General features: G+C 28.7%; 7 protein-coding genes and 1 long non-coding RNA gene across 13 annotated transcripts; 4 read left to right on the forward strand and 4 right to left on the reverse strand.

Moving 5' to 3' along the window:
- The first annotated feature begins 1566 nt into the window (after positions 1 to 1566).
- LOC132923477 (juvenile hormone epoxide hydrolase 1) lies at positions 1567 to 7078 on the forward strand. The gene is made up of 5 exons (XM_060987502.1): positions 1567 to 1827; positions 4501 to 5042; positions 5578 to 5789; positions 6464 to 6695; positions 6793 to 7078. The coding sequence occupies exons 1-5, from the start codon at positions 1633 to 1635 to the stop codon at positions 7013 to 7015; spliced, it is 1404 nt and encodes a 467-aa protein (XP_060843485.1). The 5' UTR covers positions 1567 to 1632; the 3' UTR covers positions 7016 to 7078.
- LOC132923474 (osmotic avoidance abnormal protein 3) lies at positions 7006 to 22668 on the reverse strand. 3 transcript variants are annotated; one of them, XM_060987499.1, is made up of 13 exons: positions 22188 to 22668; positions 14497 to 14584; positions 13321 to 13476; positions 12963 to 13248; positions 12506 to 12885; positions 11989 to 12393; positions 10819 to 10922; positions 10482 to 10713; positions 9070 to 9230; positions 8870 to 8967; positions 8173 to 8348; positions 7812 to 7929; positions 7006 to 7186 (listed from the first exon to the last, which is right to left on the reverse strand). In XM_060987499.1, exons 2-13 carry the CDS (start codon positions 14569 to 14571, stop codon positions 7074 to 7076), a joined length of 2304 nt encoding a protein of 767 aa, XP_060843482.1. In that variant the 5' UTR covers positions 14572 to 14584; positions 22188 to 22668; the 3' UTR covers positions 7006 to 7073. The 3 variants fall into 3 exon arrangements, 2 of the variants coding, with proteins under 2 accessions (XP_060843482.1, XP_060843483.1); XM_060987500.1 differs by lacking the exon at positions 8173 to 8348 and adding an exon at positions 8683 to 8789; XR_009661178.1 differs by lacking the exon at positions 8173 to 8348.
- A 50-nt stretch (positions 22669 to 22718) lies between these two features.
- LOC132923476 (zinc finger protein 436-like) lies at positions 22719 to 27448 on the reverse strand. Its single transcript, XM_060987501.1, has 9 exons — positions 27039 to 27448; positions 26302 to 26463; positions 25872 to 26054; positions 25654 to 25800; positions 24972 to 25081; positions 24576 to 24874; positions 24239 to 24436; positions 23944 to 24158; positions 22719 to 23724 (listed from the first exon to the last, which is right to left on the reverse strand). Exons 1-9 carry the CDS (start codon positions 27180 to 27182, stop codon positions 23656 to 23658), a joined length of 1527 nt encoding a protein of 508 aa, XP_060843484.1. The 5' UTR covers positions 27183 to 27448; the 3' UTR covers positions 22719 to 23655.
- A 1213-nt stretch (positions 27449 to 28661) lies between these two features.
- On the forward strand, positions 28662 to 30747 carry LOC132923478 (zinc finger Ran-binding domain-containing protein 2-like). Its single transcript, XM_060987503.1, has 2 exons — positions 28662 to 29930; positions 30241 to 30747. Exon 1 carries the CDS (start codon positions 29226 to 29228, stop codon positions 29910 to 29912), a length of 687 nt encoding a protein of 228 aa, XP_060843486.1. The 5' UTR covers positions 28662 to 29225; the 3' UTR covers positions 29913 to 29930; positions 30241 to 30747.
- A 1749-nt stretch (positions 30748 to 32496) lies between these two features.
- On the reverse strand, positions 32497 to 33153 carry LOC132923479 (uncharacterized). Its single transcript, XR_009661179.1, has 2 exons — positions 32948 to 33153; positions 32497 to 32867 (listed from the first exon to the last, which is right to left on the reverse strand). It is a non-coding gene; the product is annotated as an uncharacterized LOC132923479 (long non-coding RNA).
- Positions 33154 to 35243: 2090 nt separating this feature from the next.
- LOC132920166 (ninjurin-A-like) lies at positions 35244 to 42347 on the forward strand. Of its 4 annotated transcripts, none has more exons than XM_060982331.1 (4): positions 35244 to 35378; positions 35443 to 35632; positions 40810 to 40986; positions 41289 to 41632. In XM_060982331.1, the coding sequence occupies exons 2-4, from the start codon at positions 35603 to 35605 to the stop codon at positions 41514 to 41516; spliced, it is 435 nt and encodes a 144-aa protein (XP_060838314.1). In that variant the 5' UTR covers positions 35244 to 35378; positions 35443 to 35602; the 3' UTR covers positions 41517 to 41632. The 4 variants fall into 4 exon arrangements, with proteins under 4 accessions (XP_060838314.1, XP_060838315.1, XP_060838313.1 ...); XM_060982332.1 differs by having other exon boundaries at positions 35482 to 35632; XM_060982330.1 differs by adding an exon at positions 42034 to 42131 and having other exon boundaries at positions 35277 to 35632; positions 41289 to 41524.
- A 2739-nt stretch (positions 42348 to 45086) lies between these two features.
- On the forward strand, positions 45087 to 48492 carry LOC132920165 (ninjurin-B-like). The gene is made up of 2 exons (XM_060982329.1): positions 45087 to 45583; positions 48088 to 48492. The coding sequence occupies exons 1-2, from the start codon at positions 45302 to 45304 to the stop codon at positions 48262 to 48264; spliced, it is 459 nt and encodes a 152-aa protein (XP_060838312.1). The 5' UTR covers positions 45087 to 45301; the 3' UTR covers positions 48265 to 48492.
- LOC132920164 (uncharacterized) lies at positions 48489 to 57451 on the reverse strand. The gene is made up of 3 exons (XM_060982328.1): positions 57090 to 57451; positions 54089 to 55666; positions 48489 to 51991 (listed from the first exon to the last, which is right to left on the reverse strand). The coding sequence occupies exons 2-3, from the start codon at positions 55619 to 55621 to the stop codon at positions 51008 to 51010; spliced, it is 2517 nt and encodes an 838-aa protein (XP_060838311.1). The 5' UTR covers positions 55622 to 55666; positions 57090 to 57451; the 3' UTR covers positions 48489 to 51007.
- Positions 57452 to 58673: the final 1222 nt, after the last annotated feature.

Below are 58673 nucleotides of genomic sequence, written 5' to 3' on the forward strand. Positions count from 1 at the left end.
TCATTTTATTTTTATTAAAATGTATTAAAAAGTTATTTCATCAAACGATAGTAAATACGTCAATTCTCATCAAAATCATGAGCATATTATTTGAGCGCAAAGATATATATTTTTTCAATATTTTAGAAAACATAACTATTCAAAAAAAGTCATGTTTATGACCTAATCCAAATATAAATTATCATTTATCAGTATTAACAGAGTTGCATCATAAAAGTAGGAAAAATTCATAATCGAACTATAAATTTAAAAAAATTTGAAATATTAAACTACCAAAGCAAGTCTTCAATGAGTTCAATTCATAAGTATCACTTAAGTGATTTATTTAGTAATCAGCAGATAATTATTATTTTTAATTGTAATATTATTATGATGAAGGTACCCATGGATTTTTTCCCCGATAATATTTATTATTCATTTCATTTTTAAAATATAATTTCATATTTGTACGTGTTACACGTAGTCACGTAGGTATGTCACAAAGTTACTAACATACTTAGTTAACCAATAATAAAACCTATAATAAAGAATATAAAGTAGATTATAATTTCTAAACTATAAAAATAATTTAAAACTATGACAGGTAATTTACAGACTTACAATCATAACATTAATAACTAACGTAGTAGATATAAATTCAGCGTACGTTGGATTAATCATAGGTATGGTTTTTCTTAACTGATGTATCATATTATAATTATTTATTTTAAATACTTAATAGTATAACATGTATGGTTTATTCGGAGTGACCAATTTTAATGATGTGTTTTCACTAAATTTATCATCCAATTTATGTGTTTAAAAAATATATATTCTTACATATAGGTAATTCAAACTGTAACAATTCAAAAAATATTTTATATTTTTTAGGTTTTTAAAGTTGTTTAACTATAACACATATATTAAACATATATATCTTAATTTTAATTATAGATGTTATCAATTTAAACTTCAAACTACGACCTGAAAACACAAAAAACTATTTGGAAAATTTAACTGATCAGTGATCAACTAGATTACTCATCCGTATGTATGTTTGCATGACTACTCTCAAATCATCTGTTGCGTTATTTATTATTATAATAACCTGTTATACAGACTCAAAAACGGCAACAGTGTAGGTCGTACACGCATGGGCTTGTATACAGAGTGATTCACTGTTTTTATCGTCAATCATCATACACATACCCGCTCACCAAGCACCAATTATAATATGTGCGCTGTGCACAGTATAGGTATGTATTTATTGCTACGACTCTATCCACCTACCATCTAAACCTTAATATGTGTATAAGTAACTATTTGAATACCTAATGAAAATTATAGATTCAAATTTTAAAATGATTATATATATTGACTTTGTTACGCAACAAGTTAAAGATAATTTATATTTATTAGAAAAAAATAAAAATAACAATGGTTTTAGTTTTTTTTTTTTTGATATGAAAAGTATATTAATTATCCATAATTATAGTTTAAAACTATAATTAAATGAAAAAAGGAAGTTTTCGATGATGAAACACTCTGTATGCTTTTTACTGTATGCTATCCGTCGCTTATATTCACGTCTCACGGCAGTGTGCTGTTAGCAGCGTACGAAACACGAATACCGATACGATCTACGATAGACAAATGGGAAAATTTAAATACTTGTTGGCCGCTTTGGTCGCATTTGCACTGGTGGTTTATCAAAAAAATGCTATCGACATTATCGTGGAGCCAGAAACAATGCCCGATGACGTTTGTTGGGGAGCCAAATTCGACCAGACGAAAGACCGTAGCAACGCCAAAGAAGTTCGACCGTTCCTTATAAACATCACGAACGAAGTATGTGAGATCGTGACATTTCAATATTATACATTATACATAACTACATATTAAGTAATTAGTTTATGGTATTAATTGGAACAGTTATCACACAACACACAAATCATTAAAAAAAAAAATAAATAAATAACCTATTATAATTTATAATAAATCATAATATTATATAGTATAGGTATCGTGCGTACCTGTAATAAATACCTACCTATTAATTATTAATACTATACATAGTAGTATAGTATATAATCTATATTGCTGTAAGATATCCAAAATATTTCAATTTACAATCTATTAATATAATATATATATATGTATTGGATATACAATATGGCTTATATAGCGTCGTGGCGTGACTATGGAGTGCAGACTCTAATTTAACACTTGAGTTTGAAATTAATAAATAAACATTAATATATAGGTAATTCACATTACTATTCATTAATCAACATATTCGGATGTTCGGGTGTCACGTACTCTACGTAATTTATTGACCAAGTGAACACAGATGTATATAGCAATCTTATTCCTATTAATGCTTTTAAATGCTTAAATACTCTATTTTTGTAAACTACTATTATCACATAAAGTTATTATGTGTCGAATATAAAATAAATAATAATTATAAGTATAGACATTTAAAAATATATGTGCGATAGGTAATGTATGGTGTTTTTTAAAAAAAATGTTTTTCTTTTCAATATCAAGACACAAGAGTATAGTTTACAAAAGTAAATCCCCCTTTATCGAAACTATGGCAAATATTTTTTAATTATAATATTTATTTTACTTATCAGTTATACGTACCTACACGGAGTTGAAACTGTTATTACTGAATTAAGATTGATATTAATATTCACAGTAAAAAATTCATTTTCGGCCATATACTATAACTTCACCTTCGACCTATGACTTTTATCAAACATCGGTAGTATAACAGTATATATATTCATGATCGGTGAAACATTAAACGAATCGCTTTTGCATTTGTTTATTGAAACTCTGCTGGTTAACTAAAAATTGTTTACAGCATAAAAGTTAAAAATACTTATCGACTGTATAATATTATAAAACTAAATTAATTTAGCTTAATTATTACTACAATTTGAAACTTTAAAATTATTTAAAGTTCAAACAAATATTTGATATTTTTATACTTTAAATATATTTATGATTATCATTAAGTCTCATTTTAGGATATTTTCTTAAGTTCCACGACAAATTATACCGTGTAAATAATAATTTAAAATTTAACTTTTATTATAAAAGTTTCAATTAAAAGTAATAATCGAACTTTATCTAAAATGAATGTGTGTTATAATAATCGTATTTTAATAATATCCATATCATTTTTAATAATTTAAATTAATTTTTGACAAAATCGTTATATAATATAATATTACAATATAATTTTAATATATTTTTAAACATAGTTTAATTAATTTTTTTATAGTCTATAAATATTAAAAATAATTGTATTGTATGTAATGATATGCTCACACATCATATAATTTATTGTATATTTTATTATCTTTTTAAATAAATAACGGTAAAGTTGTCGCACGCAGATAGCAGTCAATAAAAACCAATAATCCCTATTGATCACTGATGAAAGAAACGATTTACATTGTTTGGTAACGTAGGAACTCACACTTTATTGCGACAGTATGGCGCAAGGCGTGTGATCTTTTACGTGTGCCGCCAAAGACAAGGGATGGTCCAATGGGGCTCTCCGCTGTCACTTCTCGAAGGACGCGGAGGCCTTTGTCGGAGCCGCCTGCGACGCTGGCAGGATTGACCACGTCGTCTTCTCTCATCAGTGCGTACGCACCATTAGAATTAGTAACATCTCTCTAGAGTGCATGAGCACCAAATACTTTAATAATACACCCACCACACCGGAGACAGACTGCGAGCGACAACTGGACCATTTTCACTACTACGAAATACTTCAGTGTTGTTTTTTATTTGGATCCGTGTGATCAACCCATTCTAATTTTGTTAAGACAATTACTGGTTAACGAGTTCAATAGCGAATAAGGTAAGGTGCATGAGCATTATTTCATTTGCGTTGATTTGTGTAAATCTGCTTTTCTACACTTAATCTCTATACAGTGTATTTGATTATATTCTCGAATCACGATCTCGAGAGCCCTCCGACCATCAGGAGGAAGGTAATAACGTAATTTTAAGTAATTCTAATATTTACATCTAATTGGTCACCATAATTTCCCAGCACTTATAAGTGTAGGAGAAAGGTTCCATAGATCTGACATTTATTAAAGGCTTGTGTCCTTTATACTTATCGTTAATAAAATTAACAGAATCTCACTATAGGCTTCCCATTTTTATTTTTTATTTCTCATATTTTGCGTTATTACATGTATTAATATATATCTAACTTTTATAAAAAAAGATTTAAATTTTGAATTATTATTCACGTGAGATATTTTGTCATGGAATATTTTTGCGGGGATATTTTGACGTTTCACTGTATTTTCCGATATCTTTATTTGTGTTTTCTGTACGAAATTTGTTTGTTTTTCTTATCCCAAACTCTATCCCGATTAATTACAGCACATGACTTATTTGTCTGCACAATTTGGTACACAATTCTCACTCAACGAAGTCATCTCAGAGTTGCTTGTAATAAATTTAATTTACTTGCTTTTACCACAGGTTATCGCAGACTTGAAACACAGACTCACTAACACTAGACCGTTAGTAAAGCCGTTGCGTAGTGTGAATTTCGAGTACGGCTTCAACAGCGATCACTTGGCGAAGATCATTGATCATTGGTCGAATCGATACGATTGGACGGCCAGACAGGCGTACTTGAACACATTACCGCAGTTCAAGACCAACATTTACGGTCTGGACTTGCATTTCATACACGCGAAGCCACCTGCGGAGTCCTCGGCCAGGGCGATACCTCTACTTATGCTGCACGGGTGGCCCGGTTCCGTCGTCGAATTTTATAAAATTATTCCTATGCTGACCACTCCAATTGCCGGTCGCAATTTCGTGTTCGAAGTTATAGCACCCTCGTTACCAGGTTATGGGTTTTCGGACGCAGCCGCCCGGCCCGGCATGGGTCCGGCGCAAATGGGCCAAATGTTCGTCAAGCTCATGTCCCGGTTAGGCCACGAAAAGTTCTACGTCCAGGGTGGCGATTGGGGAGCGGTCATAACTGAAGCAATTTCAAAGATTTTTCCTAACAAGTGAGAGATTCTTTGCATCACGTATAGTGTATTCGTACATAGATTAAGTGCCTCTTTTTATCGTTTTTCAAAAATTTAAAGTGAAAACTTTTAAACTTTACATCATTTTATCATAATTATATTGACAAATTATTGCAAGTAATAATCAGAATATAAAAATCGTTTCCTAAATACTACTCACTTACCTATCACTTTTATGTATTACAACTGGTTAAAAAAAATAACGATTTCAACTAAAGTACCTGATAATTTTTTTACTCTACTGAACAATTTCTTAAGCTTAATATTAAGTATTTTTTTTAAATATTTTAAATATTAATTATTAAAGTATATTTTCATATAATAAGCTTGTATAACGATGGTGTATGCATAATGTACTATATTATTTTTAAGCATTTTTATATTGCTTATTCACATGCATATTTTGAATATTTCCTATACAATAAGTTGCAAACCCTAATATTAATTCTGTTTCATTTTTTATTCAATCACACTTACGTTTTTATATGTGTAATTATTATTAATTTTACCCTAGGGTCTACGGCATGCATTCGAACATGTGTTCGACTACTACATCGTTGACACTGAACGATTACGTTCGATTGGCATTGGGAACGTACTGGCCTTCGTTGATCGTTAGCTCCGAGAGTGAAAAATCCCGAACGTATCCACTGAGTAAGATGTTCTTTGGGTTCCTCGAAGAATCCGGATACATGCATTTGCAAATGACCAAACCCGACACAGCAGGTGCATTTTTAAAAATTTTTTATGATATTATATTAACACTTCAAAAACGAAAAAAACGTGCTATACGTGATTATAATTTACCGTATTAGTCAATCCACCAACAATCAGTATAGATGGAACTCAGTGGGGAAAGATATGAAGTGGTAAATAAATAACAATCCATAATAAATTCAACATTTTGTGATTACTATTTTGTAGCATGATATTTTGGAATAATTTATTATTTTTAAAGTGATTTAATATTCAGGATTTAACTATCTAATATATATGGGAAACAATTCAAGTGTTCACATTTTATCAAATGTATTCAATTTTAAAAGTAACTGCAGTTAAAAAGTTCAAGACATTTTGATGTTTCACTGTTATCTAAAAAAAAAAAATCGTTTAATTAAAAACCTCCCGTTTGCCAATTGAATTGTTGCTGAATATTAGTATGGCACGAGTTATCTATATATTAAAAAAATTAATGGTTTTGTATAATATGTCCATAATTATTAATTCAGTGCAATCTTAGATAGGTATTATTTATGAAAAAACTATTTAAAAACGTTAATAAGAGGTGTATTTAAATAAATTTGTCCGTCTATTGAAATGTAAGCTAGGTATTCGAATTTGAACTTCTCTCTAAAATTTAACAAAATGTCTTAATTTACGATTTTACGTCATGGATGCAGGTGTCGCTTTGAACGATTCGCCTGTCGGCTTAGCAGCTTACATCTTAGAAAAATTTTCCACTTGGTCAAACACGGATTACAAATATCTACCGGACGGCGGTTTATCCAAATTCAAGATGGACGAACTATTAGACAATGTCATGATTTACTGGGTGACTAATTCCATGACCACGTCGATGCGCCTGTACTCAGAGTTCGCCAGTAACAAATATCGTGCTCTTCCGCACACATTGTACGTAAATTACTGTACAATGTACATGCGTATTTTATATGGAGAGTTCGTGTTATAGACTATTAAATTCCTATTTCGTTTTGTATTATATATTTAGGGCCAAAGTTAAAGTTCCAGCAGCTTGTGCTATTTTCCCGAACGAAATGCCGATAGCGTTAGCACTGAAGACGCTTTTGAATCGTAAATTTGAAAATTTAGTCAGAGCTACGGAGATGAAGGAAGGTGGGCATTTCGCCGCGTTTGAACAACCCAGACTGTTGGCAAATGACATTTGGTCGACGGTTTACGAGATGGAAAGCATAAGAATCAATTCATTTTAATATTATTTATTTTATTTTTGTATATCACGATATTATTAAATATAGGAACATATTTTTTTTAAATTCTGTCCAAGGTGTTCTTTTGTAGTTTTCGGTCACCAATAACCGGAAGGAGAGATTCTAATTTCGTCGGCTTTTTAACTATATTTTCTGGTGATATGCGTCTGTGTCCTGTAATAATAAAAAAAGTTTTTTTATTTTTTTATTTCTATAATGTACATGATGAATAATATATTTATTCAAAAGAAAATAAAACAAAAAAATTGATAAAATATTATTTATTATAATATTAATTAATTAATTTAAATAATTTAGGCGATTCCAATTAAAAATTATGTTTTAGTGCTAGTTTCATAACTTATTGTTACGTGGAATCACCCAAAATATTTCACTTAATATAATGTACCTACATGTGTATAACAATTAAAGTATAATATTTTTAATATTCTTTAATTTTTTTTCTTCAATATTTTAATAATACTTTTGGCCTATTAAAATAAATAACTTTTTTTGATATTCAACTTAATTTTAAATTTTTATTACAAATATTTTCATTGATTTTTTTTTTTAAATAACTATTTTGTAAAAATACTAACTTGTCCTGCTTAAGTATACCTAATAAGAAATTATTAAAATATTATGTATTTAAATTATACATGATTAGAGCGTATAAAAAAAAATTGTTTAGACCTCCCACTCGCTGGAAAAATGAAATTTTGCCTACGCGTCCCTATTAGCTACATTTCTCATCGATTTTAATCGTAATTTGTAAGTTTTTCTAATTAGGTTGATATACCTTTCCATTTATGAAACGGTCGACCAGACTCTCCGTGGGACTGTATCAGCAACTCAGTAGCTCGTTTTGGTTTAAAGTAATTGCCGGCAAAATCGTCTTCTGTCGATTTCTGATACTTCTGAAATTGTGTACATACTATTATGATTTATTATATTAAATATACACGCGTTGTAACTATTGACGCAGTGGCATAATGCCAGTGACAGCAGGTCATGCGTGACATAAATAACATAAATACCAGTTTCCGATGCATATGATATTATAATAATAAAAAAATAAAAAAATTGTCCAAACAAAACGTGATTGCGAATTTGTCAAAATATCGTATGGCTTAACTACCGTGTGGGCGCGGCCGTTTCACCTGATCGTAAATGATTGGTACATCCGGTGACGACGACCGACGACTGCTGTCCGAACTGGAGGATTTGTCGAACGATAGACCGGCCAGCGTGTTGAATATGCCCAGCGACATCTTCCTCCGGCCGTTTTCGAACGTGCTAAATGCCGCCGAACTGTTGGCGGGTTGTGTTAACGTGCCTATTATATTATACTTAATATAATATTTATGCAAAAAAGACGTGCTATGTATAATAAGCCACAATAATATTGGAAAGCGTATAGATATATAAGCGCGGCCAACAACATAAGTTGTACCTACATAGATTCGAAATATAAAAGTGTCGTAAGTCTCGTTGCCGGGACACACTTCAAATATAATGCACCGTGTTCAAGAGTCAATAATAATAAGCCAAAACAAGTCAGGAGCCGGGTTTGAATAGAAAGAAAACAATTTAAAATAGCGCACAAGTCGTACACGCTGCAAATATAGGCGGGTGTTAACCACGCGATCGTATATAACACATAATTTAACCTGTAGCGGATGGAACGTATACATCGCCAACGAATTTTCAGAGTTTTCTAATCTAGCCGGAGCGGTCAGCGAGTTAATGGACTGCCTGCAGCCCGAAGACGACGCACCTACCCGTCCAAATCCCGAAATAATAGCTGATTTAAAAATAAAAATAAAAGATCTAAAAAAAACTCTTCCCCGCATTTACCCGAAGCCGGAGGCAGTTTTATCCTCGTCAGCTCCGGCAGTATCCAACTCTGCGTGTCGTCCTCCCATTCGGCGTCTTCTTTCAACCTCTCCAAGTTGCTGAAAGAATAATATCACCATTTATATTATGGTTATATTGGTTCTCATGCTATCGACTTTGACAGCCACAATCATTGTAATATTATGTGGTATGTACCATACCTATAATTGCATTCTTTCGATAGCGTTGGCACGATTTTTTCTAAGATTTGACTCTGCAGTTTGATCTGTCGCTCTTGTTTTCTAATTGTTTCTAAATAATCCGTCCGCTCGTTTTCAAATTCGCTTTGGATATCCGCCACCTCTCTGTCCGACGCTTTCAGCTGAAAACCAAAAACGTATAAAATCGTAACAGATAAACACTCGTGTATGTTTAATAGGTTTAGTATTAATAGGAATTGTAACATTTGAAAATTATTTTTCTATGACTATTCTATTTTTATTCAAAATTTGGTCTGTGTACTAGACATCTCAAAAAACAAACTTTATTTTGTACTTTTATGTATTTTCGAACTATTTTAAAGAATATAACTCTTTTTAATACATTTTTGTCGATTTAAGTTCATTAAAATGTATTTGTATGTCAATAACAAGTATAATATGGGATATACGAGTATAAGACGTGTTTGAAATATATTATTATATTATGTATATTAAGTATATATATTACTAATAATTTTTTTTAACTAATATACTATAATTTAAATTATAACTTAATATGTTATATATATTTAACCAAACATAATATTGTGTTTAGTTTTTTTTAAATATAGTCATAATGAAAAAATATGAAATAAAAAAAAATTAAAATGCTATATCAATAAAATAAGCATTAAAATATATAAAGTGATTTAAATTTTATTATAATAATTAGCTAATTGTTCATATTTTTAAGTGAAAGGTTTATAATACAAATACGATCAACTAGGTAGGTAATTCATTTAAAAGCCTTTTTTTTAAATGTTTAATGTGACATTTTTCTAGCCTCCAAATTTTAATAAATAATATGATTAGGCAATGGGCATATATCAATTCCACTAGCTATACTGTTCATAATATCTATACTTATCAATTTGCCTGGTTATTGATTACGCAAAACATTAAATTTAATATAATATGTATACAAAATATTTGATATTTTAAAAATTATTGTCTATAAAAGTTTTGGCAGTTGTTTCGTTGTTTTAAGTACATATTATAAATCATGACATTTTAAATACATTATATATTATATTAATACGTTGTATTATGTATTACCAAATTTAACAAAATTAATTATATTTTAATAAAAATATCATTTAAAAATAAATGTCGTCTAAGACTTATGACTGTATTGTTTCAAACATTTTATTTGAGACATGATTGAAAAAATATATAGATAGTATGAACAGTTATTTGATGGAGTAGTCGACTCATCTTTTAAAAAATAAAAAAAACAGTATGTTCCTGTAGAATTTATAAATCCCTAATAGGTACTTATATAATTTAGTCTCCCCATCCGTCTGGTCAAATCATAACCTGCTTTACTGTCGTCTATTTATCCCATAATAATATACTCGTATTATGCAATATACTTTTTGCCTATACTTCTTTAACGCCTCGTTCTTGGCCCTCAGCTCTTCTTGTATATCGTCGTACACGCCCAACACCAAGTTCGGTCCATCTTCGGTCTCGACGGTGGCCAGCGCCCTCGCTAACGCATTCAACCGTCTCTCGGCTGCTTTTTTCTTGCGCAATCGACGTTCCTGGAGCTCTTTGTCGTTGACTCGCTCACCGCCAACCATACTCTCTTGCAGTTTCTTCAACCTATACATCAAACACGATACCATGAATTTAATTATAATACTTTATAGTTGGAATGTAGTATTATAACAGCGTGCGCCAGTGTGTGTGTGTGACGATAAAATATACCTTTTCAATATTTCCTGTTGTGATGAGTTTAATTCTACTCGATTGCTCTTCAACGCTTTTTCCACTATCTGCTGCGGGGATGAAGTCCTACAACTATTTTCATTCTGAAAATAAGAAAAAACTACGTTTTTATACTAATACGGCATATGCACACAATATGTGCCATGAATGTTTTTAGTAAATATATAATATATATAAAATAAATCATCACAACTATATGACGCGAAATAAAATCTCGTAAAATCATAAATCAGTGTTGACTGAACCTTTAAAGCAGCGGATGAATTAAATTTCTAAAACTGTAAGATACGCACAATCTTAATAATTTTATGTTTAAAATATTCATACTTAAAAAATATTATAAATTTTACTTTTTTCCTTTTAAGATTTGACGAAATATATCGTGTACCTAAATGTATAATTTAACGTACATATCTATTCGCGAAGATTCTTTTGATTTGTCTCGACATGTGGACATGTAGTATTATATTATTATTATATTATTTTTATTTATAAATACACAATAATTGTATAATTATCACGCTACAATAATAATCATTTAAATTACTTTATTTACCATTAGATGCTATAGGTACTATATATATAGGTTAAGTGTTAACAATGAGTTTTTACTATTTTTTTCAACCTAAAATAATATTATAATGTTTAATACACTGAGTCAGTAAGATGTGTCTCATCACGGATTCTTTAAATAAATTTAACGACATTTTAATGCATATTATTTATCATATTATATACACGCCTTTAATATAAAATATCGGAATAATAGACTCACGACAGTTATGTAGCTAAATTGCTTATCTAAAACGCCGTGCAATCATAATTTATTATTAAAAAAATACATTTAAAATAAACCTTCACTTAAAAGTTAAAACACATTTTGCCATTTGGTTATTGAGTTATTATAAATTATTTTAAATATATAATATACAAAATAGTATACACATACGTGAATGTTCAAATTTGTGATCCGTATAGAGTCTATACGGATCACACATATAGAATAGTCGTATAGAGTATAGTGATAGTAGTCAGTAGTCACTAATAAAAAAAATACATTTCGACTATCGCACTTTTTATATTAAAATAACACTAAATGATTCATAAATAAAATACTTTATTACTACACTCTAGATACCTAATACATACTTGGTTCGAGATCTTTGCCAAGTTTTTGTCATACTTCTCTTTCAACGTTTTCAAATCTGCTTGCATCTGACACTTAGAATTGTATTCTTCTTGGTATTTTTCCCTTAGTTTGATCATTTCATCTTGATACTCCAGTCGCAATTTTTCTTTTTCGGAAATATCGTTCTGGCCGTTGCTCGAAGGCAACTGAGCAGTGGAAGCTTCCAGCAGTTCTTTTAGTTTCTTTATTTGTTCTTGATACTGGCGCAGCATCGTGTCTTTGGGATCTTCGTTTACATGTGGTTCGTTGTATATGTTCTTGGCGCGATTAGCGTACCTCAATGTCGACAATGTCTCGTCATAGTTATTGTCTGCAGGCGAAAGACAAGCGACCATCAGCGTTTTCGTATTTCCACCAAGAGAATCCTATATAACAACAAACATAATTTATTTAAAAAAATGATCGGAGGGCAAGTAGCCACTATTTTTGATCTTATAAATTAACATTTCTCTTGTTAATTATTTAATTATTTTTTACTTGTAGCAATCGGGTGAGTTTTGAATCTCTGTACGGTATGTGTTTTGCTTTTCCGTCAACCAGGGCTGATATCACGTTTCCCAAGGCCGACAAAGAGAGATTAATTTTCGTGGCTTCTCTAAGCCTATCTCCCGAGGCTCCGGTTTTCGCCTGACGTTCGCTGCCCGCCAAGTCCACCAGACTCAGCTTACCTCGTTTTATCGACTTAATTTCATCTACGTCTTGCGACGTTGACATCATTTCTACGGATATGGTGAAAATCGAATGGCTCCTGGAAGAGTCAGCGTTCATCATAGTGGCCCCGGTAGCTCTATTCCTCCAACCCTGTTCCATGAGCTTTTGACATTCGATCACGTCATGCACGGCATGATGTGACAACTCTAAAATAATAGACATACACAAGATCGGTCTACGCGGCGTAGAAGTTAATTGTAACATTATAATAACGCGCGTGTACCGTGTACGTAGACTCCCCTTTCCGGATTCTCCTTCAATTCAAGTCTCCGTTTGGTGTCCGTACTCAACAGGTCTCTCACTTCCTCGTTATAGATCTCAATATACGAGGCGAGTACCAAGAACTTAACGTCGTCCGTGACAGATATTGCCTCGAAGACGTGTTCGAAGGCTCTGGGTATGATACCGCGTTGATTCGGCGGTGAGTCTACACCCTGCATCGAGAAACTCTTACCACATCCAGTCTGCCCGTACGCAAACACCGTGCAGTTGTAACCCTCTAATATGCCCTATAGTAGTTGTAATTGGTACATAATGTGTATTCGTAACGATTTTCGCTGTTTTTTCTTCTTATTACTTACTTCCACAAATGGATAAGCGATGTCGTTATATATCTGCTCCGTGTTTGAATCGGGCCCGTACACGCCGTCGAACGTAAACGTTTTCGGCGGCGCCGAACCGTCCGTGGGATTGACTATCGAACAAGTGCATTTTTCCGAGTCTATAAATACCACGTTCTGAAATATAATTCATAGATGTTTGTTATAGAAAAGTTTGGCACGTTTGAATGCTCGGCATAGGTTCAATTATACAATTAAGATAATCGGATAATAAATTATGCATATTATATTATATTATTCGCTACAGATTTCATTCAGCCCGATATATTCACGAAAATCAATAACAATTTAAAAGTGCAATAACGTTTGAGTGATCGTATGGAAAATTTCGATTTTACTTCACAGTATACAAAAATTCAAAAGAATAATATTGTTGTGATAATATATACGTCTATATACATAATGTAGAGGGTACAATACTGACTATCGTTATAATGTTTAATTATAATAATAGTTTATTTTTTTTTTCTTAGTCAATACGGAAATACTATACTATATTATATTATTATAGCATTACGATAAACATAAAAATATATTTATGTAACGTAGTTTCTAGAAATTGAAAGGTTTATCACACTACAATATACGAGTAGTATAGTGATTAGTGAACATAGGTATTTATAATACTGTTATTTTTAAATGATTAAACAATACTTTGAAAATGCATACTATTACGATTTTTTACGAACCTCGCAGTTAGCCGGTCAACGGTCTATTTCTGTCTGTAAAGGGGGCAACGCATAATATAATGAACATTGGGTCACGCATTCCCGTAACCTCCACCGTACATCACTTCAGTTTTCAACATTGAAAAACGAAATTTTTGCGCACGTAAAATCACTTGGTATTATAATGTAATTCACGGCGACGGGGTTAAGAGCAGAGTTGGGTGGGTATTAGATGTGCGAATTGCGTGTCCGGCGTGTTTGCTATTCGTATACTTAGGGCGCGCTACCTAGCTCACTAGGTTTATGGGTCACAGTGGTGCGTGGGAATCGTTTTTATAATAGTGCGGTCGAGTATGATTGCCGACGAAATCTCATTACAGCTTTAATAGCCCATAATATATATACTTTGTACATATATATTATAATATTATATGTAGGTCAGGTATGGATAATTAGACCACGGTCTCACCTTACTGTTTAATGCCCGTTCCCTCGCGTTCATCGGCCGACACCTCGCAATGACTTTTACATTTTCCGAAGTCATCGCTGCACATTGACTGCAGCACCACGTTATTGTGATGTACATGCAACAAAAATGTATAATTTCCAGTTATAGTAATAACTAGTATATAATAATAAAATATTTTTTATAATTGCAAATCTCGACATCTACATTTCCCCAGTTCCCCCAAATCAAAGAATGTGCATAATAATTTTAAACCACGTTAGTAATCTATTTTTAATTGTTTATAATTGTAACTATTCAAAATTCTTTTTTATCATATTAGGATAACAAATAACAATTAACATAGTTATATAAATAAATTATGTATGAATTTATGATGCATTTATATATATTACCTAACTATCTCCCTACATCATCTTTCTACATAGGCTATAATATATTTTGACAACTGAAATTTTAAATTTACTGTACCTATAACGAGTAACGAGGCGACTTTATACTGAGTTTATAGGTTTATCGTTTTATTATTTTTGAACCAATTAAATATTTTACGACTGTATCACGTCATGGACTACAACATAATATGTGTAATATGTGTACTATATTATATCTTCAGGTAGGTACCTGAAAAAATCCAATAACAATTATGTTTATGTTTTGGTTATTGTTTTGTTATAATTTTTAGCAGGTAATGAATATATACGTATACTATATATTGTATACCTACCTAATAAGCAAATTAATCAAATAGTTTTTTTTTTTATGTAATGTAATGTAATATCGTATCGTAACGGGTCACGCAGTCTTCTTGGGCCTGAACGTTGGCCTCTTTGACCCTGAGTTTATTATGACTTTGATTTGGTTTAGCGCATTCGAATCCTTTGAAATATTAAACATCGATACGAAACGTATTAATTTAAAAAAAAAAAACCACGCACCACAATGTTATCTCGTCGTTGGCTATTATTATATTTTATTTAAAATTTTAATGGACGTTTCTCCGCAGTATTAGGTATTCGTGTCTGATTCACATGCGATTTTTTTTTACGTGCGTCAATAACATATTACATTTGATTCGTTATAAACTATAATATATATGTTTACTCCAATGTTCGTAAAGTAAATTCGTGACACAATACCGCAATGGAAATGTTTTTCACATTGCGTTATCATGATAAAATAATCAAATTGTATTCTAATTTTAATTTTGTGCCACCCATACCGACCACATATTATATTATTTATAATCGTGTATACAACAATATGTACATATTTTACTGATAAAAAACAATAGATTACCGATGTTATTTCATAACGATTTTGTCATTATAAACGCAAAAAATATACACGAATACTGAATACACTACAAAATAATTAAATAAAACGAATAATTATTTCGTATCCACCTTAATGATATAACAGTATAATTCATATAAATTTAATCAAACGACAAATGTTTGGAAGCACAACTTTATTAGGCATTAAATAAAAAAAAAGACGGTTTACGACGAAAATACGAAATTTTATTTGACATAATTTAGAATTAATAAGTCAATGTAGGAATGCTAGTGCCTAGTAGAGTATAGGAACTCGACTCTCGTTGCCGAGTTTGACCGTGTCTGTCAGTGGTATAACATGCGGTAAAGCTACAATGACTTATCACCCTAAGACTATGATTTAACACCCAAAAAATGTTTGACTATGAAACAGTTTAGTTTTTTCATTATTCTCGTGCTAGGAGCGTAAATAAATTTATAATTTAATTATAAATATAATGTTAAAATTGATAATAGTAGGACAATGTACTGGTTATTTTATTTATGCGTAGAATTTTATGATTGATTTACTTCACTCACATAAGTGTTAGTTACATTTATAAAAAAAACCTATCTTTGTAAAACCAATATAATATATTCGCTTGTCGCTTCACTCGGAATCTATGTTGTCTAATAGTGTGTGATGTAGAACTGTAGAAGTATGATGGGTATGACCGGCGGTTGTTTTAACTGTTTTAAGTTTAGAGCTTTTACGATAACTGTAGGCCTCCTACTCTCAAAATCTTAACCCCGGTCGCTCCCATGGCGTCCGTGAAATTTTAGGGTACGACATGCGCGATCATAACACTGCAATCGGTAAATAAAACCGAAATAGTTAAACACAAAACGGTTCGATATATGGAGCTTTCGGTTCAAGGTTTTTACCCGGCGTGGAAATAATAAATCCAGTCAAAAGAATAATACACTTATGTACAGAGTTATATGCGATGTTGTATAAATAAGTATGTGAACTTGGAATGCACGTTTGTACATCGCACCCGCCCGCCGTCGGTGAAATAGGTGTACGCGCGTTACATACGGTCCGACCGTCGTCCATGTAATATTATAATAACGATAAGTGGGTTTCGACACAGAGCGTTATTCGATTCGCGAAAATAATCAATAAAATATCGTACTATCATTATTACGAGTATGTATATACGTATAAGTCGGCTCGTTGTTATACACCTGTCAAACGCAATCACCACTAACACGTACCTACGACCGACGTCTACATGAATGTCGACACTATTATAGTTCCAACCCCGTGGCTAACCTCGTACTTTAAAATTCGTATGCCGTCGCTTTCGCAATTTCGCATATACTGGTACACACACACACTACATTTCGTAGTAAAGTATATGTCAGGCTATTTCTCATAATATATATGAGCAGGTCGAATGTATATTGTAATACGAGTGTCAAGTTGTAGCCAAGCAAAGAAAAAACAATTTAATTTACTACGCAGTACGCGACACATTTTACATTTACCAAAAAACGTTTATTAATATTTGAAAACGATAGTCATTATTATAATTTATAGGTGTAAGCTTTTTTTATTATTAAAATGAAAATAGTGGTTTTTATAAAAATTGAAGAAATGCTTAAAAAGTAATACCATATAGGTATTCTCACTATTCCCAGATCCCAGCATAATAAAACGACTATCATAATAAATTATATAGTGAAACAATGGAAAGCATATTAAAATACTACACAAAATATAAATGATTGTTAAATAATAATTGTTTTACTATTTCAGCTTTCTTAAATTATTGTACCCACAAGTTTATTTATCATACACGATGAACTTGTGTGCACAACATAATCTTTATTTTTGACTTTCTAATTATTTAAAAAAAAAAATCATAAATAGAAACGCTTTATGATAGGGTTGTTAGATTGAAATATTTTTATATCCGAGTGACGGCTAACAATTAATTTCTACCATCTATTTCTTGGAAGTAGTGTCACTGGACGAACCCTTCCCTCACGTTGTCACATCTGGTTCTCTATTTTATCTAATTTACTTATTGTTTTTCTATGTAAACAGATTGTAAATCTTTTATATAAAAAAAAAAACCATCTATTTGGGCATTGGGCTGAATTTTCTAATTTTACAATGTGTACCTACAACCAGAGTTTGTGAATCATTCCATTCCAAACTGAATAACATGTTTTACTATCTAAATCCTAATATTTTTCAATTAATCGATGTCTTAAAACAAGTACAATGTGATATATATGTACAAATTTGTAGTTCAAATTTAAATAATAGACGTGGGGAAATATGAGATAAAGAAAAATGTATAAGTTCAGCGATGACTATCAGCGATCAAAATAATGAAATACATATAATTAAATATATAGAAAAGTTGGCATACATGGCGTTGCCGATAGTAAAATAAATAAAATAATACTTTTCCAAATTTATATTATTTTACGTTGAATATTTTAATATAAACAATATTATTATACGTATTTTATTGTTATATTATTATTGTTTTTTATTTATTAAAACTATTATATTGTAATGCAAATTTTCAGTGTAATTTAGGCCCCTAAGTAATTTTAAACTATTCCCCCTTTAATATTAACTGTTTTACAAAATTCTTTAAGTTACTACTATTATTATATATTTTCCATATTATTGACATATTTTATTATTAAACATATAGCTATACTATATAGTGTTTATTATCAAAACTACAATCGTTTTATTTAATATCCACAGTGACATCTTCTTTAATTTGGTAAATTTTTTACTGGATTATAAAAATATTTCAATAATCAGTTTCTATTCGCGCGTTTTTTTTTAATAGAAAAATCAAAAATAAAGTTTAATAAGTTGTGCGTGATAAATAAAGATAAACTTGTAGATATTATGCAGCATGCAATTCGGACAGGTCTCTCTAAGAGTTATTGGCATATATAATTTGGACATTCCAATTTATGTTTATTTTTTTGGCATGCAATTTGGATGTACCGATAATATTAGTATATTACATCTAAATAATAAAAAGAGATTAAATATTTAGCTGATCTCTGTAGACATACGTCTTACGTAGTAAATTCAGTATAAATACTGATGATTATAGATATAATAAACTATATAGGTATAGGTTAAGGAAAAAATGCACAGGCTATATATTATATAAAAATTAAAAATGTATTAAAAATTATTATAGAATCTCATATTATAATTATCATGAACTCATAAAATGAAAAAGAGATAGAAATATCCATAGTAAAAATCAAATTAGGTATATATATAATATATATATATAAATATAATTATCTTAAACTCTCAACAAACAACAATCTGCTCATATAGGTATAGGCAAAGGCGTAGACAGGATTTTTTTATAAGAAGGGCTAAATACTTTTAACTTTAATTATTGAAATTTAAAAACAACAACAAAACAAAAATACTGATAGAATATGAACGTTGATTTGCCGTTAACATATTTACTATTTTAAATAATTAAAATTTGTAAGACAATTTCCATATTTAAATTTAAATATTTCATAACAATATAAAAATACGGTCAATGGGGGGCTATAGCCCCTTTAGCCCCCCCCCCCTTGCCTATACGACACTGTATATAGGTACGACGTAAGCAATAGCTTTATAATATTATGATTGGTAATTAATGATATCAACAACTACAGAGCGGTTATCTATACTTTTTTTCTTTTTAATAATTTCTATAATTTGATAATGTTTCAGTCTAAAAGTGATATTTTAAATATGAGTTTGAATTATTCGGCAGTTTATATTTTTGCACATAGATCGTTTTAACAACTTTAATTTCATCCTTTGGTAAAAACTAAACATGGGCACTGGGGTTGTCTCGATAAAATTGGTTATGCTGCGAGCCACTTATAACGCTAAACCAACTTAAATATTGGAGTATTATCGACTCGAAAAAATAATAAAATAGATATATAAAGCCTTCACCAAACATAATTGAGGTAAGTTCATGTTAGAGTCTAAAACGGGATTGTCCCTTTTTGATCATCATGTCCCGTTGTCCCGACAAACTTTGAACAGGACGCTTTTTATCCTGTTTTTAGAAGATGGTCCCGTTTTTACATATTATTACATTGTATTTTTAAAATAAATCGATCTATGAAAAAAATCTAAAATAGTTGTATAACCAAATTTATAAATAACAGATAACAGTTTTTGTAATACAAGATTAAGGACCGATGATAATGAACAATTAAATTAGCGATAGTGTTTAATAATAAAAAGACAATTTTCCTAATTGTTTAAAAAAATTGCATTTGTTTTGAAATGCAAAATTGTGTTGATTAATGATACTAAAAAAATAAATATTTCTAAACATTCGAACACTTTTATTATTTAGTTTAGGTTAATTAACTCAAATGGGTAAAGTAACAATAATAATTTTTTGAGGGGGGGGGGTGTAACAACTGTTCCGTGTTTTTATTTTTTAAAAATGGTCACCCTATGTTAGACATCTTCCAAGAGTTCTAAGTGCTATTTATAGCAATTACGTTACAGTGAATAATTCCAAACCAATAAGTCGGTTGTTGATTGTTATAATACCTATAGCATTTGTACTTTTTTTCTGTTGTAACTATTCCTTCTCTAAAACACGACTTGCCGAGCAAAGTTTCAACAATTAGAATTATGGACTTAGCTTAGCTCAGAATCGATTTCGAATTTTTCAAACGGACGCGTTGTGGCGAAAATCAGTTGTGGTGCAGGACGACTGCAGTTTTCGAGGCCATCAGACCGGTTGATCGATAAGCATTGTCTTTATAGTTATCGGCGCGACGGACGCGATGAAGATCACACAACAGCGATCCTTTCCACGTCGGGCGAGGCGACACAGCCACCGTTAAGCATACGAATGGTTACGGCTATGGTGGCGGAACGAATGCCCAAGGCAGCTACAATTGCATCCCCTCAGCCGAGCGGTTGGCTACCATTGTTCTCGCCATAGCACGTGCACTTGCACTCACCTAAGTCACGGTCGTCGTACGCCCCCAACTCTACCGCCAAAGTCGTTCAAACCACACAAACATTATTGTGTGATTTATTGTTATAATATATCGAAATAAAATGTACCTAATTTACATAATATATTTGTGTATAAACATAAAAAAAACACTGTTTTTTATTGAATCATTTATTAATCGTGTATCCAGGGTCGACCTGGCCAGAGCCAGAGAGCCGGGATTCCTGCCTGGACCCTTGCCGTATTATAGTTCCTGGGCCCATGTACTGGCTGTACTGTGTTACCCCAAAATACAGTAAAAAATTATTATTGGGCTCCAGAAAATAATTCCTGCTTGGGCCCTCAGGTGCCCGGCCGACCCTGCGTGTACCGTGTTCCTACGTAATTTGTAGATCAAATTGAAATGGTTAAAACCCAATAACAAAACTCAGAAATCTAACATTCTGCTGCACAGTAGGTACCTAGGTTTTGAGTGTATCGCGATGGCTCGTTATCGAGAGAGGTCACTATAATAGTGTAATGGATATGGAATGTGTTAAACTTGAATTCAAATCTGCTTTTTTATTAAACTAAAGTAGGTAGTTCTTCAAAACTTTATTAATTTTTTAGTAGTTATTCTTGATTTCAAAGGAAAAAACTATAGGGAAAGACATATATAAGTCATATGCAAACTCTATATATTACAAATTTACACGCATGTAATACAACATCTATGTTTCAAAAAAGAAGAATAACAATGTAAATAACCTATAAATAATATATATATATTAATCAAGTAGAATGCGATAAATAATTGAATTTGTAAAAATTGTATAATATAAGAAAAAAAGGTAGGTACTAGACTAAACGTAACATAAATTTGACATTTATTAATTTGAAACCATTATTAACTATATATTAGAACTATTATTACCTATCAAAAATAATACCTCAGAGTGAGGAGTAGGATGGCGTCCAAAACACTGGACTTAGAAATTTTCCTATTTGTACCATATATATATACGAAAATAATAGGTCAGAAAAATATACAACAAATTTATCGATATATCAAACCTGTAAAATACTTTAAGTCTGTGTAGTCATGTATGCCATGTATGTATGCAGCAGCTATAATTTATTTCATTTGCCGCTTTCGTATTTGTAGTTAATTTTATCGCGCGACTTAAAACAAATACGTCGACGAAAAGTGTGGCACTATATAGGAATCCGAATTGAATCGAAAGAATGTCAGAATTAATAGTGACAGTCTCGGCGCCGCGTATTTTTGAAACCAAAAACGATGCAAGGTAACTAATATATTACGAACGGTACTTTTAGGCTTTAGTTAATACGGACAAAGTGAGATTATTAAATAATATGTATTATACATATATAATATAATACATACACGACAATGTTTAGGTAAATTTATTGACGGATCCTAATTTCCGATTATTGACGACTTCAAATCGATTACTGTTCCGGACAAAGGCGATGGACCGCAGTACTTCACGGATGAACACGAAACCACGACGTGTAGTAAAGGTACTAAATATAAAACGTCCCCGAGAGACCTGCGGCGAACACGCGTCCACTCTGGCTCGGAGCTTTTGTCGGACTACAGGTGTTACGGCATACATAATAATAATAATATACACGGCGATTTTGTCATTTCGTGGAGGTGTGCATATAAGAGCGGTAACCACGGGATACAGTACGAAGGGTTCTAGTTAGGAAGGGATGACCGAATTAGGCAAGCGCGACTTACCAAACGTCGACGCGACCAATTCACTATGATACCGTTACGCAGCAGTCTCGGGTATAGTCACAATTTAAGATATATACCTATATTATATATAGCTATAATAGCCATATAGGTATAGTATACCTTGAATCCCGAGTATACTTGACTACTGGGCGTCATAAAACACAATTTAAATTATAATAAAACCCTTTATTTAAAGACAATAGTATCTATTTTTATATCTGGCCGATTATATAAAATTATTGGTTAATAAAAAAAAAACAAATTATATTTTTAAAAATAATTCAGATAATTTAGAAAAAAAAATACAAACTAAAATTTAAATTAAATCTAACTAAATGGCTAACCGAACATTTAAAAAATTTTCAGCATTTTTAGGATTAATTTTGAGACTTTTAAAGAGGGCAAACAATATTTACTATAAATAAATTTAAATTGTTGAATTATACATAATAAATATAATTTTCTAGTCAAAAATTGTAAATTAACCATAATAGACCTAAAACGGCTAAAACAACATGTATTAAATTCTAATGAGCAAATCAATTAACTAAGTTTGTCTTAGTATTATATCAGTCTGTTTATGGATTTCAAAATAACATCACCTTTAGTTTTTTGGTATATTTTGTACACGTTTTTACTATCATTAACATAAAAAAATATAATAGGATTTCACAACTACATTAAATATGTATGGAACATTCAACCATCTGCATTGTGATATGTTTTTAGAGGATCTGTCCTCAGCTTAAATTGATTAGATTTGACCGTGAAATGTTATTTAAATTTAAAGGCACTAAAAATAATTGTGAACATAATTTACTAATGTTTTGATTTTCCATAAAAAAAAAATAATAATTGGCAAAATCACCAAAAATTAAATAAAAATTATTCTACACAAAAATAACTTAAAACCTAAGTCATTCTTTCAATAGTCATAAAATTTGGTGTCGTGTGACAGTAATTAAAATGTAACATTCAAGTACAAAATAATATGACTTAAATCTAAAACTAGTGTTTGTAGGAACCCATAATTTACACCCTGAAAACCTGAACATTTTGGGCTTTGACCTTTTGACAATTAATTCCGAATTATTATCTTCGTAAGATATTAAGATACTTGATATGTATTTGTATTTGGCACATTAGATAGTTGATTTTGCTTCTCTTGTTGATCAACCTGTAAAAATAAACCATACTTTATATTATAAATATTTTTTTAATTACAATAATAGAATAGATATAGAATAAATAAATTATTATATTATTATTATTATTATTTTGTCATGGAAATAAAATAATTAATTACTTAGTAAAGTTTCATATGAAATTATAAATTTACAACATTAATTTTATAAAACACGGCAATAAATCAACTTTAATAGTAGGGTATATTTACTTCAGCTTTGAATTCTTCAATAACAGAACCAGACTCTGATTTAATACTATTGGTATAACCTTTAGTCCGATGCCTGAACTGATGAGTAACTAAAAATTGACTTGTAGCAAATCGTTTCTTGCATATATCACACACATATGGTAACTGACTATCTTCGACCTCATTATGTGTTGCCATATGCATATCATAATAGTGTTTTACAATAAATGATTTACCTAATACAATAACCATTAGAACTTTAAAAGTTAATAGTCTTCAGACAAATTATCTAAAAACTCTAAAATATAATACCAACCACAAACTTCACAGACAAGAGGTCCAGTCACTCCATGTGTAGTTCGATGTTTGTGAAGATTATCTTTACGACTAAAATGTTTATGACACAAATCACACCCATACAATCGTTGACCAGTGTGACTCAACATGTGACGCATAAGATGTTCTTTACGACTAAATGATTTAGAGCATGTCTCACAGCTGTATGGACGTTCCCCTTTAGATAAACATAATAAAATTATATTATAATATAATATTATTAAATTAATTAAGACAATTCATTAATTTGTAATGGATTATATAGTTATAAGAAACTCAAGATATATACAATATATTATTTATTATACAATACTTACCAGTATGAAGTTTCCTATGTTGGATTAAATGCTCTTTTCTTTTAAATTTTTTCTCACAAACATCACAAGGAAATCTTGGAGGCATCGTATCTCTTGTACTTCTTGTCGGTATATTATGAACATTTCTATTGTTTATAGCTTTGCATACTTGACTATGCATAACTATTTCTTCCTCAGATTCTAATACTTTACCACATGCAGTGCACGTTGCAAGAGCTCCATCCATTGGTAAAAACCCATTCATATATGGTTTGATATCATTAGGCTTACTGTTATCCAAATCTGAATCTTGATCGTTACTTCAAAAACAAAAATTTAAAATACACATAGAAGTAACTAAACATAACTGAAAATGTTTTTTAATTAATTAAGAATATTGACTTGATAATAACTAACTCAGATCTATTATAATGCAGACTAATCTCTGGTTCAACAGGTAATGGAGTCACATAATTTATAGAATGAATATTTAATTCTGAATCTTCTTTATCTGAACTAAGATTATCCTTAAAAAATAATAAAACATCTTATTAAAATTATATAATAGTTTGTATATATATTATTAACCGATCAAATAAACATATTATTATAACATAACATAACTCAATATAATGCATTTTTTATAAATAATTTTCTATAAATTAAAAAAAAACTTTATACAGATATTTTTAATAATTTTGAGTAAAAGTAGTATACACAGTGACCCATATGTGTTGGGTTTGATGAATATTGTGTGTATACTTTCTTCAAAATTTATATTTATTTATTTATTCTACTACTTCTACTACATATAGGGCCAGATTGACCCGACGAGTTACCGAGTAAAACTCGGTAAATCATTCAAAATAAAGACTGGTTATTAGTATTTAATTGTAATTTTTTTTTTATAATAATGATAAATTAGTACGAACATTAGTAGAAAATATAAATTAATCAAATTATTAAACCATATTATAATAGTTGTAGCTGTTAACAAATGTTAGAAATCCTACAACTTGGTAAGGTAATACCTTGAAAAATCTGGCACTGAGTGCATAGCAGTTATGAATAACGAAACAGTTCAATCTATAATGCTTACAGGTATAGAATAAATAGTTTGTACATTTTCACTAGCATCATTTTCTTCATTTGATGAATCTGTTTGAACCGACTGGTTTAAATTATTGGCTATCGTATAATTATACTTCATAGATTCAACTCCATTAGTTGTACTAGTTATAACTTGCTATTATAAAACAACAAATTGATGTAATTAGACATAAATCATTAATATTTTAACTAAGAACCAATAATTACCTGCATATTATCATATTTACAAAAATCTTGATATTTACTGTTTACATCATTTACTATTTGTATTGATCCAGATTGAACAAGGTTAGACAGACTTTGCATTGTAAGCACAGATGAAGAAAGATCAGAGCTATTATTTTTCTTAGTACTTGCAGAATTATTTTCTAAAGATTCTCGTACATAAACCTAAAATAATAGTTTTTAAATGGAAAAAGTGGTGATAATTAATTTGAATTACTATTATTTGGTTAAATTATACAGAAAACTATTAACCAAAAACAAATTAAATTATAACATTTTTTAATTTAACTATAAATATTCAAGATCAGTACAAAAAGTGATGAATAGTAAGGTAGGTCCCTCACAGTATTATCTACCAATTAATTAAAACTGTTACTTGTAATTAAAATAAATATAAATTAAAATAACTTACTTTTCCTTGGCATTTCGCTTGATCCGAAACACTTAAAGTTGCACAATAACTTTTTAACATTGATTCGGTATTTACACATTGATCTATAAATTCATACAACTCATCCATTTTTGCTATACAATTTTCACATATTCCTTTTGGTAAGCTGTCACTTTCTTTGATCTAAAAAAAAAATATATTATAATAAATATATTCAGTCAGTGATCTCAATAAATTATTACCAAAAAATTACATTAGGAATCTTGAAAATTGTTTTTTAAAAATGACAACTACATAATATTATTGACATAAAATAATTTTTTTCATATAAAAGAAATCATTTATATCTAATTATTTAGAAAATATTATGTACACAACTATAATATTATAACATCTAACTTTTAATTCATATTAGGTAAATTTCTAAACAATTAAATCAACTATAATACTTTAGAAATTATATTAAACAATTTAATAAGTATGTAAAACTATATTAATATATTATTTAAAAAAAAAATAATTTTTACTACCTAAATAATCAAAAAATTCACAAATTCTTAAATGCGAAAACGGAATAGACAAATATAATTTGAAAACATTAAAAATCTAGCCACAAATTTGAAATAACCTAATAATAACTGAAGTACAGACACTACAGACAGATCTTGCAGTCAACTCATAAGGGTTGATGAAAAATATTCACTGATCATATAATATTAATTGTAAAGCACTAGTGTCTTATTAGTTGTCTCACTCACCTGGAGGGGAATACACTTTTTCAGTTTGAACTGTAGCTGCCGTTCGTTGCTCTCCCGACTCTTGAACAGATGGTGTTTCTTGCCGCCTACGCACATGCAGAGCCGGCACAACTCGTAAAAGTCAACCTTTTTGTAAATGCTCATCTTACGGAAATTCCGAAAAAAAAAAATTGGTCAAGAGCAACTCGATTTATCCTACCCACGTACTATTTATCCCAAGGCGGAGATTCGACAACCCCGCCATTTGCGTCGCTATTTTTCAGTTTTTGGCGTAAAGATCGCTTCGCGAACGCGATGATGTTGTTGACTGTAGTTGTCTGTTATTACTTATTGTTGTTGTTGCTGCTGTTGCCATCAATGGCCACCGAGTGCACCACATGCACCATTGCACATATTTCGCATGTTTGCGCTAACCAGTACCCCAATCCTAGTAAGCTGTAATCGCAACAACTGATAACACCGGCGGCCACGAAACCCTTAGCTTGCTGCAACCACCGTCCACCACAGAATACAGATATGTATATTATTTATTAATAATTTCATATTTGTATGCATACACTAGTCAAGTACATAATTGACTATCTAGTTAAATACATATAATATATATTTCTGGTGGCAACTACAACAATAATATAAATATTATAATATTATATTATATTATTCAACCATGGTCTTAAAATATGAAAATCACTATACTATACAGAGTGATTTATCATCCATGCTCCCACTCCAAATTGTTCCTTTAATAATTGTTACATTCTTATATTTTTAATATTCTGATTTATGAAATTTTTAGCTAATTCTAAAGCCTAAAGGCCACATTTATACGATTTAAGAGTTGGCGGCGATGCCACCATTTGCTTACCAAATAAGAATCACATTTTTTCCCTCCAAAGTCCAAATTATTAAAATATGTTGAACAGATAATTTGTTTTGAATATTTTTTATTTTTATTCGTCTAAATAAAATTCAAACTAGGGATTTTTGAGTTACTTAACTGTAAAGGGTAATGGTCTATGTTGATTTGAGAATTAGAGTCATTAAATTAAAATGTTAATATTACAATATGAGGTATATCTATTTCATAGTTTATCATGTCTTTACATATTGATAAATAATAAGTAAAACTACTCGTTTAATCATCGATTAGATTCATAAAAATAGTCAAAGAAATCATCTAAATAATTTATTTAGAATAATTTATAGTTTTATTAGAAAAAATTATTGGTGATCACCCTGTAGAGCAATATTGTTCTATACTAGAAAAGTAGAAAGTAGCAAGCTGCTGCCATTTTGTTTTCTACCGAATGAAAATAATGATAAAAATTAATTAATTGTCAAGTTGAAACCTGAAACTTGGATAGCTTGCTTATTCGACGATATGTCTGTAAAGCGTAAACTATAAAGACCTAAAGATTATAGTTTGTGACTATAAATAATTTTAGACACATAAATTTTTTTTTTATGTTTATTTCATGTCTATACTCTATTATATACTCATACTCTATAATGGTTTCGAAAATAATAATATACTTTAATGCTTACAGTTTTTTGTTATCAATTATCAAATCCCTCATAATGTGGTCACACTGTCGGCTGTTATCGCAATACACGCCCCCTTCCACTCGACTGTGTACCCGGATCGTCAGAACTTAGGTGCACTACCGAAGTACCGACTTTATCGTCACTAATTTTTTTTTTCCTAATTATAAAATTGTCTACCATATAATTATGATGCTTTAGATCTTAAGAATTAAGAACGATTATAATGTAATGTTACTGTTCACGAATAACAAGCTAAATAATACGTCAACATCGTAGCCATTTGGTTGATTTAAAATCGTCCACTGTATGTTTTATTAATGTACGTAACTGAAATTTAATTATATTTTAATTCGTATGCGAGCACTTTATATGTTCATAGCTGCAACCCATATTACATAATATACGTCATTAATTTACCGTCTGTATGCGAATTTATAGTATCAGTTTTGTGTATATATTCACGCAAGTGAGTAAATCGAACTCAAGATCTTGCTTTCAACAATAATAATAGATATGCTCAAGAAATAATTTCGGCAGTTTTCATTTTTGCATAATCACTACAATGTACAGCAGCAACAGCAGCAGCTAATATAAATTGGCAACGGCTGATTTGTAACATTTGGTAAACATAGATTTCTTCAAATGTCTAGTGATATGTCCTCAAATGCGGAGGATTTGCCATTGGATGCTGGTAAAGCATTTCGCATGAGCGACGGTGACTGGATCTGTCCAAACGCTCAGTGCGCAAACATAAACTTTGCTCGTCGCACACATTGTAACCGATGTAATAAAGAACGTGAAGACTTACCGGTCAAGAAAAAAGCTGGTGCTGAAATCGGTAAGGCAGCTGCTGAAAAGAGTAAGGGTCTGTTTTCTGCTGATGACTGGCAATGTAGTAAGTGTGGTAATGTGAATTGGGCACGTCGATCTCAATGTAATATGTGCAATGCGCCTAAATTTGCTGATCCAGAAGAACGTACTGGTTATGGAGGTGGTTATAATGACAGAGGAGTTGTTGAGTATGTCAAACGAGAAGAATCAGATGATGAATATGATGAGTTTGGACGTAAGAAAAAAAAACAAAAACGAGGTAGTGGTTCTATAAGCGAGGATTCCAATAGTCAAAATGGCAAAGAAGATAACAACGATAGAGGAAGAAATAAAACATGGTCAAATGCTGTTATTGAAAATGATGATGAGGAGGAGGAGGATGATGATGACGATGATGATGAAGATGGAGATCTTTCAAAATATGATTTATCTGAATGGGATGACCTAGCAGCCCAAGCCAAAAGAGATAGATCAAGATCTAGATCACCATTAAAATAATTATGTTTTTAATGTTTTGTAAGTATTAACTATTTTTTTTTTTTTAATTTAACTTATCGGTGCATGAAAAATCATCACATTTATCTAATAAAATATTATATTTTATGACATTTTGTATCTGAAACTTATGAAAAACATGATAGTTTTTATAAATATAAAACAATTTAAATAACTAAACTTATAAGTTGAAGATATTAATTACTCTATAATATTACACAATTCTCTTTGATACCACCAAACACCAGAACAAAATTAATCTCAGTTTCAAGTTTTTGTAAGTACTTTTGACATTCTGTTATAATAATATTATGTTATTTTTATCTTTCAGTTTAAGTTATGGCTATCTACAACGTTGTTGACCACTGACCAGTCTACAATCAATATTTTCCAATAAATCAACCATACAACAAATTCATTTAGTAATTAGATCATATGTTTTTCTGAAATTTTATTTATTTTGAACACTATCGATTTATATATATTTTAACTGTTGCATATTTTTATTTTACTTATATTAATTAATATATTGTATGCATACAAAGCCAAAATACTAAAACTATGTAATTAAAATAAGTTGTACAGCTTTTGTCATTTTAAATATATCCAATTTTCCTTGTGTGGATATATTAAAAATAATATATTTTCTTTATTTCACAAATATTAAGACATTTTATCTTTAATATTCTCACCAATTTTGGACTAATTAAATTTGTATTAATCTGTTGCAGTCAATATTAATATTTCTATCCTGTTACACAAAACCTGTAATATTGTATTAACTTTGTACAAATATGTTGAATTCTGTTTAATTAAAGCATTGACTTCCAAGTTTTAATTTGTCATTAAAATATTTACATAAACCTTACATTTAATTTCCGACTACATATATTGAGAGTTAAATATCAAGTATTGATTATAAATTATTTTATTTTATTATTGGAAATAGATTTAAGATAAAGTATCAATAATTTAATATGTACCTATTTAATTAATATTTTTGTATTATTAATGGAATTGTTTTTATTTTCATATTTGTAATTTTTAAATATGATTACATTATTACTTGCAAGTATTTTTAAAATTAAAACTTACATTTTGAATTTTTTAGATTAAATTGACTGAAATAATAATACTTACATATTAGTAAAATGTGTCTTGAGTGATCTTGAGACTACTTGTATAGTATAAAGTTTGAACTGTCAACATTTTTAATACAAAGTAATTTTGTGTATTATGTATGACAATTTGTCATAAATAATATAAATGATAGCATTTTGTTATGATTATAATTCTAATTGTATGCATCATCAATTATTATCACAGCCATATGTCTATGAGGAGATGAGTTATTAATTATTATGTACCTATATTATTTGTAAATGTTAAGAAAAAATTCAATATTATTATGATAGGTAATCATTTAAAAAAAAAAAAAATCTTGTCCTTGGTTAGATTATTATAAATGTATTTTCATAAAAAGTTAAAGTATATGTATTAATGTTCAAGATTCTTATTTTTATTTTGCATAAATCATCAATCATATTATATATTTTAATTTATCCTAAATGTATTTATATTATTTACCAGTAAAAAGTAATCTTAGAATTTAAAACAATGAATTACAATTCTAGACAGGCAGATTAAAAATTAGCTAATTAAAAGGAAACATATTAGTATACGATCTATTTTTCTTTTACATTTTATGATACTAATTTAGTGGGTAGGTATCTAATTATTAGTTTATTGTAATAATGTATACACTGCAACAGTTTAAAAATTTGTTATTATAAAATTTTAATGAATTAAGATTCATTATCTACAATCTACTTTAATTTTCAATATTGCCTACACCTATTATCTTGGATTAATAATTAATATTATCCTTAGTAAGTACATTGTACATAGACATCTAAAGACCAACAACTTAAAAATCTATTGGAATTTTCGATTAATACACATAGTCATAAAAAGCATCTGGTTCATGGTTAACAATTTTAAAGTAGAGAATTACTTAGTTCTTATTTGAAAAATACTGGTTGGTTTTGAGTTAAGACTTTTAACTCAACCACAAGCTAAAATGTCGTACCTATCCTAAGTACACTGTACTTAACAACTCCAAAAATTATAATTAAAACGAATGCATAACTAAGCCTTAAGGAAGAGTGAAGTGTGCATGTTTGGTAAATCTTGTTGTATGGACGTATACATATTACATAAATACATAATATTAATATTATATACCTATAACCATTGATTATAGAATAACATAATAGAATAGACTATTCTATAATCAATGCTAGAAGCTACAACTAGTAAAACTTAACCTACTTATTCACAATAAGTTAGATGATGGTGAGAAATACAATGCTGAATGCAGTACCCACCTATGCATAATAATGTGTGTCTACTATCTATTTATAATATTTATATGTATCTCTATCGTATATTATTGACTATTGTACACAAATCAAACAAATAATAAATAAACATACCTACTTGATGACTTCCATGACTTATTATGCTATAATATTTATTATTTTTATATCTATATGACAGTAGGTAGTACAGTACATGTTCTATGCGCTGTCGGTAAATAGAATAAATGTATTGAATATAATAAATAAGTTACCTTTAAACATTTACATATTTTATAGACGTTATTGATTTAACACCGAGTGCGCATTTACAAATAATGAAAAAATTAGTTTCAGTTAGGTACTTATAACGTTACATGGGTGCACGAGTGTGCGTCGCATAATATTGCCGTTTGCCACACTCCATTCTATACGACCGCCGTGGCGTCGTTCGGTGGCCTAACAGTGGACAGAACTTATACTCCGATCGTGCAACGGCATGGGCGCCACACCAGCTCCCGTGGTCTTCGTTGTCTTCAACCCTTATAGGATTCGGGGGTAGCGACCCATTTTATTATAGTCGTTTTTTGCGAACATGATGCTTCAAAAGAAAAAAAAGAATAGCTAATTGATATAAACGCTGGTCTTTGCATAAAAGTAATAACAGACCATAATAATTACCTATTAATTAATCATGTTCATATATCTAAATTTTCATCGTACAGTGAAATGAAATAAATTTAAACAATATATATATTTTAAATTATTCTGACTGGATAGGTCGCGACCCCCCCCCCCTCTCCTCAACCAGTTAAAGCATCCGAAAACCATGGCGATAACTTCGGATGTGTTGCCTGCTGCATTGGATCTGAAGGAACAACAGCAACTGGTCAGTGCCTATATAATACATACCTAGTTAATGCGTATAGGAATAGGATAAATACGTTGAACATAATATTAATATTATAGATTTGTAGGAGGGGCTAAACTACGCTAGGCCTACGCTCCTCCCTAAAACTTGTTTAAAAATGTCAATATGCAAAGCGTCCACGATCCTATGAACGTTTATGAGCGAAATGCCTTTTTTTCGTTTTTGATATCTATAGAAATATTAGTTGCGAATGCTGCGATAATTAAAAGTATATAGGTATGCGATGCAGTTGGTGTACTCTCCTATTTAAAAATAGTTTTTTTAAACTATGTAAATATAAATAAAAAAAAATGGCTTGTTTATAAAAATATGAATGCGTTTATAGACAAACATCGTAATTAGAAGTATTGAACTGTTTTCTAAGTAAAATCAATCTTTATACCTACACTTTACTCAAATCTCGCACTTTGCAGTATAATATAATAGTTAATAATTAAATAAATAATTCAGTAAAACGTGATTGAGCATATTACCTATAATACTTAATATTTTTTGTATACCTAATGTAGTTCAGCATTTCAAATGACAACACTACATAATTTTTTATGCTCAATAATGTAGTAGGTTTTCTTTTGACATTTTTATATCCTTTGATTAGCCAATAAATGTGTTCAACGTGTTTTAAAAAAATTTTAAAATGTATTTTATGCGTGTCATAGCCAAATAATTAAATTATGAATTTTTTTTTTATATTTATCACCCTTTTGATAAAATTCTAAATACCTATACATGTAAATGGAGCGTTGAACTACGAAATACGTTTCTTCGTATATTTATACCACCACGAACACTTTCGATTTCTCTCTCTCTCTCTCAAAAAAAATAATTTTCTTGTAAATATGTAGTATACAATAAATAAGAGAATGTACTTTATAGTTTATAGTTATTGTCTAAAACAGTCGTAAGTACCTGCAGCTATATACAAATACTCTAAACATTATCCAACGTCATGGACTGCGTACCGCAGCGTCCTTTGTAGCACAAGGTATTTCCGATTTACAAAACTCTTCTTATACAGGGTATCTTATGTTTATTTATGGCCACCAGACGCCGACAAATATTATACTTAATACTTCACAATGTTGATTAATGATTATACTCCTTCATGCTCGATGACCATTGAGGTATTTAGAGTAGAAACTGCAGTGTTATAAAAATATTATTAAAAAAAAACATTAACTCCTATCCATCCATATAGGTTGAGTAAAAACTCTAAAAACTGGTCGATGATGTAATTATTGCAGCAGCGCAGAGTAAGTAAATAAAAACACAACTTCAAAACTGTATAGCTGAAACGCCTAAAATCAAACAATGTTAAAGCAAAATATAATAATCAATACAAATATGATAAACGTCGTTTATACGAAAAGAATATGATTTTAATCAGTTATAAAAATGTATCGACATGGACGAACAATAATATCTAAGCACCCGGTGACACACCCTGTATATATAATATATAACTATAGGCCGTATCATAATAATAAATTAATACCTATACATAATAATACACTATTCAGCGATCGATTGGACACGCCGACCGTATAACGATGTCAAAGCGTAACTCTCGGGAAATCGCATTTTCCGCAGGTACCTACCTGCAGTATATATGTATATATACAAAGCCACCTATAGCTATAATGGTATAGGTACATGGAGCCAATGAATTTACGTGGGTAGGTATACGCAACACGATGAGCTGCAGCCTTTCAAATTTCGCGCTAAAAATTCGGCGGGGTACAGATCACGTCATACATATATAGGGTAACACAACTATATTATGATGTTTAAAATATATTCGCTGTTCGTAAAATCTCCGCCAACATTGTGAATTTAGACGGTACTGTAATTCAAACATAAAATATAATAATAATTATATAGGTAATTATTATTATATAATAATTTAGCAATATCATTATACGCGTATTTGTACAAAGATTTGTGTTATTTAGGTAAATAAATCTACAGAATAATACGGCGCGCGGAAAATCGAATCGTTGCGGTACAATCGCGGTTCCTACCTTCGACCTTCCTACCTACAGTATACAATAATATAATGTTTAGATCTGTTCGTTGGTGTACATAGGATTCGGGGCGCAACAGTCTTCCGTTGAAAAGCGTGCACGCGTGTCGCGTCGTTCCTCTGTATACGATATTGCCCTTTGCAGTGCACATAAATAGGTATATTAATACCTATTATATTTTATAATTATCTGTAGGCATAATTTAACATTGTATTATACAGTGTCGAGGACTATGTAATATACTAATATGTACATTTAAGGCGGTGCACATCATATCGAACTCGATCATTATAATACGCCTATACCGCGCGGAATATTCACTCCGTTCCGCCATCACCGTACCAGTTACTATATAATAAATACATAATATACGTAAAAACAATGTCAGTCGGTGACTTGAACTTTACAACGGTAAGCACATTACAAATAAATATTATTCTACACCGTTAAAATTATTAATAATTATAAAAGGCACATTAGTTATAACTAGTTATAAGTCTTATAGGTAAATGCCATTTTAACGTCGTACGTCGACTAAGTAGGTATATATATATTTGTTAGATATAATATAAAAGCATTGAGTAGGTACCTATACTTACTTTTAATTTGAAAATTTACATTAATATTTATTAGCCAATATAGCTTATTATGGTTACTGATCTACTATATTCGTAGATAGGTAGGCACCTACTAATTAAAATTACGTGCTTATTATGTGTAGACGTTGCGGTGGCGATGACTGTTGGATTTAGTTAGGCAAACTTCCAGCTCCGGGCAAAATCAATTTAATTTAGCCTAGTGGGTAATGGAAATTTTATATTAAATGATAATTTATTGATGTTTCTCTGTATATATATAACGGGATATGTTGGTAATTAGAGAACTTTTTTTTTTATATTACATAATAAAAATAATTTTCCAGTTTATAATATTACAATAACTAGTCAATAAGCTCGCATTTCGCGTAATATTATTAAGTACTATAATAATTATTTTCAAAAATGAGTGTAGTTTTGACAGCAAATTGAATCTAGTAAGTTCAAGAACAATTTGAACGAATTGCTAAAATGAGTAAATACCTTTTTATCAGATGATATATTTATATATGATTTATGTTTGATTAAATATACTTTAACATAACTTTAAAAAATAACGTCCTGAAATTAAAGATCGTTATAATCATGGATGATAAAACAAATTGACTAAAATACATTGAGTACACATTTGTATAATTTATCTTCGAAGTGATACGAACACGATTTGTGTATAGAAATTTTCGGTATAAAATTGATAGTAAATACACAGAATATAACGATGCTAAGACTTAAGGTTAATAATGATAAATGTTTGTTTGGCAATCAATATTTTCGCAGTCGATTTAAATGCATAATTTTAATTTTAAAAGAAACTCATAATAAACTAATAAAAAAGAACTCTAAGTACTTATTTCTGACTACCGTTCCATATACCATTACTTTTATTTGAATTTAATTGATATTATTTAAGGATTTCTTCGAGTGAACAGTGAACTAAAAAAATATAATATACCTAAGTATAAATTTGTAAAGTACTAAAGTTTATATTATTTAGTATATGATATGGACACCCATAATTTTGTAGATTTAAATTATATTCAATAGGTATTAATTTCGTTATTTTATTTACGTCTCTGTTATAATTATATTATTTTATACAAAAGCAATTTATTACGTGTATTTACGTGGTTTTTTTTTAAAAAAAAAGTAACAATACAAAATAACAAAAACATGGAACCAACATTTCACGCAAAAAAATAATTAATTTATAAATTGAATGATTTGATTTAAATTGATCCGTCATGACCATGAATCATGCACAAAATCCTATTTATCTATTTACAATATTTTGGAAAACGTAAAAATTAAAATTCAATAATAGCTTGTTGTAGTTGTTGAAATAAATTATTATAATTGCTATAATACCTATAATTAATAAAATTAAAAAACGAAAATATTAAGACAAAAAGAATATAGACTTAACTCATAAGTCATAGGAAGTGGTTACTGGTTAAATACGATTTATTATATTTAAGTTATTGACACTATATGTTACGTAGTATATGTATACTATCGATTGTTTTACTTGTTATAATGTTTTTATTTTTTAATCGTCTATGACTTTAATCGAAAACTGTGTAACAAATAAAAATAATTGAATATTTGAATTTATAAGGGCAATAAGATACAATATTATATTATAGTCTTTGGTCCTTCTTTAAACAATATATACATAGACAGAAGTTTAGAATAATTTACTCACTATTATCACTATTTTTATTCATCTATACTTGTGTTTGTATAAATTGGTTTGGTTACTAAGCGACGGCCACCCTTCAGGCCTGTATATGATGAATATGATCAGCAATAATCCATTATAATCGTAAATCGAGGGACATATTATTGTAAATGAAATTGCGTACTCGTATAATATTTAATTTATTGTAAGTCTATTATATAAGTACTAAAGTACAATAAAAACGACAAAGAATCTAGAACGAGAAAATAAAAGATTGTTTTATTTTGGTCGATGACCTTAGGAACATATTAAGTTAGTTGTATACAATATGAATATGATACAATCATAATCGAGGCCGTGCCTGGGGGTTTAGGAGTTCATCTCTCCTCGCCAGAAATTTTCTCACATGACGTTAACTTAGAAATTATTTCATCATTATTTTATACACTACTTATTAAACTTTGTTTACCCCACCCCCCTTAGAAAATGTTTTCTGAGTACGGCCTTGGTCATTATACCAAACATGTTCTAGTGCTCTACTAAACATATGGACATTTATAAACGGAGGCGGTTCTAAGATCTTTTTTAACATGTATATTAGTACATTATTTAATTTATTTATTATAAAGTATTTAATTAAATTGACACAAGTTGTATTTATTATTAATATAGCCTAAAATTGACTCTAATACCTAAAATAATATAGGTAACTATTGAAATTATAATATATTGGCACGTTGTTTTCCAGTATTTATGACTAAAATTCATCAAGATTATAAATTATACCTAAATATATTATTCATTTCCATTCCTAAATGGCGCAACAAAACTCACGGCTACATATTATTTAGGTTCATTTTTGTAAATACAATCTAAAATATTTCAGATTAAGGACTTGAATCTATAGGTTAAACAATAATACATTGTTATTACGTACCTATCTACTTATTATGATTATAAAGTCCACATCAGTGCCAAACTTCCACCTAGGCAAACTAGGCAGCTGCCTTACCTTCCCGAGTCCAAGGCCCACGGACAGATACCAAAAAAAAAAAAAAAAATTTCACACAAAATGGATCTTTATGGAGAAATATTTCGTGTGTAATTAGAATATTATTTATTTATTTATTTAAGGCTTAGTTAGAAATAGGCTTATAAGAATATTATTATAAGGTAGATAGTAACATTAGTAACTTATTGGAAATTAATATTATGTTACGTTATATTTTTATGGTTGTATAAGTGGTAATGTGTATCGGAACCGTATTTTAAACGTTTTTAAAAACAAATTAAAAACAGTTTTTTATGTATAATATTTATATATTTTTAAAAGGCACCTTCTTTAGCTGCTTTAGGGCCTCGAGATCCTTAACTTCGGCACTGGTCAATACTATAATGTATTAATATAAGTATAATACTGAAATGTTTAAAACGTAATAATGTATAACTTTATAAGGCCACGACCTTATATATATATATTTATGTATGTATTTATATTGTTGATAAACAATAAACATTTCTAATACTTATTACATTTTAAATTTGTTAACTATTTACTAAATGGATGACTTTAAATGCATGTAATATAGAATTATAGATTATAGTCTGACAATCTGTATTATACTTAAACAATATATATTCTTTGTATTACGAAAACAAAAGTGTTGCATAATAAACGTAGGCACCTATACATAACAACAGTATAATATAGCCATATTTTATAATAATTAATAACTAATAAATAGTATAATTACTTATAGCTTAAGTCATGGTTTCGCGATTTTTTGTTATACATTTGCGTAAGTATAATTTATAAATACATATATTAGGTATATCCCAACAATGTAGAATGTAGATATAAAGATTGTATTATGCGCTGCTTTTTAAAAGTTAGCATGAAAATTGCTCAATTTATAATATTATTTATTAGCCGTAGTTTTAATAAATATATTTTATTATTTTCTAATGTTTGCTACATATTGATGTAACTATGTAGAAGTATCAGACATCAGAGGTCAAAGAAGCAAAATAGTTAAGTTATTTCTAAAATCTAAGGGAAACAGTAGATTTAAATGATTTAACAACAGGAGAGCAAGGTTTTCAATGTTTTCATAGTTTTAATTGTTTCTAATTATAATTTATAGTTATACACGTATTATTTATTTCGCCATGTGATGTACAGATTATGGAACAACTGAACGCCTGAACAAGTTTCATACTAGGTATCTATCTATTTCACGAAACGGGTCAGAACACGAAATAGACGCGATATACATATTGGGAAGGTCGATAAGAACAAAAAATATTGTCGAATTGAAATTGAATATTGTAGATTTTAAATTTATGATATTATAGTAAACGTTGTATGTTAATATGACATATTCGTACTACGTAGTAAGTAGGTAGGAACATTAATTGTAATACTACTTATTGTAATTGTAAGTAAAGTAGGTAATGCGCATGAATTAAGCTATTAAAAATATACAAACATAGAGAAGATCTATAAATAATTATAATCAATATTGACAATATTCAATAATCATATAATACTTAAATATTATATTATGCACCTACCTATATGTTAAGTAGGTACCTATAATGTTACTATGTTAGGTATACTACCTATACATACATAATTTTTTTAAACATAGAATATTCGTAGTAATTAGGTTAAACGTTTGAACAACACAAATTACCGTTGTTTTTAAATGAAATTAGTATCTAAAAATCGCATGATACACACATGATGTAAAATAGACCACACAAACTATTTATACTTTATACATACCTATTATACCTTTACATATAGCACTGATCAGGGACGTACGCACAATAAAGTATTGGGGGGTGTTTTTGCAAATCAGTTATTGAAAAGTAGAACTTTTTTTAATAAATATACAACAATTTTTTATGAAAATTAGATATACTTAAACTACTTTTTTTAAATACAATTATTGATATAACAAAATTAAGATTAAAATTGAATAAGTAAATAACCATACAAAAACCCAAGTACTTGGGGGGTTGTTTGAACACCCAAAACACTCCTCTCTGTACGTGCCTGGCACCGATTTTTCTTACTAATTATTACATTTTCATAAACAGTTATTTCAATAATAAGGAGACGTTGATGGGGGATATAACATTTTGATAAGCTATCCTTAGGATATAGTTTTTGGTAGGTTATCGCCTTATCGGCCAACTTAATATTATCTACGTATTGAAACGAAATAATATACACCTATATATGATTAATAATTACGTATATAGAAAAATATATAAATAATATAAACCTAAATGAAATTTTTTTTAAGGCCAAGCCGTTAGACGTCAACAGGTATGCAACCAAAAAGACCATTGCTCAGGGAATGTTGGATATCGCCTTGTTGACAGCCAACGCAAACCAACTGAAATACATCCTTCAAGTGGGTGAGAAACACGAGTTTTACAAGCCTCTGTTAGTATTGATTGCCACGTCTATATTTTTACAAGTGAGTTGATGCACCTATATAATATGTATATTATAATATACACAACATAGGTAGTATTATAGACAGTAATATAAGCGATAGTTAGACCTGACCTAACTTATAGTACAAATACGCACGATTTATCTGAAGGGTTGACATTTTTTGAAGAGCAAAAAAAAATTAACTAGGTATAATTTTTAAAATCGAAAATAAACTCTAAGTAGTTACATGTATAAAATATATATTATATTATAGTATTATACGGTATAACCACTTTGACCACTATTGATATTATTTCTGCTGAAATACTACGCGTCCTATAGGTGTTCATGGGAATGATATTTCTATCACTAAACCTGCTTCGGGACTGTCGTTTCCATTTGATCGAGTACAAGACGTCGTCGCTGTTCATCAACCAAGTGCCAGTCGTATGCACGTTTATGGTGTTCACGATCAACATAATAATAGGAGCTTTTGATTCCGGATTAGCCAGCATCGTACCGACATCAACATTCAACGCACCGTCCGTCCCGTCCATCAATTCCAATTGACAAATTATGTATATACCGATAATAAAAAAAAAAAACAATCGATGTACACTAATACGTATTATAATATTATGCAATTATATTATATTACTGTACTGTATTTGTTGACTACCAGACGATATTAATTTTAAATTTATTATAATTAAACATATTCATGGGTGCCGGGGGGGGGGGAATATCAACTTATAATTTAATAAAATATATTACCATGATATTATTAATTTATGACTTAGACATTATAAGATAAATTGTTTAGATTACATTGGGATAGGATACGAAATAAGCATAAAATTACACAATGTGTAAAAATTAAAAATTTCAGAAAAGGTGACCGATTAAAGCATATAATATTAAAGGAATTGCGGGTAGGTCACTGGTCAGTATTGAACGTCATGTCTACCGTCGTCATTCAAGCCTGCATGTACATTACTTATCATATTATTAGGGAGTGTATAAATACAACTCGAAAATTATCCAAATTATATGATATAGTATACTATGTGTTCTGTTCTATATATAGGTGCTCGTTGGTGGGATATTCTTGGTTGTTGGAGGGCTGGACATAAAGAAAGAAAAAGACCAACGAAAGTGTTTGATTTTAAACGACGTTTCCGTCATTATGGTTTTCCTGATAACTACAATAAATATAACCATATCAGGTTTTGGATTTGACGTTAGTTCCTCGCCGATTACAAATTTGAAAAAACAGACTTGATAAGTCAGTTGTACCTCTTCGCTTTTTTACTTCCCAAAAAATGTTTTCAACTAAAATACCTAATAATACTTGTATCATTGTACATTTTAAAAATATAGTTTATTGAAACGTAACTAAAATATTGGTTTTATTTTCATCCTTCTCTTTTGATACCTATATTACAAATTATGCATAAGTAAAATACTAGTGCCCATATAAAATCGGATTATTATACCTAGGTGGCTAGGTACATACTTTATAAATACATAGGTATTTTAAATTGATATTTAAATTTAAAATATTATTATTATTTATGGCGAAGTATTTAAAAGAGAATACCTATCTTAAGTGACCTTTATATTATATACCCGAGTACGTTCTAAATAAAAGACATTTTTTTTTTAATAAATACCTCTACAATTTTTTTACACGTCATACTTCCTCTGAGTAGAACAATTCATAATAATGTATTAGTTTTACAACAATGTGTTTTTGTTATAATTTTTTGTCTGTCATTACCTACCGGCTACCTTTTTGAACATTCTAAATGTTTAACTATGAGGGTGATTTCCGATAGAAAATTTGATTTAAAACGTTGGGCGGTCAAAAATAAATATTTTAAAGTACTTTTCAAAATCATCGAAGGGAAAAAAACAAGAATGGAAAATGAAAATTCTTACCTAGTTTTTTACAGTCAATTTTGTTTTTTTTTTGTTGTAGTTTAAATCAATAACTGTAGAGTTATTAATGAGTCATGTCAGTCATGACATATTATTATACATATATTTATATCATAGATAATAACGTGCAAATTAAATGTACCATTGTTATATGTTTTAATATTAATAATAAAAAAAAATAAAACTATACAAGTAAACACTAAACAGTATAACAGTGCTTATTTATACATAAAATAAATTATTATTGTAGATAAATGGAAGCAAGATTAGCTGGGTATTAATTTATCACTAGGTATAAAAAGATTAAGGGATGATTATCCATTTTTGGACATCCAATGGAAATCACAACTAACTTTTATTAGAGATAAAATGTGTGTGGAACTGTGGAACCAAAATGATGTAGGTACCTACAGTATCAGCCTGGCACACCAAAGGCCCATGGATCAGTTTTTTTAAGGGGCCCCCAAAAAAATGTAAATGACATTTTATTGAAATAACACTTTACATTTTTACCATTTTACCAACATGGGTCATAATATAAAATTTATATTATAAATGTATAATCATTAATCAACTGCATAGGCATAACTAGTCCTTAAAGTTTAGGGGGGTTAAAAATATTTTATAGCAAATTTTTTTTAATTAGATTATTATATTTATTGTTTCTATTGATGATTACAGTTGACTTGAATGATTATTCGTATTTATATGAAACATTATATTTTTTTATATTGTAGGCTATCATAAAGTTAATACTAATATATGTTTATAAGCACATACATTTACCCAAAAATTCTGAGGGGGCTGAAGCCCACCCAAGCCCCCCCCTAGTTACGCCTATGTTGATTCAACTGATAATTTATTATTAATACATAATAATTAATAACCATGAGTTAACTTAAATATAAAAGCAATTTTACAACTAATTATTTTTGAAACAGTAAGAATTCTTTAAATAATAAAACACAATTTTTATATAATTAATCTTTTTTAATTCATTAGATGAATAAGCTATTGTCTTAATCAGTTTTTGAGTATCAATAGCTATATTTTTTTCTATAGCCATCAACATAAATGGGGTAAGATTTATATAATATTAACGCAAAGTCGACGCGGTGAAAATCATTAGTTTAAAAATAAACTATGAAACTACAAAACAATAAATAATAATTATTAATAACACAGAAACGAAATTACGAAAACTAAAATTATATTTTTATTATAGAATTCAACTTTGGAAACAAATCCATAAGCAATAATATTATTTAACTTAACATTCAAAAGTCAATGTCTTATCTTCGTCGTGATTATATATTTATATATTATACAGATAAAGACGTATATTGTATATATAGTATTGTAAATTAATACATTATACATATTTTTGTATGCAATAATTTGCATGATCGCTGAATTTGCAGGGTCGGGCAAGCGGGGTACTCGTAGCCTCGCCCGAGCGCATTGTTTTTAAGAAGAAAGATAAAACCTAACTTAACTTGCAGTAGCAGATAATCCAAAAAACCTCCTCCAACTTGTTACTTGACAATGGTACTATTATGCACCATTTGGCAAGCATCTGATTATTGATTCAATTTTCAATTTCCTGGGCCCCGAAAGAAAAATTGCTCCTAAAAATTACGGCTGAATATTTTGATAAATACTTTACGAGGTCCCTATTCCATTAAACCTACAAAGAACAAAATAAAAAACGGAGGAGCTCCGGCCGCATTCGCGGCCCATAGGCCATAGCCAGGCTGACACTGGGTACCTATTACTATTAAAAATTTGTTTTTCTCGTAGTTTTCTTACTGACTTACAGTATATAATCGTTAAAATAAAAATAATTATAATAATAATAGAAATAGAAAAAAAAGTACATAACATTTTAAATAAAGTGTACTAAACTGTAAGCGCATATCTAACTTTAAAGTTAAGAATATTTAGATATATTATAAATGACGACTCAACAATAATATAGATAATGTTAATAAATGTACCTACAGTAAAATAAAATAATATGTGTAGGCATATTACATATAAATTCGAGGAGTTTTTGTGTAATAATAATAATTATTGTAGAGTATATTGATGAGATAATTATTGTATAAATTATACCAATTTTCGATAAGATGAAAAAAAATAATTATTATTGTTTGAAGCCACCACTATCATAGGCCGTTTTGATTCTCAGACATCATAAATATTTGGTGTATCTCTTGTGGTAGACCACACGTCCTGTTTTTATCTCAAAGCGTAGTGTAGCAACTAGTAATAATACATCGGTGACCCATAATAAATTAATAACAACAACAACAACAATAATGAAGAGCAGTTATGTCGTTTACAACAATATTATAACAATATGCATCACATTATCGCGTAGAGTGTAGACGCGAGAGACCAAATTTTGCACAATGACTGACGTGATTACTGCGACAGACACCAATCTGGAGATAGACGATGGCGGCAACGACGAAACTCGTAAGCGTTCCGCCACTCGTCTGTTGTCTAGGTCGTTAAGCAAGATCAGCAACGCCACGTATGACACCAAGAAGAACATGGCACAGGGCATGATGGACATTGCATTGCTCACAGCCAACGCTAATCAGCTCCGGTACATATTGGAGTTCCGCGGGAAAAATTCTACAAATTTCGTTCTACTATTGGTGCTGATCGCGTGTAGCCTCATATTACAAGTAAGAAATATACCTACCATAAATTACGGACTTACGATGTTATATAAACTCGAGAAAATCTAATACTCATATAGATTATGTATTATTATTATATGTATTTTGTAAAACCGTGTAAACAACAATTTTAAGAGGCTAAATTGTTTTTAATACATTTTAAATTTAATTAGGCAAAGAAATTTGTACAACCACATCCCATGTGGAATATTTTATAAAATGATTAACAAAACTTGAATTTCTAAGATAAGACAGATCGGTTCAAAGATAAAAATATTTAATTCAAAAAAAGAATTTAATTTATACATACTTTTAAAATTATAATAATCATTTAAGTCAAAAAACAAGATGGCTCCAAAAATCAAAGTTTCAAAGCATCAACAATTTATTTAACCTTATTAATCAGCTAATATACTATTCATCTTTTTTTTTTATCGTGGTCTAACTCATTTAAATATCTTTACTATCAGTTTTAAGACTTTAGGTATGAACTCAATGATTCTAAAATAGTTGAAAAGTACTGAAAAATAAGATTGTTTAAAGTTATTGCACGGCCGCACGGGTCTTTTTAATTTGCATAATAATTTGACATAAAAGGCCATTTTTTTTTTAATAAGAGACAAAATTAGATTCAAGATTTATTTATATACATTTGAAACTCAAATTTTGATAAAATTGTATACTTAAGCGAAAGTAATGTTTTTAGTTATTTTTTTCTTATCTGAAATCCAATTCGTTTGTCCAATTCACAAAAAATATGAAAAAATATTCATTCTATTATTTATTTAATTACCTATAAAAAATTAATATTATATATATTTAAAAAATCTAGGAAGAATTAATTTTAATGTATAGGTAAAATAGTTAATATGTTTCGATTGACCTTTTTATTGAGAGTTACTACGATGGATGTGTTATGAGTTTATGACTTATGATAAATCATATTATATACGGAAAACACATTCCGAGCGGAGTTAGATGTTCTATTCCTAAGGATACTTTATAATAATATATTTATAATGTTCAGTGTCGGATCTAGCATATTTTTAACCAAGGCAAAATATAAAATGCCCCCTCTTTTATGTCACTGTTATTTGGTAATTTGGCGCCCTCCGACCAAGACTTCCAGGGCATATGCCCCGATTTATCTCCCCTAGATCCGGCCTTGATAATGCTATTAATATTTATTACAAACTCAAATTACTTAAGTACAGTATTATTTTATAATTAATAACTAGATACCGACTAAGAAAACTTAATCAGAAACTATGAATAGATTTATCGTTTATGTATTCATGGCTTCATAGTATTATACCTACATATACATTGATAAAAATTAGTCATCTAATAAAATTGAATTACAAAAAAAATAATAATTATTACGATTGTTCTAATTTTACCAATATTATACAGTATAGACAGTAGACTCTCAATAATTCAAAAACCTCTACAATTCGAAGAAAACATAATACGTCCACTCGATAAAACGAACATAATATGACTTTGGTAGGACACTGTATAATTCGAATTTATTAATAATTATATAAATAAAGTTTAAATACATTTAATTAGGAGTGTGGTTATTTACGAACACGTATTCAGTAAGAACTTAGAACATACCTTATACCTATACATAATTTAGCAACAAAAATAATGACAGCGACGGTAGTGTTCCTACCTATCGTTAAAAGAAACCAAATCTTTTTGGATAGAATTGGGCGAATTTTCGAGCAATCAGAAATGGATAACAGTGAACGTATTTCATTTTCAAGGCCATTATTAATGTATTAAATTACGAACGCGAACCAGATTGTGGACAAAAATGTAACGCAAAATAAAATAACTGATATTTTCAAATAAATGTATAGCGACATGGTGCATCTAATATATGCCTGCAATATAATAAATACTAAATGAAAGTAAATTAAATAATAAATATATCATATATGTAGGTATAATAATTTGGAACTCTCTGTAATTCAAATTATTAAATTTTTCTCTCGCTAAATCCATAATCTCTATAAATTGAATTTTCAGCTCAGTTGCTGTACTAGCTAGCTGTAGCCTGTAATTTTAAATGACTTAAAAAAATTATAAATTATTAAAAACATATATTTTTAAAATGTTTTGATCATAGTTAACTTATGTGAAACTTCATTGTAAATTTTATAAATTCATAACTACAAATTAACTTTAAGTGACGTTCGTAATTTTAATAATTTTGTCAAAATAAACTAAAACGGTTAAAAAAAATGTATTTTGTCTATGTATCATTGATATTTGTAAACTGCTATAAGAAAAAATCTAGAGAGAGATCTAGCAGTTTTGATCAAGCATAACAATTTTTAACTTAAAAAAAAAAACTCAAAAATCTCAAATCTCTATATAGTTAAAATTAGTTGAATAAAAATGTGTTAATATAATATTATAAACTCTACAAATCGTTTTTACCATTATAGAAATTATTTTGTATACTTAAATTGTTTTATTGTGTTTACTGCTGGCCGTAGGTGTTTGTTGGAACTATTCTCATATTCAAAGGTCGCATGGATTGCATCAGTAGCAGCACGAATAACGAGGTTACTAAGATGGATACCATCAAATTAAACAACTACGTAGTCCTCGGAGTGTTTCTTATAACTGTCATCAACATATTCATCGCAGCGTTTACAGTAGCGCCGACCTAACATTATACTTAACACAATAGTAGCACACTGCATATCACCAACAATATCTTATCTATACTGTAGCACAGCAGTAGCATCCGATCCGCGATCTTCAAAGTTGTAAAAGTTGTACAACTTTGTTGTTTAATTATAAGATAAGAACATCCATATTCTATGGCACAACCTGCCAATAAATATGTGATGAATTTCAATTAATTAATTAAATTAAAATATATATATATAAATGAATTTCAAATTGCATTTTAATATTATATATTGATTTAAAAATGATTACAGTATGATAAGTATAAAATAAAATACAGAATAATTAAATAAAACCAGGGGTAGAAAACGCAGAAAAAATGTTAAAAACAGAAACTAAAAAAATTAAAAAATGAGGGATTTTAAGTATTAAAAAAAAAAAAGGAATATTTTAGTAAGATCATTCAAGTTATTTAAGGTACTCCAGTTATCTATACAAACATAATATTGTTCTGTGATGGATAGTGTGAACTGTGAAGTTTCTCATTGTTAAAATTAGCTATTACCAGATAAGAATAACATCAGAAATTCTAGAAAATATTAATATTTGAATCAGTGGCGGATTAACCTTTACGGCGCCCTAAGGCATGCTCAGTGTTTACAGCCAACCTTTTTTTTAATACTATCCAAGGATTGTAGTTTAAATGGGCTAACATCGAAGAGTGATTGATAATCGGGTATAGCTCAGGTATTCCATGGGAGTGAAAAATAATTATGGTTCAATTTTTTTTTATTTTTGGTTCATTTTTTTGAGAATAAAAATAAAATAACGTAACAAGTTTGCCGCCCAAGGCTCGAGCCTCATGAGGCTAATAGTTAATCCGCCACTGATTTGAATAACAATTATAGTTCTCAATACATTTATTTATTGATATTGTTGATAAAAAAAAATTGTATGAAAAAATGTTTTCCAACCCCTGATATAAACAATCTCATGTAATAATAAGTAGTAATCTTAAATGGTTAGAGATAATATTTTTAATAAATTAATTTGTTTTTACCATAATTTTATCATAAAATCTTAGTAAATTAAATTAACGATAATAAGTAAATAATATTATGTAAAATATACATTTTAAATGCATCATAGAAAAAATTACTATTGATAAGAAATGATTTAATTTAGGCGATTAAAAAATATATTATTATTTTGTACAAGTTAAATTTTGCATAAGTAGTAATGTAGTCTCATATTTTTTTTTAACTTTACTGTTAACTTAATACTTCAATAGTTTAATGTAATATTATTAGGGCCCAGAATTATATGCATTTGCATATTTATTTTTATTAGTTTAAAAAATAGCTAGGCATAAGATATACATATTGAATCTTAGCTTAATGAGAGGGTATCTAAAATTGTATTTTGTATATTTTTGCACATATTGAAAACAAATAGTTAGAGTGAATACTATTAAAGTAGTATTTTATTTTTACCCATAATCAACTCATTGTTCTTTTGATTAATTTGAGTTCACTAAAACAAGATATTGTTTGCTATAGGTACATTGAGTCCTTAACGATAACAAAATACTAGTGTAGAAGCGTATGTAGTGACTTGTACAGTTGTACCTATGAAATTGATGTCTTTAACTGATAAATACAGAACATAGTTTTCTTTAATTCAAGAAAATATTTGCTGAAAACTGGCAATAATTAAATTATAAAATGTTTCCAATGCTAAAATAGTCAATACTAACTCTCCAGATAATATATATAAATATTATAAAAATGTATAAATATTTTTATATATTTTTTTGTTCATTATTTTTTATTTAGATCAATGAATACTCAAAAATCAATGTGTAATGCAATGAGCCAGTAAGTTATACAGAGTGATTCTTTTATCATAAAACACTTGTTATTTCAATAAGTATTCATAATTTTGAAAACATTTTTTTACATAGTTTCAAGTTGTTAAAAAACAATGTTTTTATTAAAAAATAATATTTCTAAATATTTTTTTAAGGTTTTTACCTTTTTTGAATGACAGCATAGTTTTGATTTCATATTTCAAAGCAAAATAATTTTCTGAGTATTTTGATACATAAAAATCGAATTTAGAACGAGTAGTTTATGAGTTATACTTATACATATTTAAAGTTTACACAAGGGGAGTAGTGGATAAACATTTTGCAGGGTAACCCCGTACCACTCCACTCCATGCATCTAAACTTTAAATACTCATCCTAAATTGGATTTTTATGTATCAAAATACTCAGAAAATTATTTTGCTTTGGAATATGAAATCAAAACTTTATGCTGTCATTCAAAAAAGTAAAAAACTTAAAAAAATATAAGGATAAAAAATATTTAGAAATATAATTTTTCAATAAAAATATTGTTTTTTTAACAACTTGAAACTATGTAAAAAAATGTTTTCAAAATCATAGAATACTTTTTAAAATAATAAGTATTTATGATAAAAGAATCACTCCGTATACAAGTTAAATTTATTATTTAATACAATTTATATATTTTTTAAATATATAAATTATGTATACATTTTGTTTTTGTTTGTGTTTGTGTTTTAGAATTTTAATTTAATGCATATAATTTTAGGGCCCTAGTAATTGTATATTTTTTAAGTTTATCTTAATACATATTAAGAAATTTAATTTTAAATATATTTTCCTAGTCTAAAATAAGTGATTATATAATAATATTAATTTTTAAGTTGATACCTGATTAATACAATTATCCATCATCAATTTAAAATTAAATCTTAAAGAAAAGAATGTACAGAGACTATATCATAATCAATGTTTGAATCAGAATCATCATTTTCATTAGCCACAGGAATAATTTGAACAGTATTATCTGCGGAATTATCTGCATTATCATCATTCAAAGAAATTGGCTCATCGGTATCAGATATTGTATGGACATATATTGTTTGGACATTGTCATCTGTGAGCGAAGCTTGATAATTATTGAAATCTTCATCTAATTGATCAGCCATTTTACTAAGTCCTACATAATTACCATCTTCAACAGGTATCTCTGGCTTCATTTGAGGTGGTACTCTTGGTGATACTCCTAATGGTGAGTATAAGTATTTTATTACCTTTTTAGGAGTTCCTACGTCTAATAATTTTTCAGATTTTGGAGGATTAGGATAACTGTCTGAACCACAAGAGTATTTAAACTCAGTAAGTTTTTCCTTTCCATCAGAAAGCCCATATAGTGTATAATCTATAGGTGGATTATCTAACGGTTTTAAGAGATCAATTTCTATTACTTTAGAAGGGTCCAAAGTTCTTAAATTGTTTATTTTTCTATCTTTTATGTCCATTGCGCTGATTTTAATATTTTCAATATTTTTTTTACCAGTATCCATCTTTACTTCAATATCTGAATTGTCAATATAAAAAGGATCTATCTGCTCGATTTCAGTATCTGTGAATATATTTTCATCTGTAGGATATTGAGTTTCAATTATAACTTCTTCAATTCCAGACTCAATTTCAGTTTTTTCTTCTTCTGTTATGTCCATATCTTTTGATAGGAAATTTTCTTCTATGTCATTAGTTAAGTACTCTTCTTCCATATCCTCTGTAGTGACATTTTGAGTTTTAATTATATTGATGACTTGCCGATCAATAAGCTTTTTTAAATGTTGACATTTCTTTAAAAGCTTGTTACGCCTACCAAAAACATCATTTTCATAATGTTCAATCAATTCTTTTACTCCACCTTTTACACCAATCTGAAATGAACCATAAATCTTTAATTAATTTTTAAAGTTATAGTTGAATATATTTTTTTTTTCATTTTAATTATTAATAAGTATCTTAAGTAGGTATGTTATATTAGATATTAATTACTAATTGGATTAATTTAAGTTTTAAAGGTTATTAGAATAAAAAAAAAACTGATAAATTATTTGAATGTAAATACTCATAGTTTGGAAAAAGCTAGAATACATTTGGTTTTTATTGTTGGTATTTTTAGATTATTCAGCATCAACTACTTTTATGAATATTTTCAATCAAGCATTGACAATTTATACGTTAATAAATCTTTCAAACTAGATGATTCAGTGTAATATAAAATTACAATAATTAGTGAACTATTTATATTATATATAATTTCTATAAAATACAGTCATTTAGATTATAAGCTGCCAAACTGGTATAACCACCAACAATGATATGAAAAAGTTATTAAGTTAGGTACTAAAAAAATATATTATAAATATTTGCTTTAATAAAATAATTATTTGTTAAATTTTAATTTAATGAAATTTCAAAATTTTTTAACTGATGGAACTTTTATTTTTGATCCAATAGTTTACTTTAACCAGGCCTTTTAATATCATGTGAGTAAAAGTTGTTGTGTTATACATTTTAATAATAATACAATAAAATGTTATATACAATTAATTGGTGGTTTTGAAATTGGAATGAGGGCCTCATAAATATCTACTGTAGACCACAGGTTGGATAGCTCTGCTTTAAATAACAAATAAGATACTTTCAAAAATTAATTAAAACTTTAATTTTATCTAATGTTATCAAGTTAAAAATTATTAATTATTTTGTGTCAAAATATAATTAGATTATTTATTTATTTATTGATACATAATAAAATAAATTAAGTTAAATTAAAAACAACTATAAAAAAAATCTTTAATTTTACTTCTTAGTGCCTGGATTTACAGTTACTCAGCATTCAACAAACAAGTACCAGCAGATTTATTAGTCAACACTGGATAAACATTCAGTCACATTCATTCATTCATTTGTATGGTAATTCAGTCACATAAATTGGATGGATACAGTAGATTATAATATAAGTTAAAATGGTTTATTGATTATTCTAGTATAATATTGTTATCAGCAACATAACTACTACATTTTACTAATATATATATGATAAATATTTTTTTTAATGCAAGAAATTATAATATGCATAGTGTTGAAAAGCTGTTTAAGGAATTTAAGTTACCTAGTTATAATTTATTTTTAAAGAATTGAATAAAATATTGAAATTATTGATCTTGATATTTTCTAAAAAGTGGACAGTTTCATTTCCCATAAATATCTGATTAAAGGTTTCATTGTAGATAGGTACTAGGTAATATTAAGAACATTATTATAATTTTAAGCAAGGTTTGGATCTTATAGCAATTTAATTGTATACTTTTAATATTTATTTTTATTATAAAATAAAATGGTGCAAAATTATAATATGAAGTTTGAATTACTATAAAATTTGCTGTTTAATTGCTATTTTCATGTTCATTTTTTACTTTAGTATATTTAATAAATTATATACATTTTTAAAGACCATTAAGCATTAAATAAAACACTTAAGCTAAAAAATAATAATAAGTGAAAATAAATGTTTAATGCAATCTGTCTTGTTTTATCTTTGTGTAACTCATTAGTCTTCATAATATTTGTTAGGTATAAATTAACTATATATTTAAAACATTATAGTTACATTACAAACACTACTTGTCGTTTTCGCACATAATAATAATAATAATAATACTAATAATTGGATAGCTAAAAGACCATCAAGCCTACAACCAATTACATATTTTATAAGTAATTGTTCATTTGTTTATTTTTCTTTTGTTATTCATTACAATTATTAGTAAATATTATATAATATATGTTATTACTTATATATATTTTTTTAATTATTTAAACGAAGAAAAATTTAAAATGTATATACTATTTTTTTGTTTTGTGCATATATTACTATTGTACTATATTAGTACATATTATACTGTTCTTAAGTTCTATAAGTTCCAAATCCTAAATATAAAATAATATTATATAAATACTATACTTGCCTCTTGAAGACTATTATCAATTGGATCAATACCATTAGGACTTGGACTATCAGCTTGAATATCAAAATGTTTTTTCATAATAACAGCCAATTTTTTTACATAGTCAATAGCTACATCTGCTAAAACATATAAGCTCTCTTCGTTTGCTATACTAAATCCAGCATGAGCTGTGAAAACTACAGCTCGTTTTACCATTATTTTATTCCAGTCATCACGATCAATTTGATACTCCCATTCTGAAATACCGTTTGCAAATCTAAAACGTTCATTTGCAGTAAACTTTTTACGTGTCTGTTCAATTTGAGGAATAGGAGGCAATTGCTTGTATTCAACTAATCCTGTAGGGTCATCAGGTGTTTTTATAACTTTTAAAGCTAAAAGATCCAATTGATTATAATATTCATTAAGATCAATATTGTACATTATATCAGGGTTAACAATATCTGGATCTTCTACAAAACATTCAGTATTTTCTGTTTCTGGTTCTTCATCAGTATTTCCAAAATTTGTATTTTCTGATAAATAATGTTTAGAATATTCACAATCTTCTAAATTTGATATATTAATATCTTGAAGTTCAGTACTCTTTTGTTCATTTAAATCATCCAAGAATAATTTATTATAAAAACTAGTTAAAAGATGTGCTTGTAGTTCTCTATCCATACTCAAATTAGTATCATTTGAATCTCCACCATAAAATAAACTAGGTAATTGATCTGGAGGAAAAACATAAGATGAGTCAGATAAATTGGTTGAACATGATGGACCAGGTATGCTAGTTGAACTTGATGGGCCAAGTAAGCTAGTTGAACTTGATGGGCCAAGTAAGCTAGTTGAACAAGATGGGCTAGGTATATTGGTTGAAAATGATGGACCAGGTATGCTAGTTGAACATGATGGATCAGGTAAACTGGTTGAACAAGATGGGCTAGGTATATTGGTTGAAAATGATGGGCCAGGTACGTTAGTTGAACATGATTGTCTAGGTATATTGGTTGAACATGATGGACCAGATAAGCTAGTTGAACATGAAGGGCGATATAACTCGTTCAAAGTTGAGTTAGTCAAATGTTGTACTTGTTTAATCATTTGTGGAGATGATAAATATGAATTATCTTTAGTTTCTTTAGAAGTTTGTTCATTAATTTTAGAACCAAAGGTAGGGTTTTTTATTTTTTGAGTATCTGTCTTTGGCATTTTTGATTTAATTTTTTTATCTTCCTCATATGTCTTAAAAGACGAGGCATCTAAATCTTCATCAATAGAGTGGTCACTATCTTCATCAATAACCCATTCAGCTTCTTTTTTATCACACAATGTATTTTCTACCAATAAACACATATTAGCAGGCATAATTTGATTTTCATCATCAACATCAACATCATCTTCTTCATCATCAACATAAACATTTTGTTTTTCTATTTGTTTTACTGTTTTGACTTCCTGAATATTCTTAAAATCTTTATTTTGATCTGAGATTTTTTCATTAAGCAAGTTTGAAGAGCATGGTTCTTTTTCATCATTACGTTCCATGATTCAATAAAGTAAAATAAAAATAATTTTACTGACTTGTATTTCCTACAACAAAAGTAAAAGCTATTTAAGTATAATGTATATTATTAGTCTTTATGATCAATAGAAAATAATCTTAATAAAAAAAATTTTTAATTAATAATATCATCTTATAAATGGCTAGTTTGATAAATAATTTATTATTAATCAATATTGATTTAATTTTCTATAACACTTACCATTAGTTAATTAAAAAAATGCTGATAATCTTATATTGATTATTTTTAAATGTTTATTGTATGATGTTTTAACGTTCTCTACCTTACAGAAATATTGTTTACTAGGCATCTTTAATGATAAAATATTTTATTACTATCAGTAATTAGTTATTATTGATCACAAAGATATTCCATAAATCCTACAAAGTTGTTTTGACTAATAGTAAGTAATAGGTATACATACAATTAAAACAAAATAACCTACTTTATATTATGTTTGAAAAATGATAAAAAATAAACGCACCTATAACTATAAGGTAAGTATTTTAAAGCTAAATTTAAGAAAAATGAAATATACAGAATTGAATACACTATGCTTTTATGATTATGAAATTTATAAAAATATAATCAAATGGTAAGGACTGAGAACCAACTATTAAGTCCATAATTTCTAACAAAATAACGCCTTGATTATTAAAGAAATCATTATTGTTTTAGATTAAGTAAAATCAGATTAAGTCGAACAACAAACTTAGAAATTATTTTCATTTCAATTTAAAGACACTATAAAATATTTATTTTCAGATTTTAAATGAAAATAGTAGGTACCTAATGAGTGAATGACGATTGCCAAATTTTGAAATTGTTAGACTGGAACATGATTTTGAATAACTTTTTTTTTAATAAACGCTTATATTAAGATAAGTATATCCTATTTTTTTTAAAAATATTTATTAATTAATACAAAGTTATAGGTATTAATATTTATTCTGTAAACTATTGTTAAAAGTAGATGATCTGTTAGGCATTTTTGTTTATACATTTGAATAAAAATAATATAATCACATAAAAACTTACGTATTCACAATCAAAAACGATATTTATATTTTATATACCTACTCATAGAGAGCCTAGATAAACCTAAAACCATGCCCATTAGATTTAGTAATTTAAATAACATATAATGATACAGTGTAGAATATATTATTCAATGTTTTATTATTAGTAAAGTATAATGTTATTTTCTCTCAGCTTTTATTAACCGAAACAAACTGAATGACTGTCTGGAACATGACTAAAATCGAGTCGAATGGCAAACTTACTAATATATAATAAGCAAAAATTGGATACATTGATACATAATAAATTGGTATTTTATAATTTTCTACATTAAAGGCTACACAACCAAGTTACTTAAAAATACATAAACCAAATTATTATAGGTAGGTATTTATACAAGCAAACTATTAAATTTTTAACAAAAAACTTACGAGTTAAGTAATCTGGGATTGAGAACGTTTATTATAATTTTAACTTTAGGTAGGCACTAGACGCTACCAGTTTGAATAATAATTGTTTAGATTTGGTACACCGCATTCCGCACATAAACAACTAATACTATTTTTTTTAATGACCACCGTTCTCCAGCTCTGGGTCATCTCTCATCTTAAATCGTAGTAGCAATAGATAAGTAATAACATATGAGTGGCGGCTTATACCGCTTGCCGGCTTTGACAGTTTGACATTTGACTGTTGTTTGTGCCTTGTGGAAATGTAGATTATCGACTGACTGGACTGTGGCAGAGGGCCAAGGCCGTGGGCCCTCGTGACTCGTGAGCGTCATATAAACAAACTAAGAATTGGTGACCGTGACCATGGTTCACAATAACCAGAATCTTCTCAATATTGTAGTATTATCATGGATAATTTATATACACGGGTATTGGGTCACTACATTTTTACCACAAAATAGTTGTTCTAAAGTAAATTTGTTCGAATTGAATTAATAATAGATAGGTGCGCTTGTCCAGAGAGATACCTATTTGTTCTGATGTTGAACATCTGAATATTTGGTAATTTTTCAACTGAATCGACATTAGGTACCTAATCTATTTTTTTATTGATACATTTTTTTCATTTCAGCAGCCTAATGGTTGGTTGGCAGAATACAAAAATTTACCATTCCTAACGCTTCTTAATTTTCTTCAATTTTTTTTTTTTTTAGTTCATAAAATCACAATACGATCTACAGACTGCAGTCGATGTAAATTACTGTTTGACTAATGTCCAATACCGTGATCTCTAATTCGAACATTTTTGCGCCTACATATAACATATAACACATTAAACTTTAAGGTACCTAGATATCTACCTATACGTTTTAGACCTCTTGACGCTATTGTCAATAAAATAAACAGGTAGTAAAAAGCAAAGCTCTAATAAAGCAGCAGAAAAAAAATAAATACCATAATGTCTAATTAATTATTTGAAACTATATATCTATATTATGTTATGAAAATATGGACATAACAAATAAAAAAATTTAGTGGATATACTTACTGGATATTATTTAATAATTGAGATACCTATGTTGAAAATAACTGACTTTCATTATTGAATGTCACATTGACGTCACCTATCATACATATCTATAGAGAAGTAATAGTAGATTATATAAATATATATATAACTATATACATATAGGAGACCGCCCCTATTCACTCATCAACGCCCAAACCGAAACACTGGGTCTAGAGATTTGAAATTTTGTACAGAGGTTCCTTAAGCTATGTAGGGGCACACTAAAAAAGAATTTTTCAAAATTCGACCTTTAAGGGGTAAAAGGGAGTTTTTTATATAGATATAGATACATGTATTTTTTAATAATTGTTTAATGATCGTTTGTTAAATCTTCTAAGTGGTTGCTAGGATACTAAAAATATCAAAAAAAAAAAAAACATATCTAAAGTAATTAGACATATTTTTAATATCCTTGCAACCGCTTTGAAGAAATAACAAATAATTATTAAATAATTAAAAAATACATATATCTATATATATATAATAACCCCCTT

This window comes from Rhopalosiphum padi, chromosome 2, assembly GCF_020882245.1.
Source record: "Rhopalosiphum padi isolate XX-2018 chromosome 2, ASM2088224v1, whole genome shotgun sequence".
NCBI lineage: Eukaryota > Metazoa > Arthropoda > Insecta > Hemiptera > Aphididae > Rhopalosiphum > Rhopalosiphum padi.

Excerpts from the sequence above, each read along its gene's own strand:
- LOC132923478 (XM_060987503.1), top strand. The coding sequence starts at position 29,226 with ATGTCTAGTGATATGTCCTCAAATGCGGAGGATTTGCCATTGGATGCT.
- LOC132923476 (XM_060987501.1), bottom strand. The coding sequence starts at position 27,182 with ATGAGCATTTACAAAAAGGTTGACTTTTACGAGTTGTGCCGGCTCTGC. Across the intron at positions 26,464-27,038 it reads AAAAGTGTATTCCCCTCCAG|ATCAAAGAAAGTGACAGCTT; the intron begins GTGAGTGAGACA and ends TTTTTTTTTTAG. Across the intron at positions 25,082-25,653 it reads AAACTATTTATTCTATACCT|GATAATCTTAGTTCAGATAA; the intron begins GTAAGCATTATA and ends TTATTTTTTAAG.
- LOC132920166 (XM_060982331.1), top strand. The coding sequence starts at position 35,603 with ATGTCAGTCGGTGACTTGAACTTTACAACG. Across the intron at positions 35,633-40,809 it reads GTGACTTGAACTTTACAACG|GCCAAGCCGTTAGACGTCAA; the intron begins GTAAGCACATTA and ends ATTTTTTTTAAG. Across the intron at positions 40,987-41,288 it reads CCACGTCTATATTTTTACAA|GTGTTCATGGGAATGATATT; the intron begins GTGAGTTGATGC and ends CGCGTCCTATAG.
- LOC132920164 (XM_060982328.1), bottom strand. The coding sequence starts at position 55,621 with ATGGAACGTAATGATGAAAAAGAACCATGCTCTTCAAACTTGCTTAAT. Across the intron at positions 51,992-54,088 it reads TTGATAATAGTCTTCAAGAG|ATTGGTGTAAAAGGTGGAGT; the intron begins GCAAGTATAGTA and ends GGTTCATTTCAG.
- LOC132923477 (XM_060987502.1), top strand. The coding sequence starts at position 1,633 with ATGGGAAAATTTAAATACTTGTTGGCCGCTTTGGTCGCATTTGCACTG. Across the intron at positions 1,828-4,500 it reads TTATAAACATCACGAACGAA|GTTATCGCAGACTTGAAACA; the intron begins GTATGTGAGATC and ends CTTTTACCACAG. Across the intron at positions 6,696-6,792 it reads CGTGCTCTTCCGCACACATT|GGCCAAAGTTAAAGTTCCAG; the intron begins GTACGTAAATTA and ends TTATATATTTAG.
- LOC132920165 (XM_060982329.1), top strand. The coding sequence starts at position 45,302 with ATGACTGACGTGATTACTGCGACAGACACCAATCTGGAGATAGACGAT. Across the intron at positions 45,584-48,087 it reads CGTGTAGCCTCATATTACAA|GTGTTTGTTGGAACTATTCT; the intron begins GTAAGAAATATA and ends TGCTGGCCGTAG.
- LOC132923474 (XM_060987499.1), bottom strand. The coding sequence starts at position 14,571 with ATGACTTCGGAAAATGTAAAAGTCATTGCGAGGTGTCGGCCGATGAAC. Across the intron at positions 13,249-13,320 it reads TCGCTTATCCATTTGTGGAA|GGCATATTAGAGGGTTACAA; the intron begins GTAAGTAATAAG and ends CAACTACTATAG. Across the intron at positions 10,714-10,818 it reads CAACAGGAAATATTGAAAAG|GTTGAAGAAACTGCAAGAGA; the intron begins GTATATTTTATC and ends TTTGATGTATAG.